Source organism: Macaca mulatta, chromosome 2 (assembly GCF_049350105.2).
Source record: "Macaca mulatta isolate MMU2019108-1 chromosome 2, T2T-MMU8v2.0, whole genome shotgun sequence".
Taxonomy (NCBI): Eukaryota; Metazoa; Chordata; class Mammalia; order Primates; family Cercopithecidae; genus Macaca; species Macaca mulatta.
The window spans coordinates 82,061,841-82,133,429 of NC_133407.1; the positions used below are offsets into that span (position 1 = coordinate 82,061,841).

Genomic DNA, 71,589 nt, shown 5'->3' on the forward strand with positions numbered 1-71,589 from the left:
TGGACATGGCACTTCTATGCATGCAAAAGGAATCAACAAATGACATATTAATCAGAACTTTCAGTTTATCTTTCTCTTACCCTGGACTTCTCTCTTTCCCTCCCTCTCTCCTTCCCCTCTTTCTTCCCTGTCTCATAGCTGAAATGAGAGCAAAGAGAAATTTAAGGTGGGAAAGAAAATCAAACCAAGGGTATAGTCAACACACAATCACAGCTAGTGGTAGCCTACAGGTGTGATCCTGAGCTTCTAAGGAGCTGGGGAAAAAAATGTGATTAATAAGAATCCTCTTAGGGCTGGGTGCAGTGGCTCACACCTGTAATCCCAGCATTTTGGAAGGCCGAGGCGGGAGGATCACCTGAGGTCAGGAGTTTGAGACCAGCCTGACTAACATGGTAAAACCCTGTCTCTACTAAAAATACAAAAATTAGCCGGGCACAGTGGTGTGTGCCTGTAATCCCAGCTATGTGGGAGGCTGAGGCAGGAGAATCACTTGAACCTGGCACGTGGAAGTTTCAGTGAGCCAAGATTGTGCCAGTGCACTCCAATCTGGGCAACAAAAGCGAAACATTGTCTCAAAAATAAAAAAAAGAAAAAAATCCTCTTAGTTTTCGTAAGACAGAAGCAAAGCAGTTAAGGCCCAACAGAAACTTCTCTCATGGTTTATCATAAAGAAAACACCGAGTTATCCTCAACCAACAAAAGATAGGTGGTTCTTTCTTAGAAAATTCCATATACAGATAGAGAACATAATGCCAAAATCCTCTTCAGAAAAGAAACTCTTCATGTTTTAAGTTTGAGCATTTCTGATAGTCTGATTTGATCCAAGGGAAAAATCCGAGGAGGAGAAAACAAGTCTAAAGAGCGAATGGCCTTGTAGTCCTCCAGGCAATCTTTGATGAATAGTGTTCCTCACAATTGTGCTTTGACAAGAATTAAAGTGCAGAGAACTTATATCCTGAAGGACAGAAATTCAATACAGCTGATTAACAGCAGAAGCCTACTTCTGACATTTTGATATTTGAACAATAGATGGAGCAGAGATTATGACTGGTGTCATTTTCTGAAGCAAGAAGCCAAACCTGGAGAGGCAACATACGATCTTACAGTTTAGTTAGAGATCTCAGCTGAACATCTGAGCAGGTGTGATGCTGCTGGTAAGGTCACAGAGGGCTGCAGGAGACTGGACTCTTATTTTCTATTTATTTTGGCCCACCATGATCTCTGCAATACATGAATATTTAGTGAATGGCCTCAGAAGTCTACCTCAGTGTGATGATTGTTTACAACTAAATAATTTTGCAACATTTATTAGCATGCTGTTCTCCACTTTTGTAAAATGAAATATTTATTTTATTAATATCTATTTTAAAATGCGTAAAATATTTAAATATTGAATACTGAAGGTCTGGCCTTTGTCCATTCAGGAGAAGCTGACTAAAGCACGCTTAAAAAATATTATAGGCTGGGCGCAGTGGCTCACGCCTGTAATCCCAGCACTTTGGGAGGCTGAAGCAGGCAGATCACCTGAGGTCAGGAGTTCGAGACCAGCCTGACCAACATGGAGAAACCCCGTCTCTACTAAAAATACAAAATTAGCTGGGTGTGGTGGCACATGCCTGTAACCCCAGCTACTCGGGAGGCTGAGGCAGGAGAATCGCTTGAACCTGGGAGGCGGAGGTTGCAGTGAGCCGAGATTGCACCATTGTACTCCAGCCTGGGCAACAAAAGTAAAACTCTTCAAAAAAAAATAAATAAATGAAATAAAATAATAAATACATAAAGATATTATATAGAGCTTTATTTCAGAAACTGATTTATTTAAAAATCGACAAAATGGTTGATGGAACTTCAGGGTAGTAACTTCACATTTACATTAACCTTTAATGAGACCATGTGGTTTCTTTAAAATCTATATTACCTGTGCAAATGAAACCTATTTATTAGAAATCTAATCTCTGATTTTGGCAACAGAGCCAACATTTATCTCCCACAGAGGCCAATTCTAGTGAGCTTTAAATCCAGGATAGTTAACTTTGTGAGTGTAAGACTTTAGTATCAACACTTATTTCCCCTGCTGTCAACTGAAAGAATATGTTGACCACCTACTGTAACTAATTTAACTGGGGAGTGGTTGAAACATTAATGAATAAAACAACAGTGTTGTTAACATTCTGGAAAATAACTTTAATACTTACATTAGGCATATTTGAAAATAATCATTTTACTGCCTGAGGTTTTAATATATAACTTAATATATAACTAATTAATAAGGGAAAAATGCATCAATTCCACTTGTCTAACTCTGTCTTTTCCTGTTAAGTTGTAAAAAGAGAAAGTCTAATTGGCCTAATTAATTAGTATTAACCCTCTGGGCTGGGCTTTTTGGGTCAGGCTAAGTGTAGGTTTTTGGTTCTGGTTCCTGCTCCTGACTCATTCAGCAACCATCCTTTGCTCAGGGGATACCCTAAGGCCAGAGTAAGTGACAGTGAGCCAGATGGTTTCTGTTAGAAGAGGATGGAGGAGTTGCATGCATCATGATTGATATTATTCAAAATAGAAAGTTTCTAATTTTTTGTTATGGTAAACACCGTTGATGCACATACTTGTTATACATCTTTTTGCATTTTTTCCACTCTCTTTGTTAGGACAAATTTCTTGGAATAATTGTTGAGTCAAAGGATTTGAATTTTTTTTTTTTTTTTTTTTTTGAGAGGGAGTCTCACTCTGTCACCCAGGCGGAGTGCAGTGGCACGATCTCGGCTCACTGCAACCTCCACCTCTCGAATTCAAGCGATTCTGCTGCCTCAGCCTCCCCAGAAGCTGGGACTACAGGCTCCCGCCACCACGCCGGGCTAATTTTTTGTATTTTTTAGTAGAGATGGGGTTTCACTGTGTTTTGATCTCCTGACCTCATGATCTGCCCGCTTCGGCCTCCCAAAGTGCTGGGAATACAGGCATGAGCCACCACACCTGGCCTGACATTTTTTTTCTTTTTCTCTTTCTTTTTCTTTTTTTTTGAGACAGGGTCTTGCTCTGTCACCCAGGCTGGAATGCAGTGGTGCCATCTCAGCCCATTGCAACCTCTGCCTCCCAGGCTCAGGCAATCCTCTCACCTCAGCCTCCGAGTAGCTGGGACCACAGGTGTGCACCACCATGCTAAGCTATTTTTTTGTATTTTTAGTAGAAATGGGGTCTCGCCGTGTTGCCCAGAGAGAGAGAGAGAGAGAGAGAGAGAGAGAGAATTCCAGAGCGCTCTTTTTACTTAATTATGCCAATTTTGCTAAAGAGCATTTAAAAAAACTATTTTCAGGGTAGTGGAGCAGCAGGCCTATCTTGGACAGTCAGGCCTGTTCCTTCTCTTAAGAAAGTCTGCATTACGCTTTTGTCCTGCCTGTCTGAGTGAGCAGTCTGAGTGACCCTGCTGCCACTGTTGTCCCTTGGTCACCCTTTGGGTAGGGGAACTCTTCCTTCACTTTTTCTGTATACTTCCCTTCACTTGGTATAGAGTCTCAAACTTGAGAGGACAGAGAAGCACTTGGGAGCTTGTTTAATAGAGATTAAAGGAAGAAGGCCGGGCACAGTGGTTCATGCTGTAATCCCAGCACTTTGGGAGGCGGAAGTGGGTGGGTCACCCTGAGGTCAGGAGTTCGAGACCAGCTTGGCCAACATGGCGAAACCCCGTCTCTACTAAAAATACAAAAATTAGCCAAGCATGGTTGTGTGCGTCTACAATTCCAGCTACCTGGGAGGCTGAGGCAGAAGAATCGCTTGTACTTGGGAGGTGGAAGTTGCAGTGAGCCAAGATCAAGCCATTGCATTACAGCCTGGGTGATGGAGTGAAACTCTGTCTCAAAAAAAAAAAAAAAAAAAAAAAGATTAAAGGAGGAAGATTCCTGCATTCTGATCCCCAATATTCTAATTTGGTAGTTCCGGGGCCCAAGAACCCATATTTTTAATAGGATCCTTAGATGATTCTGGTGCAGACACTTGGCAAATCTCACTTTCAGAAAAATTGCTCTCGTGCTTTGATGGATACTTTTCGGGTAGTAAGAAGACAAGATGAGGCTGGGCGCGGTGGCTCACACCTGTAATCCTAGCACCTTGGGAGGCCGAGGTGGGCAGATCATTAGGTCAGGAGATTGAGACCATCATGGCTAACGCGTCGAAACCCCGTCTCTACTAAAAATACAAAGAATTAGCTGGGCATGATGGCATGCGCCTCTAGTCCCAGCTACTTGGGAGGCTGAGGCGGTAGAATCACTTGATTCTGGGAGGTGGAGGTTGAAGTGAGCCGAGATCGTGCCACTGCACTCCAGCCTGGACGACAGAGCGAGACTCCGTCTCAAAAAAAAAAAAAGGGGGAAGTCAAGATGAAAAGTTTCCTATTTAAAAACATTGGTTGTGCTACTCTTCATTTCAGTAAGTCAGTTCTGGGTCTCATCAAACAGTTTTCTGATGGGGATATTGAATTCTGAAGTGCTCAATACTTCCCAGATAAGTATGCTCCTGGCCCTCTCATTTCCCTGCTATCATCCTTTAGGTTAACCCATCTGTCTCATAGTCTTCCATATCTAACCCCTCTGGCTCTCTGTTCTTATTAGGCCATGCCAGAATCCATTAAGGATCTCCACAGTTTCTCCTGATCCTACTTAGAAAATTATATTTTGAAGATATGTCCCTGGGACAGGTCAGGGAGTTGGTAGGTAGGTCATCTTGCTGTCTGCCAGAGACCTGGCCAGACCAAGGTTGTCTGGGTTAATTAGAACCTGGCTCTTTGCCTTGAAGGTTCAGATACCCGATTTTGTCAACAAACAAGATTGATCTGGTCTGTGAGCAGACTCATCTTAACTAAATGTACAGCATTGGAAGCATACCACCAGCATGCCATACATGTGTTTACAGGTAGAAAAGGAACTGGAATATTTACACTGGCACAGATCTCCATGTGCAAGTGGTTTGAGAAACCCCATTATAACCACAAGCTTATTTCATGGGTAAAAAATCAGCCGGGTGCAGTGGCTTACACCTGTAATGCCAGTACTTTGGGAGGCCGAGGTGGGCAGATCACCTGAGTCAGGAGTTTGAGACCAGCCTGACCAACATGGAGAAAAACCGTCTCTACTAAAAAAATACAAAATTAGCTAGGCGTGGTGGCACATCCCTGTAATCCCAGCTACTTGGGAGGCTGAGCCAGGAGAGTCGCTTGAATCCAGGAGGTAGAGGTTGCGGGGAGCCGAGATCGTGCCATTGCGCTCCAGCCTGGGCAACAAGAGCGAAACTCCATCTCAAAAAAAAAAAAAAAAAAAAAAAAAATCAGAATAAGGGAAGGTAAATACCTGATTTTCTGAATACATTGAGGCTGATTCTTTAATCTCCACAACTGAGATAATTTTGTAACCTTGCTGATCAGTTATGCCTTTTGAAGGATACATTTATTTTGTTGATTTGCTAATGCATTCAGTTAAATTTTACTCTGAACAGAGAATCATTTTTTGTCTTTAAAGTGACTTTGCCTCTTTCTGCTTCCTTCCCTCTTTCTTTCCTTCCCATTTTTATTTCTTTCTTTTTGTTTGTTTTACAGGTAATTCTCAGAGAGCCAACTTAATATCCTTTTTTTCCAAGTTACTGCATAGAGTGGGAGGTAGGGACATAGTTTGCAGTTACTGGTTCAGGTACTTCACAATTGTCCCCTAGTGTTTCTGCAGTACTCACTTCCAGTTTTCTTTTGATTTCATCTTGCTCATGCTTGTGATCTCACAGCTTTGGAAGGCAGAGGTGGATGGGTCACTTGAGGTCAGGAGTTTGAGACAAGTGTGACCAACATGGTGAAAAATTACCAAAAATTACAAAAATTAGCTGGGCATGGTAGAATGCACCTATAGTCCCAGCTACTCAGGAGACTGAGGCAGGAGAACTCCTTGAATCTGGGAGGTGGACGTTGCAGTGAGCCAAAATCTCACCACTGCACTCCAGCCTGGACGACAGAGTGAGACCCTGTCTCAAAAACAAACAAACAAACAAACAGAAAAAAGAAAAGAAAAATAAAACCCTAAGAAACTGAATTTTAAAATATTTTATTTTAATTAATTAAATTTAAGTAGCCATCTGTGGCTAGTGGTTAACACATCGGACAGCACAGCCCTCTAACCATTGAAAATAGAGAGTTACTTCTGTGACAGGAAGTAAATCATAAAGTTGGTTTACTAAAAATACAAAAATTAGTCGGGCGTGGCTGCACGCACCTGTAATCTCAGCCACTTGGGAGGCTGAGGCATTTTTTTATGTTTGTTTATGTTTTATGCTTTATGTTTTTAGTAGAGACGGGGTTTCATCATATTGGCCAGGCTGGTCTTGAGCTCCTGACCTCAAGTGATCTGCGCACCTCAGCCTCCCAAAGTGCTGTGATTACAGGCATAAGCCACTGTGCTCGGCCTAGTTTGGGCTCTTTTGGCTGTAAGTAAGAGAAACCCACTATGACTAGCTCAAGTCAAAAAAGAGGATTCATTTAAAGGTTGTAAGAGCATCCAAGGACAGAAACACAGTTCAGCCTCTGGGATGAACTGGAATCTAAGACTTGAAAATGCAAACATTTCTAACATGATCTTTCTCTATTTTACCATTTCTGGCTACTCCTTTTTGTATTTTTCTCTTTCCTTCCAGTTGCATGGAGCCTAAGTTAAAGCCTGAAAAAGCAGCTGGGCATGGCGGCATGTCCGAGCTACTCAGGAGGCTGAAGTGGGAGGATGGCTTGAGTGCAGGACTTCAAGGCTGCAGTATGCTAGGATCACACCTACGAATAGCCACTGTATTCCAGCCTGGGCAACATAGCTAGACCCTGTCTTATTTAAAAAAGAAAAGAAAGGAAAAAAAGCTGGAAAAAAACAAAAGGAAGTGCTGTGTGACATTATTCAGGGAGATGAGGTTAATAGTTTTTAGGCATCTGGTTTTCATCCTATTTACGGTACAGAAGTAGAAATAGGGACCTTGTAGATCCAGTACTGACTTGGCAGATAAGAGGAGAAAGTAGTCCAGAGGAGAAACCCTACTCAATGAGGGGAAGAAACTGTGCACTGGCAGTAACAGTAACACAAAACAATTATGGAGGAGTAAAGTGTAAAGGGAAGAGGACAGGTAGGAAAATGATTAAAGTGCTGTGAAGAAGTTAAAGATCAGACCAGGTGCTCTGGCTCACGCTTGTAATCCCAGCACGTTGGGAGGCCGAATTGGGCAGATCACCTGAGGTCTGGAGTTCAAGATGAGCCTGGCCAACATGACGAAACCCCGTCTTTACTGAAAATACAAAAATTAGCAGGGCATGGTGGCACACGCCTGTAATCCCACCTACTTGGGAGGCTGAGGCAGGAGAATCGCTTGAATTGCTTCACATGGTGAAACCCCCTCTCTACAAAATACAGAAATTAGCCAGACGTGATGGTGCGCGCCTGTAGTCCCAGCTATTTGGGAGATAGCACCACTGCACTTCAAACTGGGCAACAGAGCCAGACTCCATCTCAAAAAAAAAAGTTGAAGATCATAATTCTGAAAAATAGAAATCAAAGAAAAGCTACAGGAAAAAAAATGAGATCGAAAAGGAAATGGTTGAGATTCTTTCGTGAAACTGAAGGACCTCCTAGCATTTGACTTGCTGCTAAAAATAAACAACAAAAAAACTTTTAAACACATTTTAAAAAATCGAGGCTCAAGGAAGGAAGACTTTGGCAGAAGGACCATCAGAGACCATAACTGGTTTCTTTTCTTTGGAAAAGAGCAGAAGGTGTAAATGCAAACACAAGCCAGTGTTAGAAAGCTCAATTAACATTTGACTTTCTCCCCTCTCCTTCATAAAAATAAAAATAATTTATGTTGAATTTTTGCATCTTACCCTATCCTTTCTCATTTCCATCTTCTTTGTAATTAATATTAGTGAGTCATTATCAACAGATCAGTAAATGGAGACAAAAGAAAAGCATTTGCCTGAAACTATTTTCAGGTCACAGAACAGAACTGGCCTTCGAGTTTGTAACCTCTCCATTCTTGGTCTCTATTATCAGACAGCAATAACTACTGAAGAAGACATTCTAGACTACCTAGTACCAGTTAATTTGAATCTTCTATCTGTACTATTTAATGGAAGAAGATGAAACAATAGGTAGTCTCTACCCCAATCATTTGAAATTCTCATGCGCAGGCAAGCACGCTCTCATGGTGGTCTTGCTCAACTCCTGCTGGTAGCCAAGAAGGTGAGGTGGGAGGTCATGCAAAATCCACCTAATAACTATTTGTCGACCAATCCTTAATTGACTTTTCGACACTGATGAAGACCAAGAGCCTGTGGAATTACAAAATTCATTACCTCGCAGTGCCTATTTTTTCTAAGGCCTGCATTTTCTGTGTCTGTGCAATTCTGTATTTGTAATAAAGAACCATTATCATTTCTTTTCAATGTCGTATGATACAATCAATTTTACTGATAAGTTCTGAAAATCCTTAAGTAGGCCTGCAAAAATGTGGCTTCCTGTGAGCCTCCCTATCTGCCTCAGATCTATGTATAAATGGACCCCGTTCAGTTTCACTTGCTTTCAAACACGTACCTTTGAGGTTTGGGAATTCAAGGGCAAAGTGATTTTAATTTGATGCATTTTGTACTTTGACCAATAAGGGAAAAATAAATGCCCTCAATTTTGATTGGTTCTAGTCATACTTGCCGGTCACTATTTGTCAAACCATTGCACAGAATATCACAGGCATGAAAGATCTCTCAAAAACAGATTTCTGAGGAATGCAAATAAACAGAATGGGGAGGCGGATTAATGTGTTTGATTTCTCAAAAGTCTATTTACTGTCCAATTTATCTTGGTTCTTGGACATGCTAGCAAGTAATTATTCTTATGGCTGGTAAAATGACTACTAAACATTTATTAATAATTGCAGTTTCAGAATTACTTTTTTTTTTTTTTTTTTTATTAAGCAGTCATGTGGGTTTCTAAAAATTGTTCCTTCTGGCTAGACACAGGAGCCAGGTGCTGAGTTGACCTGGTGCGAAGTTTCAGGATTGTCCAGTCTTCACAGCAGATCTTCAGCCAGGCCTTCTGAATATTCTCACAGTTACAAAATCTATCCCCCCAGACTCGCAGATGCTGTTTTTCCCCCACTGGCTCTGCACAGAACATCATTATCTTTGCCAAGCTTCTGTCTCTATGGCAATAACAGATGGGAAGTGCTGTGGAATTATTCATGTTCAGGAAAGGAGGCAGTCAAGAAGGAAGAAAAGGGGGGCGGGGTGGAGAGGGGGCACGACCTGGGAGCTCGGCGGTGGGGGCCTAAGGAAGGGAACTTGGGTGGAGGTGCAGCGAGTGGTGGGGATTGGGAGGCTTGTGAGCCTTTCGGAGGCCTGTTGTGAGGAAATAATAATAAAAAAAATATACGAGCACAAGTATTTCCAGCCGGCCGACTCCAAATGTGGGCCCCCATAGGAATAACTCGAGGCAGTAAAACTAGAAGAAATTGGACGAAAATGGGGGAAAAAAAGGGACAAAGCTCGAGTCTCCTGAATTCTGTGCACTGCTACTCGGTGGACTATTTCAGTTCCCGATCTTGTGGTGGGGTGGAGAAAAGGGGATTTCTTGGTGTTTCGAAATGTGACGGAGCAGCTCTGCAGAGTTCAATATGCTAATCGGCTACCCTGGGAACCAGGAAGACCACCCTACACGCCTCAGAGGGTCACAGCCGGAAAGCTCTTGAGTCCTATATTCCCAACCTCGTCTCGTCACTCTCCAAAAAAAAAAAAGAAAAAGGCCTCAGTAAACACTGTAAAAACCTGTAATTTATAGCTCCCTTCTGGAACCGAGAGAGCAGCCTGGTGGGGTGGAGGCAGGAGGCTGGGGAGCAGGGATAGAAATGTTTGCTCTCGGTTTTGCCAGAACTTTGGCCACCCCTCCCGCCCGACCCGATGGCGGATGGAGGTCAGCCAGGGGAAGGCGTCTGGGTGGAGGCCGCTCGGGCGAGGCCGGGGCCGCCGGGGCGGGGCGGAGCGCCGGCAGCTGGCTGGGCGGCCCTTGGGCAGGAGGCCCCGAGGGGGCGAGGGGCAGCCCAGGAGGGAGGTCCCGCGGGGGCGGGGAGCAGAGCCGGCCCCCGGGGCCCTGCAGGGCGGCCGCCGCCCGGCTGCCTCCGGGGCGGGGCGGCCCAGCTGCGGCCCAGCAGGGGGAGGGTCGCCCGTGCCTGACCTCGGGCGGCGGCGCTCTGCCGGGCGAGCACTGCCTCCGCCCTGCCGGCTGCTGGGGTCGCGCACAGTGCACGGCGTGGCTGCCCTGCCCCCTCTTCCCCGCTGCGCGGCGTCCGAGCGGCCAGGGCGCCCCCGGGTCTGGCCCATCACCACAGAGCGGCGGGTGGGGCGGGGGCGGGGCGGTGGCCCCAGACAGCCGGCTGGGCGACTAAAGGAAGGAAGGAAGGAGGGAGGGCGGCGGTGAGGGTGGGGTGGGGAGGGAACATCCTGTCTGCGCCGGGTGCACCGCAGACAGCGCCGCGCGCCAGCCGCCCAGACGGCGCGCGGGGCCAGAAGCGCCGGGCGCGCGCCTGGGGGGAGGGGCACGCGCGCGAGACGACTGGGCCGGGGGGTGCCCTGAGGAGCTACAATAGGCCAGACGGCGCGCGCGTCCCCGAGGGGGTCGGGAGCCGCGAAGTGGCGGCGGCGGCGGCGGAGACGCCGGCGGTCCCGCGCGCGCGGCGCCGCCGCTGGCTTCGTTCCCTTCCCCTCCCCCTCCCCGCCGCCCTCGCTCTCCCCCGGGCGGCCGGAGACGGCGGCGGCGTCTGCGGGAAGCCGTGTGTCTCCGCAGTGACGTGGGCGGGCCGAGGACTCGGTGACGTCAGAGGGCTGTGTGTAGCGATGTGTGTGGGGTTCGGAGCGGCGCCGGCACAGCCGAAGGGAGCGGGCGAGCGGCGACGGCGGCGGCGGGCACAGGTGCGGCTCCGGCTCACGGCTGGGACGCGGCGGAGGCGGCGGGAGGCCAGAGGCGCTCACCCTCCTGGGAGCCCGACGGTGGCGACAGGGGCGGTGGGGAGTTCACAAAGCTCGTGGAGCTTCCCGGGCACCGAGGCCCGAGTAGGGGGTTTGGATGCGCGGGTCCCGGGGGGGGGGTCGGGGCCAGAGGGGGTCGCTAGGCGCGTGTCCCACAGCTGATCACGCTTCGTTGGCCCCAGGCGGTGGGCGCGGGCAGGGCAGGGCGCTGCACTTGACGGGAGCCGCGGGGACCCCGGAGACCCGGACGCCCGTCACCGCCCCCCTCCCCCACTCCAGCAGCGCTCCGCGGGGATGCCCTGGTCTCGACCCGGTCCGTCAGCCCCCGGCGGCGCGGGGATCCGCTCTCGGCGCCTGAACTGCCCCAATGCCCTCTTCGTTCTGGCCCGGGGCTGGCGGGGGGAGGTGCACCATTAGGGTCGCTGAGGTGACACCCGAGAACTTCCCAGGGAGTGGGCGCGCGGAGGGGGGGGGATTTCCACAGTCCTTCCCGCGGCCCCCGCGGGGGGGCGGTGTTGGGAGGGCACTTGGGGTTATCCCAGGCTCGCGGGTGGGGGTGGGGGGACTCCTCCCTTTACTTCCCTCCGCCCCCTTGCACACCCACCCCCAGGCTTCCCGTGTCCCTTGTTCTCCCCCTCTTCGGGTTAGAGATAGGTGGGTGGCTTTGAGTGGGCGGAGGACTTCAGGGTTTTAGGGGCTCCCGCATTCTAGGGCATGCCTCTTGCCCTCTTCCTTGGCCTGTGTTGACTGAGGTGTGTTCTCGTGGTGGACAAAAATCTGTACGATGGTTGGTGGCATTGGTCCTTAATCCTTTGGGTCTGTTTTAAGGTAAATTGCTGAGAGTTTGGGAAGTAAAAATTTCTATTTATTGGATTTATTTTGGGTTTTCTCTCAAGAAGGAAGTAGAAGAGTCTTTTCTTTTCCCCTCTTCCTCCATTTGCATTCTTTGTGAGGTTTGTCTGCCTTGTGCTTTTTGTCCCGGATTAGTCTTGTTCAAGGTTGGAGATTCCCAGGTGTGGAGTCTATAGCTTTTGGCTTCCATTAAGTAAAATCGCTAACCTTTTAAAGAGAGAGTTAATTTTTGTCTACAGTTATTTCAGAAAATTAGTGTACATGGACTAGCTGAATTAATTCACTTAAAATTGTAACTTGGTTACATATGGTAGATATGTTAACTCCTATCTGATTTTTTTGGATGAAACTGTTTTTTTTTTTTTTTTTTTAAATAGGAGATGAAGTAATGGATTTTTTTCCTCCCTTAAAATGGCATAACTGAGAAAGCCTCTGGTACTGATTGAGATGATCTGTTTAAGAGTCTTCATGTTCTGAACTCGAATGGCCTTTTGTGTTGTATTATTGCTAGCTTTCTCCAACTCCAAATTGCTTTCCTATTTAAATGAATGTTCTTCTAGTAAACTGGTGTTAGATTTAAAGAAATCACTCAAGCTTCACCTTTGGTAAAGTGAACTCAGTTTAAGATTGAGCAACTGGTTTCGGCCGGGTGCGGTGTCTCACACCTGTATTTCCCGCACTTTGGGAGACCCAGGTGGGAGGATCACCTGTGGTCTGGAGTTCCAGACCAGCCTGACCAATATGGTGAAACCCCGACTCAACTAAAAATACTAAAAAATTAGCTGGGCGTCGTGGCTTGCGCCTGTAGTCCCAGCTACTCGGGAGGCTGAGACAGGAAAATTGCTTGAACCCGGGAGGCGGAGGTTGCAGTAAGCCGAGATCACTGCACTCCAGCCTGGGTGACAGAGCGGGACTCCGTTAAAAAAAAAAAAAAAAAAAAAAAAAAAACCAACTGGTTTTAAACTGGCCCCGTTTGGCCTCTGAAGCAAATTCAAATGTAACTGTTCCCCCACCCCCTTCTCTTCTTCCAGATTAATTAAAAGAAGAATGAACTATAATCCTTGAAGATAACTGGGCAGTTTTTTAAGTCGGAGGCTTTTCTCACTGGTTTGAGGATTTACACACGTCTTCGGTTTTCCAGCACAGACCAGCAGACCATCATTTTTAGAGGACATACTCCCTCTGCCCTCCTTTTCGGTTTCCTTGGTGGTAAAGATTAAATTTGGTTGCATCATTTTGAGTTGTGTTTGAGTCTAGATTTTATGGCCCAAGGAATGGCATAAACTTTTCATGTGTTTTGCTTAAAACAAACCAAACCATTGCATTGATCCTGGACATCTTTAATTGAGAAATTGGTAACTTTATTTTAATATGTATATCTGAAGAATTCAAGAAAACAAAGGCATTCTCAGAGGTGTGCCTCTTTATTGTTAGAGGCAAAACGAACAGTTACATAGGACTTGCAGTGAAATTATACCAGATTATATAAGGAGAACCAAAACTAAGTCGCAAAATTTATTAATTTAAGGGAATCTCTCTTTGAAAAGTTTCTTTGAGAGTAAGTTACTATAAGCATTTGTATACATTCATTTCCTCTTTTTCAAATAAGCAACTAAATAGAAATGCTAATCTCAGATTTAATTATTTAACAGAAGAGTGTAGGATGGAAAACCTCCGGACAAATTTCTCCTTGGTTCAGGGCTCAAATAAAAAACTGAATGGGATGGGAGATGATGGCAGCCCCCCAGCGAAAAAAATGGTAACAGACATTAATGCAAATGGAAATATGATAAACAAGGTGCCAACAGTTAAGAAGGAACACTTGGATGACTATGGAGAAGCGCCAGTGGAAACTGATGGAGAGCATGTCAAGCGAACCTGTGCTTCTGTTCCTGAAACTTTACATTTAAATCCCAGTTTGAAACACACACTGGCACAATTCCATTTAAGTAGTCAGAGCTCGCTGGGTGGACCAGCAGCATTTTCTGCTCGGCATTCCCAAGAAAGCATGTCGCCTACTGTATTTCTGCCTCTTCCATCACCTCAGGTTCTTCCTGGCCCATTGCTCATCCCTTCCGATAGCTCCACAGAACTCACTCAGACTGTATTGGAAGGGGAATCTATTTCTTGTTTTCAAGTTGGAGGAGAAAAGAGACTCTGTTTGCCCCAAGTCTTAAATTCTGTTCTCCGAGAATTTACACTCCAGCAAATAAATACAGTGTGTGATGAATTGTACATATATTGTTCAAGGTGTACTTCAGACCAGCTTCATATCTTAAAGGTACTGGGCATACTTCCATTCAATGCCCCATCCTGTGGGCTGATTACATTAACTGATGCACAAAGATTATGTAATGCTTTATTGCGGCCACGAACTTTTCCTCAAAATGGTAGTGTACTTCCTGCTAAAAACTCATTGGCCCAGTTAAAGGAAACTGGCAGTGCCTTTGAAGTGGAACATGAATGCCTGGGCAAATGTCAGGGTCTGTTTGCACCCCAGTTTTATGTTCAGCCTGATGCTCCATGTATTCAGTGTCTGGAGTGTTGTGGAATGTTTGCACCCCAGACGTTTGTGATGCATTCTCACAGATCACCTGACAAAAGAACTTGCCACTGGGGCTTTGAATCAGCTAAATGGCATTGCTATCTTCATGTGAACCAAAAATACTTAGGAACACCTGAAGAAAAGAAACTGAAGATAATTTTAGAAGAAATGAAGGAGAAGTTTAGCATGAGAAGTGGAAAGAGAAATCAATCCAAGGCAAGTTTTTTATATCAATTTTTAATAATGGTAATGGTTTACTTTGAAATGAAAATTCTGTGTTTAGTGTGTAAACTTAACCTGTATGTTGAACATTGCTCATGCAACAACAACAAAATGCCGATCGATATTTTTGTATTGCAATTTTTAGGCCATAAAGTGCTTTCCAGTATGTTTTCTCATTTGACTTTCCAAACAGTGGAAAAGTAAGACTTGTGAGAGAAGTAAGACTATTTCTCCATTTTATAGATAAAGCAAATGAAGCTCAGAGAGATGAAATGACTTTCCCAAAATTATGTAGCTAGAGAGTGGAGGAGTTAGGGCTTTTTTTTTTTTTTTTTGTACTTTTAGTAGAGACCGGGTTTCAACATGTTGGCCAGGCTGGTCTTGAACTCCTGACCTCGTGATCCACCCACCTTGACCTCCCAAAGGGCTGGGATTACAGCCTTGAGCCACCATGTCCCGCCAGGGCTTCTTTTTCTTATCCTCTTTTGCACACATCCTGCCTCTTGACCACTACGTCTGTTTTTCTAGGACTCAAGATAATTTGCACTTTGGTGTTATCTCCATTTGCAAATGGTACAATGACTAGTCAAAACAATTCCTGTGGGCTCGAAACAGCATTTTTCAGAGATGCACCTATGATTTCTGATGTTTCTATGCTTAGATATTTAGGCTTGCTCAATATTTGAAATGGAAAAGACATGTATCTGAAGAATTTGTGATTTGAGTAAGCAAGATTTTTTTTAAGAAAGGGATAACTAAAAAAAAAAAAGACAGAATAAGGAAAAGTTTATTTTAAACTAATAAAGTTTTTTTTTTTTTTTTTTTTTGAGACGGAGTCTCGCTCTGTCACCTAGGCTGGAGTGTAGTGGCAGGATCTCAGCTCACTGCAAGCTCCGCCTCCCGGGTTTACGCCATTCTCCTGCCTCAGCCTCCCGAGTAGCTGGGACTACAGGCGCCCGCCACCTTGCCCGGCTAGTTTTTTGCATTTTTTAGTAGAGACGCGGGGTTTCACTGTGTTAGCCAGGATGGTCTTGATCTCCTGACCTCGTGATCTGCCCGTCTCGGCCTCCCAAAGTGCTGGGATTACAGGCATGAGCCACCGCGCCCGGCCTAAACTAATAAAGTGTTAATATAAAAACCTGCCAGGCTCAGTGACTCACACCTGTAATCCCAACACTTTGGGAGGCTGAGGTAGGTGGAGCACCTGAGGTCAGGAGTTTGAGACCAGCCTGGCCAACGTGGTGAAACCCCGTCTCTACTAAAAATACAAAAATTAGGTGGGTGTGGTGTCACACACTTGTAATCTGAGCTACTCAGGAGGCTGAGGCAGGAGAATCGCTTGAACCCCGGAGGCGGAGGTTGTAGTGAGCCGAGATTGCCCCATTGCGCTCCAGTATAGGCGACAAGAGGGAAACTCCATCAAAAAACAAAACAAAACAAACGAACAAAAAAACCTATCGGCAGGTGGGAGCAGTGACTCACAATCCCAGCACTTTGGGAGGCCAAGGCGGGCAGGGCACTCAGGAGTTTGAGACCAGCCTGGACAACATGGTAAAACCCCATCTCTACTACAAATACAAAAATTAGCCAGGCGTGGTGGTGTGTGCCTGTAGTCCCAGCTACTTGGGAGGCTGAGCCAGGAGAATCTTGAACCTGGGAAGTGAAGGTTGCAGTGAGCTGAGATCACGCCACCACACTCCAGCCTGGGCATCAGAGTAAGACTCCGTTTCAGAAAAAAAAGAAAAAAGACACACACAACCACCTATCAGCCAAGGTATCATAATTTTATTTTTCCCGCTGCATTATCTAGTAGGCTAAACTATTATCTTCATTCTGAGGTTTTGAATGCCTTGGTCCTAGGTAATGGACAAGATTTGGATTATTAAATATTCAATTTGTTGATTGGGTTATTTTATATTTTTTCTATTTGACTAAAATTGATGTATAATAACAATTCCTAACAGTGTTTAAAACGTGGCAAGCATTGTTCTTGAGCAGTTTTACATATATAATTTTATTCTTAACAAGAGGTTGGCTATGTTTCATTTAGGAACTTTGAATTTTTCCACTATTAGTTTTGATTCCTTGAAATATCTTTGCCCTTTTCTATTTTACAGAAGAAATGAATAAAGCATATTAAATGACTGACTGAAGGTTTATTCACAGCAAAGTTAGAACTTGGACTTAGTCCTTAAGACTTGGGATCCTGTGCTTTATTCTGGTGCCTTTAAGGTTTGGAGGGAAATTTAGTTAACAGTGTAGTTTAAGACATTGGTTTAACCTAATGAAGATAATCATTTTAGACTCATTTACGGTAGTTTGCTGCGTGCTGCTTCCAGAAGACCAGCACTTTGAAGTTTCTTGCCAGTGTCTGCTAGATAAGTTTAAATTCTTCAGGTGCAGTTATTAACTGATTTTTTTTTTTTTTTTTTTTGAGACCGAGTTTCACTCTTGTTGCCCAGGCTGGAGTGCAGTGGCGCGATCTCAGCTCACTGCAACCTCTGCCTCCTGGGTTCAAGGGATTCTCCTGCCTCAGCCTCCTGAGTTGCTGGGATTACAGGCACCCGCCAGCACGCCCTTTAATTTTTGTTATTTTTAGCAGAGACTGGTTTCGCCATGTTAGCCTGGCTGGTCTCAAACTCCTGACCTCAGGTGATCCACCCGCCTCAGCCTCCCAAAGTGCTGGGATTACAGGCGTGAGCCACCGCGCCCAGTCTATTAACTAATTTTAAATCAGGATTGACTTCAAGCCAGTGCTCAGTGTAGAACTTGCTTACAGTTGGACTTGTCCCGTGCTGAAGTTTGTGCTCGGAGGTTATATTTCAAAATGTGGAATGCCCCTTTTGATTTTTGTGATATCTTGCCGCCAAGCTAATTAGGTGCTGTACTCCTTTTTTTTTTTGTAGAGACAAGTGTTGCTCTGTCGCCCAGGCTGGAGTGCAGTGGCGTGATCTCAGCTCACTGCAACCTCTGCCTCCTGGGTTCAAGCAGTTCTCCTGCCTCAGTCTCCCAAGTAGCAAGAATACAGGCACACACCACCACACCCAGCTAATTTCTTTTGTATTTTAGTAGAGAGGGGGTTTCACCATGTTGCTCAGGCAATGCGCCTGCCTCTGCCTCCCAAAATGCTAGGATTACAGGCATGAGCCACCATGCCCGGCGGTGCTGTACTCTTACGTGTCTATTGGAGGCCACATTATTTGCCAGATATTGTTGCTCCAGTCTTTTTGTTTTTGAGAAGGAGTTTTGCTCTTATTTCCCAGGGTGGAGTACAATGTCGCAATCTCGGTTCACTGTAACCTCCACCTCCCAAATTCAAGTGATTCTCCTGCCGCAGCCTCCCGAGTAGTCAGGATTACAGGTGCCCGCCACCGTGCCTAGCTAATTTTTTGAATTTTTAGTAGAGATGGCATTTTACCATGTTGGCTAGGCTGGTCTTGAATTCCTAACCTGAGGTGATCCGCCTGCCTCGGCCTCCCAGTTGCTGGGATTACAGGCATGAGCCATGGCGCCCGACCCGTGCCGGTCTTTATTACTCTGACATAAGTGTATTTTGGATAAACTACTTTTCCTAATATTCTTGTTCTGTGTTTATGTGAAAAACATCTGAGAACCATGTTAAAGGTTAAAAAAAAAAAGATGATGGATGAATTTACTTAACTGAAACAATGTGCTAAGGTTTAGTTAACACTGAAACCATCTTTCTTCTGGGATGTAATCCCTTTTTGTTCCAGAATTCACTAATTTGAATACATTTTTGATTTTAAGAAGGTGTGAGATTTTTTTCTGATCTTTTTGCTATGTTATACTTTGCATTAGTATTTGAATTAGTGTTTGTGGTTTTTTCTTTTTTTTTCTTTTTTTTTTTTTGAGACAGAGTCTGGCTCTGTTGCCCAGGCTGGAGTGCAGTAGCATGAACTCGCTCACTGCAAGCTCCGCCTCCTGGGTTCACGCCATTCTCCTGCCTCAGCCTCCCGCGTAGCTGAGACTACAGGCGCCCGCCACCATGCCCACTAATTTTTGTGCTTTTAGTAGAGACGGGGTTTCACTGTGTTATCCAGGGTGGTCTCAATCTCCTGACCTCGTGATCCACCCGCCTCGGCCTCCCAAAGTGCTGGGATTACAGGCATGAGCCACTGCACCCGGCTGTGGTGTATTTTGATATTGCTTGTAATTTTATGTGAATTTGAGAAATTTAAAGGAATTTAAGAAAATTTCAAACACCCAGTACTTTAAGAAAGATTTTTTTTTTTTGGTGCATGTTTAATATGTACTTGAGTGGTTGTTTTATTCTGCTTACCACTTCACGTTTTAAAAATGTACTCAGCATTGTGAAGTACAGTTATTTTTTAGGGTCTGTGAGGAAGATGAATGACAATATTTCCCCCTCTTAGATGGGTCACATGCTCCTGGTTATATAACCAGAATCAGGAGTTGAATACACATCTTCTAACTTGAAGTTTAGTAAGTTTTCACTATTTGCCCCGAAGCACATGTTAGTAGCAGAAAGTGAATTTTGGGAAACATTAACTTTTCTTGTCAGTTTACCTTAGTACAGGTTGAGCATCCCAAATCCAAAATCTGAAATGCTCTAAAGACCAAAACTTTTTGAATGCTGACATGGCACTCACAGGAAATGCTCATTGGAGTATTTCAGATTTTGATTTTTGGATTTGGGATGCTCAACTGCCATATCATGCAGATATTCCAGAATCTGAAAAAATCAGAAATTCAAAATACTTTTGGTCCCAAGCATTTCTGATAAGGGATATTCAACCTGTATGATAATTCTCAAACTCTGTTTTAACCTGCATATAAATTTAAATACTAAGGTATTTAACTGAGAATGAGATAGTGCTTGACTGAGGAACAGTTTTATTTTCTTCTGTGAGTCATTGAGTTGGTTGCCAAACAAGCCAAACTGACCCAGGGGGAGCTCATTTTAAAAAGTCAAACTAGGCTTTTTTTTTGTTTGTTTTTGAGATGGAGTTTCGCTCTTGTCGCCCAGGCTGGAGTGCAATGGCGCGATCTCGGCTGACTGCAACCTCCGCCTCCTGGATTCAAGCGATTCTCCTGCCTCAGCCTCCCAAGTAGCTGCGATTACAGGCGCCTGCCACCATGCCCAGCTAATTTTTTTATTTTTAGTTGAGACAGGGTTTCAGATCTTGAACTCCTGACCTCAGATGATCCACCTGCCTCAGCCTCCCAAAGTGCTGGGATTACAGGCATGAGCCATTGTGCCTGGCCTTTTTTTTTTTTTTTTTTTAGAGACTGTGCTAAATATATTAACGTGTTATGTAAAGGACCTGATGTTTAGTGTGAATACTAACGTGATTTGACATGCTTGTATAGTTTATGTAATCAAAGTATTGCTTTTGAATTAAAAAAAAGTCCTGAAACTCAATAGACAGTTGTTTGAAATGAAACAACTTAATTATTTTACAATTATATGTAATATGTTAATACATTTTAATATATGTTAATAAATTGTAATGTCTTATAATTAAATTATAAATAATGTGAAATGAGACAACTTAATTAAATATAGCTAATAACTCTTTCTTACTCAAGTCACCATAAGAAATATACTTGATTTTAGGCCAGGCATGGTGGCTCACGCCTGTAATCCCAGCACTTTGGAGGCTGAAGTGGGCGGATCACCTGAGGTCAGGAGTTCAAGACCAGCTTGGCCAACATGGCAAAACCCTGTCTCTACTGCAAATATAAAAATTAGCAGGGCATGGTGGCACACACCTGTCAGCTACTTGGGAGGCTGAAGCAAGAGAATCGCTTGAACCCAGGAGGTGGAGGTTGCAGTGAGTTGAGTTCACACCATTGCCCTTCAGTCTGGGTGACTGAGTGAAACTCTGTCTCAAAAAAAAAAAAAAATGTGTATACATATATATATATTCACACACACACACACACACACACACACACACACACACACACACACTCAGTCTCCCTAGTAGCTGGGATTACAGGTGCCTGCCACCATGCCCACCTAATTTTTTGTATTTTTAGTAGAGATGGAGATTTCACTATGTTGGCCAGGCTGGTCTCAAACTCCTGATCTCAGGCAGTCCACCTGCCTCAGCCTCCCAAAGTGCTGGGATTACAGGTGTGAGCCACCGCGCCCAGCTAAAATTTAAACGTTTAACATTTAGACTGGACTATTCTTAGGTAAGTAAAATATTTTAGTTTTTAATATACTTGGGGGGGAAAAACTCTATAGATTACCTGTGATACAAATAGATGATCTAAAGATAGCAACTTAAAATTTTTTTTTCCCTGAAAGCATATTAGCCATTTCAGAGGTTAATTTTGCATTTTCGTTTCGCTTCTTCATTTCTGTAGAGATCATTGGAGTAATAATAGTACAAAATATTTTTCCCCTTTTGCAAGCTTTTAATTATGCTTGTGTTATGCAGTGTATTTGTCAGTATACACCTAAATGAGATAAGGAACAGTAGAATGGACAACTACAAAGAGTTGGGTTGGGACAGAATGTGATCCAGTAATCATTGTGGTGGATTTGATGGTGATTTGCTACCCCAGTGATATAGATTACATTTTGCGATTAGCAAAATTTTTGATCAAGTGGGGATAAGGTGAGAGTCAAATGAAGTATTTGTGCTCATATGAGGGACCAGTATGAATACTTTTGTCTAACTTTCTAAAATTAGTAACTCTTCCCACTAGCTTAGAGAGTATTTTTTCTATTTTTTTTGGAACTGAATTCAAAGCCTGGCATGTCAAAGGCACTGAATTAAATTTTTTTTTTAACTGAATAGATTTTTGAAAAATAACAAACACTAAACTATATTTTAGAATATTTAGATTTTCTTTTAAAGATGGCTTAACCTTTAAACCTATACAATTTGCACATAAACTGTTACTATAACTCATCAAATAAGAGAATGAGCATTTTGGAAGTTAAGAGCCTTTACTGCAGAAATGTAGGGTGGTATTTCAAACTGCTATTGAAATATTATGTATTTGAGGAGTCCTCCTTTCCTCAAACATTTTCTTATCTAGAATTATATTTCTGAGACAAATAAGATAACTGAGTATTGGGTTCAAATGTATCTCATTTATAGTTTTTTTGTACACAGTAATTATACTAGTTGGATATTTGTTAGCTTACTAAAATGAAGTGTGCAAGAAGAAAGTGTGAAACATTTTTTTTTTTAATAATAGAAGCATTTTCTGAATTATTTCATTATTTTAGATTTGTGACCCAAAAAGGCACATTGATTGGAGATAGTGCCCATTGCAATTATTCGGTTGATACCACATTGGGATTTTGAATGATGGAGACCAACACAGACCTGCTTAGATAGGATAAGGGTTTGTTTAGTGCCTTTCTCGGCTTTTATAAAATGACTTTTATAATAACTTCAGAGTAATCAAGTTTTTGGAGCTCATTCTGTTAATAACAGGATATGTGGCCCCTCCCTATCCCTGACATTTTTTTTTTTTTTTTTGAAATCTCTAGAGTGGCTTTGCAAATAGTGCCCCCTGTGGTTTAGGAAATAAGAGTCTATATTTATTTTTATTATTAAAAAATAGAATTGTTAGCATATAATTTTTAAAAGTTAGAAATTTATCCTTTTTGTTTGAGAAATGGGAAAAAACTTAGAAACTTTAAAGAAGAAAAACAAAAAAGAGATCACCATGTTTTCACAGTAGGCCTGGATCATCATAGTCAGCCAGTAGTTTTCTCATAGCTGTGCATATGTTATCATTTATGCCACTGGAAAACCAAAGAAGTAATCAAGAATTGGGCTAATGTTTTTTTTTGATACGGAGTTTTGCTCTTATAGCTCAGGCTGGAGTGCAATGGCGCAATCTTGGCTCACTGCAACCTCTGCCTCCTGGGTTCAAGCGATTCTCATGCCTCAGCCTCCGCAGTAGCTGGAATTACAGGCATGTGCCACCATGGCTGGCTAATTTTTGTATTTTTTGTGAAGACGTGGTTTCACCATGTTGGTCAGGCTGATCTCGAACTCCTTACCTCAGGTGATCTGCCTGTCTCGGCCTCCCAAAGTGCTGGGATTACAGGCATGAGCCACTGCACCTGGCAAATTGGGCTAATTTTAATCCCTTTAGAATTCTGGGAGTGGTAAGTGATTGTGGAGCCAGAACTCTGTTCCTAGTAAAGGGGTAGAACTTGTTTGAGAATAGCTTTGGTAATAACTTGAATCTGTATTTTGTTCACATATAGAATTTTATTCTACTAGCGTTCATATTACATAAAATAAGGATGTTATTAGACTCTAGAAAGCAAAAGAATATATAAACAGTGCATCTTGTTTTAAGATGTGGTTTGCTTCAATCACTAACTCATTATATTAGGCAGAAAGAGGAATGAATAGGAAAGATATAAAATTAGTTCGAGTCCGTTTGATTTCATGACTTCTAGACTTAAGAGTGGATCACAGAACTATATAATGTAAAGACTAGATAGAGGCCCCCCCAGAGCAGGAGTTCATCTTGTAGTCTTCAAATCTAGAATGTGGTGGATGCCTAATAAAGGTTTGGATAACAGTGAAGTCTAAGTGGCCCTATAAAGTTACCAGTGATTCTTGAAGAGGGAAACAGGTTTAGTTTTAAAACAAAGCAACATTTCGTTTTTATTTGTGATACTGAATTTATTTTGACATTTCAAATGGCATTAAAAGTACATGTTTTGCATTTTTTATGGGAACAAGGAATTAAAAAGCTTACAAAACTTACTAAAAGTTTGGGTAACATAGTTTGACCCTGTCTTTACAGAAGATAAAAACAATTAGCTGGACTTGGTGGGGCATGCTTGTAAGTCCCAACTACTTGTGGGGCTGAGATGGGAGTATTGCTTGAGTTGGGGAGGTTGAGACTGCAGTGAGCTGTGATGGCACCACTGCACTCCAAGCTTGGGCAACAGAGCAAGACTCTGTTTTTTCTAAAAACAAAAAACAAGAAACAAAAAAAAAAAAACCCTTAATACAGATTATTTAAGACTTTTATGCTTTTTATATTCTATGTTAATTTTTTTGTGTAGTTATGAAAGCAATATAGGCCCATTGTAGTAAATACTAAAATAGTACAAAGAGGAAAACACAATTTCCTCATAATTGTACCATGTGATAACTGCCTCTGAAATTTATTCACTTGCATATGTAATTGTAACTGTGCGAAAGCATCTCTAGAGTGCATAAGTATTAATAAAGGAGTGGTAGGCCTGGTGCTGTGGCTAATGCCTGTAATCCCAGTGCTTTGGGAGGCCAAGGCAGACAGATGATTTGAAGTCAGGAGTTCGAGACCAGCCTGGCCAACATGGTGAAACCCCATGTCTACTAAAAATTAAAAAAAAAAATTAGCTGGGCATGGTGACACACACCTGTAATTAGAGCTACTTGGGAGGCTGAGGCAGGATAATTGCTTGAACCCAGGCGTTGGAGATTGCGATGAGCAGAGACTGTGCCACTGCACTCCAGCCTGGGCAACAGAGTGAGACTCTGTCTCAAAAAAAGAAAAAGAAAAAGAAAAACAAAAGGAGTAGTTACTGAAATAATACTTTTGGACTAATTTTAAGACAGTTCATTTAGAGCAGTGTTTTCAAACTGCAATTTGTCATTCATGTAGCCATCTCAAGTAGCGTTCCATAAGGGGAGATTTAAGCACTACAGAAAATGAATTGAGTGCTGGTTTTGTCATTTCTCCCAATGATGAAACTGGTACAGCATTCTAAATGTACTGGAGGGAAGGTAATTCATTACATACAAAGGATGCCTTGGGCATTTTAAATTCTCCTGGGAAACTCAACTGAAAACCGCCAGGAGGGTCATGAAATCAATTTAGTGGGTCACCAGCATTAAAAAACATAAAAACCTGAAGTAGAATAAAATGGAAAATAGAGGATTGCACATAGTAAGATTAATCAATCTCTATTTTGATATTGCTAGTTTACATTATTTGAAGGCCAGAATAATCCAGGACTGTAAATTGTCAAACATATATGCTAAAATGAGATAGAAAAGTAAAGCCTTAGAATTATACAGATTAAAATGTTTGGTAACAAATATTTCAGTGGAAAATAGTGTATGACACTGAGATTTCCATGTAGTTGCAGTATTAAATTATTGGGCATCATAGACCTTCAGTATAAAATGTTACGGGATTAACAGGATTTTTATCAGTGTATTTCTCTTCCTTCAAGTTGTAAAGGGGATGTTATACTACCAACTTTGCATGGCTTTGTTTCCATAATGAACTCAAAATAATAGTTGCAAAAGTGTTATAAGAACTTGAGCCTTTGCATTTTCTGTGAGCATTTTTAAGTATCTCAAACCTAAAATTGGCTTTGTGAGGTAGGTGGTATGATTTTTCAGCCTGTGGAAATAGCAGCCATTGCTGTGACTCCTGACGATCTGTTTTTGATCAGTTTAGTGCAGGTGCTTAGATCACACTGTCCCAGTTTTGCATTAATTTGATCAATTCTATTGGTTATGGTGAAATGAGGCCTGAGACTAAGCCTTAAAACTAAGTAGCTATTTGCTACCTTGTAACACTATTCTGTCTCAGTTGTTGAAACACTCATTCACAACACGTTGGAAGTATTAAGGAAACCCGATACTGTCCTAAGGGATTCTGTTTCTTTTTTCTTTTCTTTTTTTTTTTTAGACGGAGTCTCGCTCTGTCACCCAGGGTGGAGTGCAGTGGCCGGATCTCAGCTCACTGCAAGCTCCGCCTCCCGGGTTTATGCCATTCTCCTGCCTCAGCCTCCCAAGTAGCTGGGACTACAGGCGCCCGCCACCTTGCCCAGCTAGTTTTTTCACATTTTTTAGTAGAGACCGGGTTTCACCGTGTTAGCCAGGATGGTCTCGATCTCCTGACCTCGTGATCCGCCCGTCTCGGCCTCCCAAAGTGCTGGGATTACAGGCTTGAGCCACTGCGCCTGGCCTGGGATTCTGTTTCTTTCAGTAAGAGTTGTTGGCAGCTATCTGGTAGGGTGTCTTTATACTTCTGAAATCATTTATTGACCACTTGAATGTCTTAGTATTGTATACAGCAAAAAGACCCTGATGAGGTATATTCACTTCCTGTGTATCCAGTCATGTGTTTAGTAAGGTTGCTAATGATTTATTTTGGGTCAGAACAAAGTAATGTGCATTTCATATGCATTATATTTTATTTCTTGTGTGAATATGCCATTAGGGAGATAGACTGTTAAATTTACCAATCTATACTACTGCTTCTGTCTTATGAACACAAATTTAAAAATTAATCTTTATCACTTACAGCACTGTAAAAATTCTGTTTTTAGAAATAATTTTCACTTTTTTTTTTGAGATGGTCTCACTCTGTCTCCCAGGCGGGAGTTCAGTGGCGCCATCTCGGCTCATGGCAACCTTGACAACTTCCACAACCTCCACCTCCTGGGTTCAAGTCATACTCTTGTCCCAGCGCCCCCAGTAGCTGGGACTACAGGCATGCATCACCACACCCGGCTATTTTTGTATTTATTTTTATTTTTTAGATAGTCTTGCTATGTTGCCCAGGCTGGAGTGCAGTGGCGTGATCTCGGCTCACTACATCCTCCACTTCCTGGGTTCAAGCGATTCTTCTGCCTCAGCCTCCTAAGTAGCTGGGATTACAGGCATACGCCACCATGCCCGGCTTATTTTATTGTATTTTATTTTATTTACTTTTTTTTTTTTTTTTTGAGACAGAGTCTTGCTCTGTCACCCAGGCTGGAGTGCAGTGGTGTGATCTCGGCTCACTGCAAGCTCCGCCTCCTGGGTTCACGCCATTCTCCTGCCTCAGCCTCCCCAGCAGCTGGGACTACAGGCGCACGCCACCGCGCCTGGCTAATTTTTTTGTATTTTTAGTAGAGACGGGGTTTCGCCGTGTTAGCCAGTATGGTCTCGATCTCCTGACCTCATGATCTGCCCGCCTCGGCCTCCCAAAGTGCTGAGATTACAGGTGTGAGCCACCGCGCCCAGCCTTTATGCCCGGCTAATTTTATATTTTTAGTAGAGACGGGGTTTCACCATGTTGGCCAGGCTGGTCTCAAACTTCTGACCTCAGGTGGTCCTCCCACCTCAGCCTCTCAAAAATATATGGGCCGGAAGGCTTAATTCTGATTTTTGTTGGAATTTTGGAACTCCCACTAGTGTTTTGAGGCATTATCTTGATTTTTTTAGTTCATTAGTGTTTGTCATTAGGACTGAATTAAAGATCAAAATATTAATCTGATGCTGTAATTAAAAATTAGAGTGCCACCTAAAAGCAAGATTTATTATTGAAAATAAGTTCCAGCTTAGGCAACATGGTGCAACCCCCGTCTCTACAAAAATAAGTAAAAAAAATTAGCCGGGCTTGGTGGCACGTGACAATAGTCCTGACTACCTGGGAGGCTGAGGCGTGAGGATCCCTTGAGCCCAGGAGTTGGAGGATGCAGTGAGCTATAATTATACCACTGTACCTCAGAGCAAGACCCTGTCTCAAGGGGGGAAAAAAAAAATCTAGGAATTTTAAACCGTTTTTTATTGGGTACAAATTTGAATATTTGTACCTGAATAATGCTGAGTGGGTGGAATTGCTTTTGTATTTAGAAAGTAGTGACAAGGAGTTTTTTGTAAATTAAATCAAGCTCTCTAAATTATTTTTCGTTGTGAGACTAATTAGCATTGTATCACTAAAATACAGTGGTTCTTCATTAGGAAATCTGATTATCAAAGGATCGTGTATACAGAATAACCATAGAAAGGTGCAGAAATTTAGAGAAACTTTCATGAAATGTTTCCTAGTTTTTACTTATATTAATTATTTTACTGTATATTTTGGAATTGTTTAAATTGTGCATTTGTAGACATTATTTGGAGTTTTATGACCTAAGAGAAATAACCTTGGGAATGAAATTAATGTGTCTGAGATTTTGCTTATGCGTTTGAAATGAGGATGCTGTCTGTTCATTTTGGGGTAAATAATGATGGGGAAAGTGGGTGATAAGAGCATTTTGAAATATTAAGGCTCTAACTTAAGCTGCTAAATGATCCACTTCTTTGGCAAGTAATGTGTATTTTATTTTAATATTTAAATGCACACAAAAATAAATGATCCCCATGTTGAAAGGTAAGATACCAGGCAGTAGATACTCATAATTTGGTATCTAATTTTTATTCCTGATTAGTAGCATTACTGCTGAGCCATTTCATTATATTGTTCTTTTTTTGAAAACCTAATTTGTATGTTGACACAAATGCAGAATAGATGAGAAAATCTGGCATGCCTCTGAATGTTTTGTTGTATCATAAACATTGTGCTTTTCTTAATTGTTTTTAACATACAGTTAGGATAATTTGTTATAAATGTGTTTATGGCTTACCACAGCATATTAGGTAAAATTAGCCTGCAACATTTTATCATGGTTAGTGTTGTGCATTTCCCCATCATTTGTATTGTTTAATTTATATCTTTGATAAAATGCAGCTTAGAAACTGTTGGGCTTCCTTGGTGCTTTGTGGAGTAGAAGGATATCAAATGTGAAAGAGACCAAGAGTTTTGTGGTAGCAGAATAACCTTGTAATAGGCTACCTTGGGAATTAATGAGCTGCACTGTCATTCAGAATTCATTCAACAAGTATCTATTGAGTCCCTACTACATGCTAGGCATATAGTGCTAGGTATTAAAAATACAAAGGTAAGGCTGGTTCTTGACCTCAAGCTGCTGTTTAAGCAGAGGTTGCATAGCCACTTAACAGGGATTTTAAATAGGGAATTCAGACATTGGCTAGGGGACTATGCTAGGTGATTTTTAATATTCCTTAGAAGCTCTAGTCTGACTCTTACTGGGTTGGTCAAGACTAGGAAATAAAGAATAGGAACTAAGAGGGATGACTGTTTAAAAATAAAGGAATGTGCTAGTAATTATTTAAGGTGGCACCTGAAGTTTAGAGACACAGAAATAAATAGATGCTAGGTTTGGCTCATGAGTAAAGATAAAACTTACTCTTAAAAATCAAACTATAGTGTTTTGAAAGGAACTTAATGATCAAAATTGAGTCAGATTTCAAGTCAAGGTCTTTGAACAAATTTAGAATTTGCTTGATATGCTGAAGATTTGCGATTCCAGTATTCATTATAGGAAAAACTTTTAAATATGCAAATCAATTTTAGTAATTTTATATATTTTTTCTTTTTCTTTTTTTGAGACAAGGTCCCGCACTGTTGCCTAGGCTGCAGTGCAGTAGCAGGATCATAGCTCACTGCAACTCACACCCGCCAGCTTCAACTGATTCTCCTACCTCAGTCCCCTGAGTAGCTGAGACTACAGGCATGCGTCACCACACCTGGCCAATTAAAAACAAATTTTTTTGTGTGGAGATGCGGTCTCTCTATGTTGTCCAGGCTGGTTTCGAACTCCTGGACTCAAGCAATCCTTGTGCATTGGCCTCCTAAAATTCCGGGTCTATAGGTGTGACCCACTGGGTAGGGCCAATTTTAGTAGTTTTAATTTTACAAATCTGGAAACAATTGATTTCTTGGGCAGTACATCTAGAATTGTTTCAGGTATAACACTTATTTAAAGAGGAGCTTTTTTTGTTTTCTAACAAATGATGTCTAGAAAAGAAATTCTCATTTAATTCAAGCTGATTTTTTTTTTTTTTTTTGAGATGGAGTTTCATTCTGTCGACCAGGCTGGAGTGCAGTGGCGAGATATCGGCTCACTGCAAGCTCCGCCTCCTGGGTTCACGCCGTTTTCTTGCCTTCCTGCCTCAGCCTTCCGAGTAGCTGGGACTATAGGTGCCCACCACCAGACCGGCTAATTTTTTGTGTTTTTAGTAGAGACAGGGTTTCACCGTGTTAGCCAGGATGGTCTCGATCTCCTGACCTCATGATCTGCTCGTCTCGGCCTCCCAAAGTGCTGGGATTACAGGCGTGAGCACTGCGCCCGGCCAGCATTGTGTGTTTTTCAAAAAGCTGTTTTCATGAATTGTAAAATGCCTGAAAAAGTTTTGAATCTAAGTGGTATATAGAACATAATTTAGCTATGTCATGTTGACTCGAGACTTTTTTTTTTCCTTTTTTTTTTTTTTTTTTTTTAACAAGACAGGGTCTGGCTCTGTCACGCAGGCTGAAGTGCATGGTGCAATCTCAGCTCACTGCAAACTCTGTCTCCTGGCCTCAGGTGATTCTCCTGCCTTAGCCTCCCAAGTAGCTGGGACTACAGGCACATACCACCTTGCCTGGCTAATTTTTGTATTATTATTAGAGATGGGGTTTCGCCATGTCGTCCAGGCCAGTCTCACACACCTGAGCTCAAGCAATCTGCCTGCTTTGGCCTCCCAAAGTGCTAGGTAATATCACAGATGTGAGCCATTGCGCCTGGCCAACTCAAGATTCTTAAACATTAATTATCATACTTTGTTGAATTGCGGTAGGGGACAATTGAGATATATTAAATTATTTGCCCCACTCTATGCTAAAGCCTTTACTCAGATTATCTTGCTTTTTGAAGCAGTTTTTGTGTTTGCATCTTGTAATTTTCTTCTCTCCTTGGGCTGTTAACTGTCACTTAGCATCTATCATTTAGTATTTCTGTTGCCTGAAGTCAGTTCTCTTTCTAATTTACTGTTATAACTAAGCTATAGGCTGAGAAACTATATAAATAAGTGATTGGTTTATTTTATAAATAGGCAGTTGGATGTGCCCAGATTCTGAATATTAGTTCAAAATGTGAGGTTTTGTTTTTTCTTTTTTCCTTTTTTTGAGATGGAGTTGCACTTTGTTGCCCAGGCTGGAGTGCATTGGGGCGATCTCAGCTCACTGCAACCTCTGCTTCTCGGTTCAGTTGATTCTCCTGTCCTCCCAAAGTGCTGGGATTATAGGCATGAGCCACTGTGCCTGGGCCTTTTTTTTTTTTTTAATTCCACATTTACATATTGTGTAGAGATCCTCACTGAATATTCAGCTCTTAAATCCTTTAAAAATATTAGTTTTTTTCCCTATAATTTTGAGATCTTTAGTTAGTCTTTCAAATTCATTGCTCAATAATTCTTTTTTTTTTGAGACAGAGTCTTGTTCTGTCGCCCAGGCTGGAGTGCAGTGGCGCGATCTCAGCTCACTGCAAGCTCCACCTCCTGGGTTCACGCCATTCTCCTGCCTTAGCCTCTGGAGTAGCTGGGACTACAGGCGCCCACCACCATGCCCGGCTAATTTTTTGTATTTTTTTTTTTTAGTAGACACGGGGTTTCACCGTGTTAGCCAGGATGGTCTCGATCTCCTGACCTCGTGATCTGCCCGCCTCAGCCTCCCGAAGTGCTGGGATTACAGGCATGAGCCACCGCATGTGGCCTGCTCAATAATTCTTAACAAAAATAAAGATCTTCCACATACATATTTTTGTCTTTTTTTTTTTTTTTTGAGATAGAGCCTTGCTCTGTCACCGAAGCTGGAGTACAATGGCGCCATCTTGGCTCACTGCAACCTCCACCTCCCGGGTTCAAGCGATTTTCCTGTCTCAGCCTCCTGAGTAGCTGGGACTACAGGTGCATGCCACCACACCTGGCTAATTTTTGTATTTTTAGTAGAGATAGGATTTCACTATATTGGCCAGGCTGGTCTTGAACTCCTGGCCTCGTGATCCGCCTGCATCAGCTTCCTAAAGTTCAAAGTGCTGGGATTACAGGCGTGAGCCACTGTGCCCGGCCTATTTTTGTCTTTTAATTGGCCCTAAATCATCTCCTGACTGATCATATTTTAAGATATATGTTCTAAGAGCTGTTTCCTTTCTGTTTTTAGCCTGTTGAGGGCAGTGGGTTACTTGTCAGGTCTCTCTCAGGTTTCTTCATTCTCATTGGTTTCCTCCATTAGTAGGATCTCAGTAATCGAACCAGAGTTTGGACAGTTTAGAGTTGATTTTGTTTTAATCATTACTGCTTAACATCCAGAGATCTGTTTCCAGTCCTTTAGTTTCTTGGTTCCAAACTGGAATATTGGGACATCAGGCAAAACAACTTTCCTACTTTCCTAATTTGTTGCTGTTTAATGACTTTCCATTGTGTGTGGTTTTATTCATTACTGAATGAAGTTGTCATTCCCCACAGAGTAGGAATTGGGAATTGGACCCTCTTTTTTTTTTTTTTTTGAAACAGAGTCTTGCTCTGTCACCCAGGCTGGAGTGTAGCGGCGCGAACTCAGCTCACTGCAACCTCTGCTTCCTGGATTCAAGTGATTCTCCTGTCTCAGCCACTCAAGTAGCTGGGATTACAGGCACTTGCCACCATGTCCGGCTAATTTTTGTAGAAATGGCATTTCTCCATGTTGTCCAGGCTGGTCTCGAACTCCTGACTTTAGGTGATCCTCCCCCCTCAGCCTCCCAAAGTGCTGGGTTGCAGAGGTGAGCCGCCGCACTCAGCCGGAATTGGAGCCTCTTTTTTTTCTATCTTGAGATGGGGTCTGGCTCTGTTGCCCAGGCTGGAGTGCGGTGGTGCAATCTTGGCTCACTGCAACCTCCGCCTCCTGGGTTCAAGTGATTCTCCTGCCTCAGCTTCCCAAATAACTGGGATTACAAGTGTGCGCCACTACATCCAGCTAATTTTTGTATTTTTAGTAGAAACTGGGTTTCGCTATGTTGGCCAAGCTGGTCTTGAGCTCCTGACCTCAGGTGATCCCTCCTGGGCCTCCCAAAATGCTGGGATTACAGGCATGAGCCACCGTGCCCAGCCATGGAGCCTATTAAAGGCCGGGTTTAGAGAAATATCCTGCTCTCATTTTTGTCTTATTCCTTGGTTAACTCATTCCTAATCTCATTCTCCCTCACTTTCCTGGTTTTGTCTGTTAACTTCCTATTTTTGTTGCTCTCCTTAACCATGCTACCTTTCAGCTCTCCTTTTCTTCTTTCCCCTTTCCCTCACCAGTGAGTCTTGCCTCCTCTTTTAAGTATCCTTTTCCTCCAAGAGCAAGGTAATTTCGTATAATAGGAAATATGTGGGGGATGAAGGGAGGACAAAGTGTAAATAAAGAAAACCAAAATAAGGGAGAAGTTCGTAACCACAGGTCGTTTATTCTTTTTTTCCCTTCAATTTCTTTTTTTGTTTTCCTTTGTTTTTTTCAGACAATACTTGCTCTGTAGCACAGGCTGGAGTGCAGTGGCATTATCTTGGCTTACTGCAACCTCCATCTCCTGTGTTCAAGTGATTCTCCTGTCTCAGCCTCCTGAGTAGCTGGCATTATAGGCATGTGCCACCATGCCCGGCCAATTTTTTGTATTTTTATTTATTTATTTATTTATTTATTTATTTATTTATTTTATTTATTTTTTTTGAGACGGAGTCTTGCTCTGTCGCCCAGGCTGGAGTGCAGTGTCCGGATCTCAGCTCACTGCAAGCTCCGCCTCCCGGGTTCACGCCATTCTCCTGCCTCAGCCTCCCGAGTAGCTGGGACTACAGGCGCCCGTACCTCGCCCGGCTAGTTTTTTTGTATTTTTTAGTAGAGACGGGGTTTCACCGTGTTAGCCAGGATGGTCTCGATCTCCTGACCTTGTGATCCGCCCGTCTCGGCCTCCCAAAGTGCTGGGATTACAGGCTTGAGCCACCGCGCCCGGCCGTATTTATATTTTATTTTATTTATTTTTTGAGATGGGGTCTCACTGTGTCGCCCAGGCTGGAGTGCAGCAGTGCAATCTTGGCTCGCTGCAGCCTCCGCTTCCTGGATTCAAACAGTTTTCCCACCTCAGCCTCCCGAGTAGCTGGGATTACAGGGGCTGCACCACCACACCCAGTTAAGTTTTGCATTTTTAGTAGAGACAGGGTTTTGCCATGTTGGCCAGGCTGGTCTCGAACTCCTGACCTCAGGTGATCCACCCACCTCAGCCTCCCACAGTGCTGGGATTACAGGTGTGAGCCACCGAACCCGGCCTCTCTTCAATTTCTGCACCTCAGTTGTTTTCTCACCTGTAAAATGGTAATGATACCTACTTAAGGGGGGATATTTGGTAGAATTAAGAATGATGTATAAAGTTCTCAGCAGGTAGATGTTCATTAAGTTGCCAGTTACCTTTCTCCTTATTTTTCTTTATTTTTAGTTATAGTTCATCCTTAAGCATTAAAAAATGCTTTTTATATTTATTAGGAAATATGGTTTCATGACAAGTGTTAGCAAACAATGTGGTTTTGGATTTAATTTGGCAAAGTATTGCTGTAGAATGGTATCTATAGCTAATACGCTAACAAATACCGTAGGGCTGGGGTATAATCTAGCTGACTGTAGCACAGGAATAAGAATCAGAATTTTCGGCCAGGCACGGTGGCTCAAGCCTGTAATCCCAGCACTTTGGGAGGCCGAGACGGGTGGATCACGAGGTCAGGAAATCGAGACCATCCTGGCTAACATGGTGAAACCCCGTCTCTACTAAAAAATACAAAAAACTAGCTGGGCGAGGTGGCGGGCACCTGTAGTCCCAGCTACTTGGGAGGCTGAGGCAGGAGAATGGCGTGAACCCGAAGGAGGAGATTGCAGTGAGCTGAGATCCGGCCACTGCACTCCAGCCTGGGTGACAGAACAAGACTCCGTCTCACAAAAAAAAAAAAAAAAAAAAAAAAAATCAGAATTTTCCAGTGCTGTACCTTTACAGAGTTCTGTTATTTAAAATGGATTTCCAACTGGGCTCAGTGGCTAATGCCTGTAATCCCAGCACTTTGAGAGGCTAAGGAGTGGGGATCACCGAGGTCAGGAGTTTGAGACCAGTCTGGCCAACATGGCGAAACCCCATCTCTACTAAGAATACAAAAATTAGCTGGGCATGGTGGTGGGCACCTGTAATCCCAGCTACTCAGGAGACTGACGCAGAGAATCACTTGAACCCGAGAGGTGGAGGTTGCAGTGAGCTGAGATCTCGCCACTGCTCTCCAGCATGGGTGACAAAACGAGACTCTGTCTCAAAAACAAAACAAAATAAATAAAGAAAATAGATTTCATAAGTATGAAATTTGTATGAATCATTTCTGGCACTCCACATTAACATGTGTCCTGAAACTGTTCTTGTGATGGGATAGTTTATGTGGGTGTCTCTGAGTTTCAGATGATCAATCAGGCTTCTTCAAGGGAAGACTGCCTTATTGGAAGATGACCCTTGAGACAGGGTCTCACTCTGTTGCCCAGGATAGAGTGAAGTGGTGCAATAACGGTTCACTGCAAGCCTCAACTTCCTGGGCTCAAGGAGTTCTCCCACCTCAGCCTCCCAAGTAGCTGGGACCACAGGTGTATACCACCGCACCTGGCTAATTTTTTTTCTTTTTTTTTTTAAGAGACTGGATCTTCCTGTGTTGCCCAGGCTGACTCCAGGGCTCATGGGATTTTCCCCACTCTGCCTCCCAAAGTGCCGTGAATACAGGTGTGAACCACTGTGCCTGGCATGATGACTCCTAAATAATGTTACTTGTCTTTACTCAGTGGCCCAGTCAGGTTGACACATAAAATGACCTTCACAGGTTAAACTTCAATAAATGTTTCGCTTCCATGTTTTTCTGCAGACAGATGCACCATCAGGAATGGAATTACAGTCATGGTATCCTGTTATAAAGCAGGAAGGTGACCATGTTTCTCAGACACATTCATTTTTACACCCCAGGTAAGTTGGTATTTATTTGTTTGTTCGTTCATTCATTTCATTCAGCAACTGTATACCACGCACTATTCTAGGACATGGGAATTAATTAATTAATTAATTTATTTATTTATTTTGAGATGGAGTCTTGTTCTGTTACCCAGGCTGGAGTGCAATGGCGCAATCTCGGCTCACTGCAACCTCCGCCTCCTGGGATCAAGCGATTCTCCTGCCTCAGCCTCCCGGGTAGCCGGGACTATAGGCTCACACCACCATGCCCAACTAATTTTTGTATTTTTAGTATAGACGGGGTTTCACAATGTTGGCCAGGCTGGTCTCGACCTCCTGACCTCAGGTGATCTGCCTACCTCAGCCTGCCAAAGTGCTGGGATTATAGGCATGAGCCACTGCGCCTGACCAGGAATTTATTTCTTTATTTGCAGGCTTTCTTGTTAATCATAGATTATCTTTGAAAATTCCAAATTATTTTTAAATAAGTCCGTTGGTATTTAATGTATTTTTTGGTTTCATTTATCATTATAGGGAAATTGTAGACGAATTGTGTTTAGTCACTCTTACTAGAAAAAATTCAAAGAAAGAATCTAAAATGAAATTAATTATAAATTGCACTGAATATTTTAAATAACCTTTACTATGTATTTCTATGTGTTTTCTAGAAATAGGTCATTTTCTTTTTGCCCTCAAGTAAAAAATGAAAGTTCTTTAATTTCTTACTTTTCTTCAAGAGGTAAACCAACTCTTCAAGAGTTTGGTGTGCAACTTTGATTTTTTTTGAGACAGAGTCTCACTGTGTCACCCAGACTGGAGTGCAGTGGCAGGATCTTGGTCCACTGCAACCTCCGCCTCCCAGGTTCAAGCAATTCTTCTGCCATGGCATCCTGTAGCTGAGCCTGAGCGCCAGCTGCCACTTCCAGCTAATTTTTTTGTATTTTTAGTACAGACGGGGTTTCACCATGTTGACCAGGCTGGTTTTGAACTCCTGACCTCAAGTAATCTGTTGCCCTTGGCCTCCCAAAGTACTGCTAGGATTATAGGCGTGAGCCACCGTGCCCAGCTGCGACTTCAACTTTTTTTTTTTTTTTTTGAGACGGGGTCTTGCTCTGTTGCCCAGGCTGGAGTGCAATGGTGCGATCTCAGCTCACTGCAACCTCCGCCTCCCGGATTCAAGCGATTCTCCTGCTTCAGCCTCCTGAGTACCTGGGATTACAGGCACCCGCCACTACACCCAGCTAATTTTTGTATTTTTAGTACAGACGAGGTTTCACCATGTGGGCCAGGCTGGTCTTGAACGCCTGACCTCAAGTGATCCACCTGTGTCAGCCTCCCAAAGTGCTGGGATTACAAGCATTAGCCCCTGCACCTGGCCTGCAACTTTGATATTTTAAAAAGAAATTCTTTTGAAACTTAGAGCTTTCTTAATAACCACACTTCTCAAAATCAGAGTTTTACTTTTTCAGTAAACGTGCACCCTAGATTTTAAGTTTTTCTTGTTGAGTCCTAGATTTTTATCTACTAGTGTAAATCTGTATTCCCTCCAAGCATGGTGACAAAGAGACCGAGTCTTATTTACGTTTGTACAATCACTACTTTACCTGTTGTATTTGCAGTAAGTCTTTTGAGCACTATTAAACCTGTCGGTTTTCTTGTCCTGTCAGAAAACTGAGATTTTGGCTCAAAAATGTATGTTATTAACAAAGGGGAACAATATAGATGTCATGTACAAAGAAAATGAAATATAAGAGGAGATTGTCTGGAGTTCAGGGGATGGAGTGTCAAGTCTTAAATGGTTGCATCTTTTTGCTAAGTGTTACTCAGAATATATAGTTACAAATATGTAGCTGAAATCTGTTCCACGAGCGTCTCAGATGTGTCTACTGGGCAATTTTATGTGAGTTTTGATCAAAATTGGTAATCTCTTCCATCTTAGTTTTGCATAATATATTATTGACATTTTCTCAAATGAATAGAAAGTAGTGAAGCATTTTAAGAAGATTGCTCAGTGGGGTTTGATATAAGAACTGCCCAGTAGCTGGGTGGCATTCAGAGTGCATATTCTGTCTCTGAGGTATATAAGAAGAGCCCTGGGAGCTCCTCATTGAGCCTCTTGTGAATCAGTCCATAACCTTGCAGTCTGCAACTGAAGCAGCCTCACCAAAGCAAAGAGCCAAGATTCCCTGTTTAGAAGGGTGGTGGGCAAGATAAAGTCCTCCAAAGTAGTTATAGATGATTCTCTTTCTGGAGTAAAACTTACCTGCTCAGAGTTGTTACACAGATGTATAAAGTGCTTAATGCTTATAGTTCTGGGGTGGTTCTGAGGGAAGGAGAAGGGCCTGTGATTTTCTTTCTGAGTATCTTTTTAGTGCTTATAAATTACTTGCCAAGAAGAAAAAAAAAAACCCACGAAATTATTTGCAAGCTGGTTATGGTTGCTTATGCCTGTAATACTAGTGCTTTGGGAGTTAGAGATGGGAGGGTATCACTTGAGCCCAGGAGTTCAAGGCCAACTTGGCAGCCTAGGAAGACACCATCTCTAAAAAAAAAAATGGGGATGTGTCTTCCCAGCTACCTGGGATGCTAAGGCAGGAAGATTGCTTGAGCCCAGGAGTTAGAGGTTACAGTGAGCCATGATCACACCACTACACTCCAGCCTGGGTTACTTGCAGACTAACAAAAAATCCCTTATAATTTTGTTTGTAATGCCTAAAGTGCTGATTTTTTTCCTGAGAATTCTTCACTGTGACCTTTATTTTCTGAGTTGTAATATTGTCTGTTTTGGTTAAAAAAAAAGTTTAACCACAGAAATGCATGTTACATATTTGATTTTTACTTAATCGTAATATGTAATATATGTCTTGTTTTGCTTTTACTTGTTTTCAGCTACTACTTATACATGTGTGATAAAGTGGTTGCCCCAAATGTGTCGCTTACTTCTGCTGTATCCCAGTCTAAAGAGCTCACAAAGACAGAGTCAAGTAAGTCCATATCAAGACAGTCAGAGAAGGCTCACAGTAGTTGTAAACTTCAAAAAACAGTGTCTTATCCAGATGTCTCACTTGAGGAACAGGAGAAAATGGATTTAAAAACAAGTAGAGAATTATGTAGCCGTTTAGGTAAGTATTCAGAGATTATCTTTCTAAAATTAAATATCTAATGAACACATTTATTCAGCATTTTCAAACAGACTTTTTGTTTAAGCTAAATTTTCAGATAATTAGAGCTTTTACCTTTAAAAATGCTACCCTTCAAAACTCTGGGTGATTTATTTTAATCTCAGTTGCTATACTTTTCTAGCGTGGTGATAGCTCAGGAGACTGAGATAGATACAGATAGGCCACCTGGCCTCAGACTGCAAGTTATTTTGATCTGAATTTTTTTCCTTTCCTACCTTTTATTTGCTGTCAGTCTTCAGGAGATCCTTGTTTTTCTTTCCTTTTTTTTTTCTTTTTTTGTGACAGAGTCTTTCTCTGTTGCCTAGGCTGGAGTGCAGTGGCGAGATCATAGCTCACTGCAGGCTCAACCTTTTGGCTCAAGTGATCCTCCCACCTCAGCCTCCCTAGTAGCTGGGACCAGAGGCACACACTGCTGTGCCTGGCTAATTTAATTTAATTTAATTTAATTTTTTTTTGTAGAGATGGGTCTTGCTATGTTGCTCAACCTGGTCTTGAACTCCTGGGCTCAAGTGATCCTTCTGCCTTGGCCTCTCAAAGTGTTGGGATTACAGGTGTGAGCCACCACACCCAGCCTTTATTTTTCTTTCTAATTTGCCATGAACTGAGACAGCATTTAACTAATACTAAGAAGTACATGCAAGTAAGAGTAGTTAGGTATAGAACTCAGGGAAACTTAGTTATGGAATAAAGCAAGGATTGAAAGCTCTAGGGGGCCGGGCGCGGTGGCTCAAGCCTGTAATCCCAGCACTTTGGGAGGCCGAGATGGGCGGATCACGAGGTCAGGAGATCGAGAGACGATCCCGGCTAACACGGTGAAACCCCGTCTCTACTAAAAAATACAAAAAAATAGCCGGGCGAGGTGGCGGGCGCCTGTAGTCCCAGCTACTCGGGAGGCTGAGGCAGGAGAATGGCGTAAACCCGGGAGGCGGAGCTTGCAGTGAGCTGAGATCCGGCCACTGCACTCCAGCCTGGGTGACAGAGCAAGACTCCGTCTCAAAAAAAAAAAAAAGAAAGCTCTAGGGGCCAGGCATATGGCATAAATGTGGAATATTGGCTGGTCGTTTAAAAGAAAAAAATAGCTGGCTACTTACCATGCCTTTTAAAATACTGTGGATTAAATGAGACATGTCCGCAGATATTGCCTGTGTTACCATCCATATAGCAGCGCAGCTTTGCTTAGTGATTAGGCAGTGTAACAGTTACTTTAGCTGCCTTGGAACAGTTGGAGGGTCCTCTATTTATTTAATTTTTTATAGAGAATTGAGATTTTTGGGGGTTTTCTTTTTTTTTTTTTTTCCTTGAGACAAGAGTTTCATTCTTGTCGCCCAGGCTGGAGTGCAATGGGATGATTTCGGCTCACTGCAACTTCTGCCTCCTGGGTTCAAGCTGTTCTCCTGCCTCAGCTCTCCGAGTAGCTGGGATTACAGGCGTGCATCACCACGCCTGGATAATTGTTTTGTTTTATTAGTAGAGACAGGGTTTTCGCCATATTTGTCAGGCTGGTCTTGAACTCCTGACCTTAGGTGATCCACCCGCCTCGGCCCATGATATTTTCATCACTCCCAAGAATTAACCCTGTAATCCATTAGGAGTCACACCCTGATTCTCCCTTTCTTGAAGCCTCTGGCAACCACTAATCTATTGTCTTATCTTTATGGATTTGCTTATTCTGGACATTTCATTATAAAAGGAATTGTACAACATGTGGCTTTTCATGTCTGACCGAAAAGCTTATGCTTCTTTCATTAAGGATAATGTTTTCATAGTCCATGTTGTTGTATGTACCAGGACTTCTTTTCATGGCCTGATAAGATTCGATTATGTGGATATACCACATTTTGTTTATCCCTTCATCAGTTGGTGGACATTTGCAGTGGCTCTACTTTTTCGAAATTATGAATAATCCTGCTGTAAACACTTGTGTAGCAGTTTAAGTGTGGGACTGTATTTTCAGGTTTTTCTGGTATATGTTTAGGAGTGAAATTGCTAGGTCATGTGGTGATTACGTTTAACGTTTTGAGGGACTGCCAGACTTTTCTAAAACAGTTGTAACATTTTACATTCCTGTGGTAGCTTGGGAGTTTCAACTTTTGCATATTTTTGTCAACGCTTGTTATTGTCTTTTGAATATAGCCATCCTAGTGAAGTGGTATATCATGGTTGTAATTTGCAGTTTCTCAGTGAATGATGATATTGAGTATCTTTTCATGTTTTTCTTGGACATTGCATATCTTTGGGAAAATGTCTATTTAGATGTTTTGGCTGTTTTAAAACTAGGTTGTCTTTTTACTATTGAGTTGTAAGAGTTCTTTATATATTCTGGATACTAGATCCTTATCAAATATTTGATTTACCATGCTGTTTTCTTTTTACTTTCTTATTAGTGTTCTTTTGTGTGTGTGTGTGTGTGTTTTTTTTTTTTTTTCCCTGAGACAAAGTCTGGCTGTATCACCCAGCTCTGCTCACTGCAGCCTCTACCTCCTGGGCTCAATCCATCCTTTCACCTCAGCCTCCCAAATAGCTGGGACTACAGGGATGTACCACCATGCTCACCTAATTTTTGTATTTTTGGTGGAGTTGGAGTTTTGCCATTTTGAGGCTGGTCTCAAACTCGTGAGCTCAAGAGAACCACCTGCCTCAGCCTCCCAAAGTGTTGAGATTACAGGGTGTGAGCCACTGTGCTTGGCTGTGTTAGCGTTCTTTGAAGCACAAAAGTTTTACATTTTTATTATATCCAATTTATCTATTTTTTTCTTGTTTTAGGTATCATATCTAAGACTATTGCCTAATCCCAATTCGAAGGAATTTATATTTATTTATTTTTGAGACTGACTCTCACTCTGTTGCCCAGGCTGGAGTACAGTGGTGCGATCTCAGCTCACTGCAACCTCCACCTCCTGGGTTCAAGCAATTTTTCTGTCTCAGCCTTCCGAGTAGCTGGGATTACAGGTGCACCCCACCATGCCCGGCTAATTTTTTTTGTATTTTTAGTAGAGGCAGGGTTTTACCATGTTGGTCAGGCTGGTGGCGAACTCCTGACCTCAGGTAATCCACCTGCCTCGGCCTCCCAAAGTGCTGGGATTATAGGCGTGAGCCACCACACCCAGCCAAGAAATTTATATTTAAGGGTTGTAACTCTTACATTTAGGTCTTTGATTAATTTAGAGTTAATTTATTTTTGTATACAGTGTAAAGTCCAACCTTTTCTTTTGCATGTGGATATAGTTGTCTGTATGTTGAAAAGATTATTCTTTCCTGATTGAATTGCTTTGGCACTTTGTCAACAACAATTGCCTTGTAAAGTATGAGTTTTTTAAATTTCTGGACTCTGAATTCTGTTTTAGTGATCTGTATGTCTATCCTTAAGTCATACCACACAGTCTTGATTTCTGTAGTAAACTTTGAAATTGGGAATTGTGAGTCTTTTAACTTTGTTATTCTTTTTCAAGATTGTTTTATCTATTTCGGGTTTGCTGCATTTCCATATGAATTTTAGAATCTGCTTGTCAATTTCTGCAAAAAATCCAGTGGGGATTTTGATAGGGATTGCACTGAATAAGTAGATCAATTTGGAGACTGTTACTGTCTTAACAATATTAAATTCCAGTCCATGAATTTGGGATGTCTTTCCATATATTTAGGTCTTAAATTTCTTTTAGTGATGTTTTGTAGTTGTAATTGTACTTGCACTACTTTTGTTAAATTTATTCCTATTTTATTTGTTTTAGTCTAATTTATAAATGAAATGTTTTAAAATTTTCATTTATGGATTGTTCTAGTGATTTTTTAATGGAGTGATATTCATACTTTGTTACTTGATTTTTTTCTCTCAAAGATGGATCAATCTCAAATAATTCTACAAGTAAAAGGAAATCTGAGTCTGCCACTTGCAAATTAGTCAGAGACATAAACCAAGTGGGAATTGGCCTTGTTGCTGCTGCTTCATCTCCTCTTCTTGTGAAAGATGTCATTTGTGAGGATGATAAGGGAAAAATCATGGAAGATGTAATGAGAACTTATTTAAAGCAACAGGAAAAACTAAACTTGATTTTGCAAAAGAAGCAACAACTTCAGATGGTAAAGTTGTTATCTAAATGATAGTCCATTATGAAAAGATACTTTTGTATATTGCTCTGTCACCCAGGATGGAGTGCAGTGGCATGATCTCAGCTCACTGCAACCTCCGCCTCCCAGGTTCAAGCAGTTCTTCTGCCTTAGCCTTCCAAGTAGCTGGGATTAGAGGCACATGTCACCATGCCTGGCTAAATTTTGTATTCTTAGTAGAGATGGAGTTTCTCTGTGTTGGCGATGTTGGCCAGGCTCTAACTTTTGACCTTGTGATCCACCAGCCTTGGCCTCACAAAGTGCTGGGATTACAGGTGTGAGACATCGCGCCCAGTGCCCCCGTATATGCCTAGTAAGAAAAGTCAAGATGAGATGCTACAAATGTACTTAAGATTATTGTTTTACACTGATAAGCAATTTTAATATACTTTAAAATTTTTTGAGAAAATAGTTTTAAAAAATAATTACCTCTATATAGAACTGGTAATGATAGCTGAATTTTAGGTATTTTCTGTGCTGAATTTTCCAGAACTGAAAATTTTAAGATGATGAAAATAAAGTAAAAATTGTATTGTGATTGTTTACATTACAGGAAGTAAAAATGTTGAGTAGTTCAAAATCTATGAAGGAACTCACTGAAGAACAGCAGAATTTACAGAAAGAACTTGAATCTTTGCAGAATGAACATGCTCAAAGAATGGAAGAATTTTATGTTGAACAGAAAGACTTAGAGAAAAAATTGGAGCAGATAATGAAGCAAAAATGTACCTGTGACTCAAATTTAGAAAAAGACAAAGAGGCTGAATATGCAGGACAGGTAAGAATTACTGTTTGTATAATGGTGCCCTTTCAGCATGGAAATGGAAACTGTTACTTCTCTTTTTTTTTCTTTTTGAGACAGAGTCTTGCTCTGTCGCCCAGGCTGGAGTGCAGTGGCGTGATCTCAGCTCCCCACCACCTCCGCCTGCCGGGTTCAAGCAGTTCTCCTGCCTCAGCCTCCTGATTGTAGGTGTGATTACAGGCGTGCGACACTACGGCTGGCTAATTTTTGTATTTTTTAGTAGAGATCGGGTTTCACCATGTTGGTCAGGCTGGTCTCAAACTGCTGGCCTTGTGATCCGCCCGCCTCAGCCTCCTGAAGTGCTGGAATTACAGACGTGAGCCACTGCGCTCAGCCACTGTTACTTCTCTAATAAAGGAATTACTTTTTGTCAAGCTCAGTTTACTAAGCTAGATTTCAAAATAGATAATTCTGTTAAACATAGCTTTATGCTGTATTGTCCAAGATGATTATTTTGGTATTTGTTGCTTTTATTAGTTTAAACTTTTATTAGGTTACGGCAGTTTAGTTCCTAAATTGGTAATCTCTAGCCCTCTGAATATCATATGTTATATTATTTTAATGTAGTATATGAGCTTTCAAATCTGCAAATTAACAAACAGGAACTGTTGCCTATTATGTTCAAAAGCACTGGAGCAAAAATAAACAATTCTCTTTTGTTAATAGAATCTCACAATTTAAGGAACATGAACAAATAACTAACATGAGCAGGCTGTGATGAGCCATATAGTAAAGTATAGGGCATAATGAACATGGTGGACATGTTCCTTCCTTTCGTTCCTTTGCTTTTTCTTAAACTTAATGTCCTGTCAGATGTCAAATTAATAGTATTAGATGCTTAATGGATTTAGTGTACATGAAATAGTTCATTTTGTAAGAAGTAATTTGAAAATAGGTATTTTCTATGATATGAGGATTAAGTGGAAAAACAAAACAATTAAAATTGACATCGCCTTTTAAATCACATAGTTGGCAGAACTGAGACAGAGATTGGACCATGCTGAGGCCGATAGGCAAGAACTCCAAGATGAACTCAGACAGGAACGGGAAGCAAGACAGAAGTTAGAGATGATGATAAAAGAGCTAAAGCTGCAAATTCTGAAATCATCAAAGACTGCTAAAGAATAGAAACTGTTAAAGAGATTCATCTGTGTATTATTGACAAGTTTTTTTTGTTTGTTTGTTGCTTGCTTTGGTAATTGAATTCTGAAGAACTTATCTGCATGAAGATAACTAGGCATTCTATCCATTTGTAGATCAGAGAAAGTGAAGAGATTATATATTAGTACTTAAATTTTTACATTTTCCAAATGAATGAAAATGTATGTTTCTTTGTACTTTTTTTAAAAAACCAGCTTAGTAACAATACCATATGGTTTCAACTAGTAGGTAATCTGCTTATATTTCTAATGCAAACTTAACAATTGTGTACTTTTTAAAAGCTGCAGTATGTGATGGAAAATAACTGTGGTCAATTTTGTTATCCATATTTCAGACTCAATTTTAGATACAATGTGGCTTTATATTTTAAGTATATAGAGCTACTCAAGGAGTTGAATCTCCCCTTTTCTCATTAACATGATTTTTCTAAGTTGATATAGTATACTCATTAACATACATCAAATTTACTTTTACTTGGTTCAGATTGTGGAATGAATTTCCACCAGTTCTCTTCTTTTTAATGTGTATCCTAGGAGAAATTTTATTGAGGTTATAGCATACCCCATGAGCACAGTGGGGAAGAATAATGTGTTATTATGCACTGCTGCTAAACAGAAGAAGCAGTTGTAGTTTGTTTTTCAGTTTAAATGTGGTTATATTTAGATTTTTTTTTAAGCAGCAACTTTTCAAAAATAAAATAATAATTTCTGAACTTTGTGTTGTTAATAATGGTGTGAAAATATTAATGTTCTTGAGAAAAACTGATACCATTGTTGTATATCAGTTTCTATACAATCCATAATCATCCTGTATAGTTTTTATATGTAGTTATGAGTCTTACTGAAATTTATATAATGGACTTGTTTTCCTTTAAGTTGTAAAATGTTAAACACCTTGAAGGTTATTTTGGACTTTTGTATGTTTAAATGTTAAGTCTTACCAAAATTTGCACGAATGGACCATTTTCAGTTACTACTTAATATAAAAATCAGGAATTTACAGTCAACTGATAGTACATGATAGGTGCGTATAGGACAGTTTAGTTATCTGCTACTAAAAGATTTTAGGTAAGTTTTAGAAGATAAAGGAATTCCATAGTTTCGGGAGGGAAAACATCTTCTGCACTTTTTTTTTGCACAGAAAAGTCTGTCATTCTCTAATGGCAAATTTCATATTTGTTAATTCTTGGCTTAAAATATATTAGGTAAAATTCTTAGATCTGTTTTTAAAGGAAGTTTCCTGAAACTATTATTAATTGACATTATTACCCCATGGATTTTATGGGATAATACATGTTTTTCATGTTCTCTTATAAGGTACTGTGTATGAATTACTTCAGCGAGCTGTATTTATTTTAAAATAAATTAGCTAGGGTTAAGGTTATACTCTATTTCCAGCACAGAAGATAGATAATCTAACGGTGTTTGCTTAATAGTACATATCCAAAAAGAATTTTGTACTTCCCCAAATGTAATTTATTTACTGAGTATGACCTAAATGTGTATTTTCAGTTTTCCATTTAAATTTTGCTATATTAAGACTAATTTAATTTGTTGATTCTTGGAATCTTCTCAAGGAGGAACAAATACTAAAATGACATGCAGAAACAAATATTTAAAATGACGTATTCTCCCAATACAATCTATTTAGATCTGGAGAAAGAAAAATCAGATATTTATGATATAGTTTTATTTTAATTTTGAATTATTCGTGTCACAGCTCAGCTTTTTGGAAGACAAACTCAAACACCTATAATTTCATTTATATTTCTAATTCACTTGGAACCTTTCTGCTTTATGTTACCTAGAAAATGATAAAATAATTTGTTTCAACCCAAAACTTCTAAAATAAATTGCTTAATCCTTGAAATATGTTATTTGAAAATTTTAAGCAGTGCTTAAACACCATTAAATTATTATGAACTGGTAATTCAGAATTGAGTAAAGAAATATTTTTTCTAGTCCTTCACATAATGAAAATTTGCCACATGACGTTGTATAGTCTTCATTTTTCAGAAGATGTGTTGATGTGCCATAGGTGTCTAACTTCCTTGAAAATAGTTTTTTAAGTCAATTGTAAATATACGTATTATTGTTAAAAGTAACTTTAAACTGCACCACATAGCTTGAAAACAATATAGAGATTTTGTAATACCTTATAAGTGGCCTCGGCTAAAATACCCATATAAAACTTATTCTATTCTTTGCATGCTTATTTTGTGTGTTGGTTGCTAGCTTAAAGTTTGATTTGTTGTTAGTTTTTGTGTGCCAAATTCACTAGGCAAGCAGATTTTTCCTCAGACTTCAAAAAAATAATTCTTTTTGGGAAAAATGTAAAAATGTTTACTCTAAAAAGCTGCATTAAAGGGACAGCCTAATAAAAAGTTTTGCTAGCTCATCTTTAGAAGGAAGAAAGAATATTAGCTTGGGTGATGTTTAATTTGGGTGGTGATAGTTTCTGTAGTCTAAACTGTATGAGAAAAGTGTAGCTACTCTATAAAGGTAATAAATGTAAAACCTCTTGCTGTTATTGAGGAAGCTCTTCAACTGGTCTAAATTTCACAAATGTAACTTATAACACTATGAAAAGATTTGACCAACAATTTACGTTTGCTGTGTGCTTTAGTTTTTGTTTAAGCATATTCTTTTGCTTGAATTTCTGTGTTCATGAGAGGGTGTTTTATGCTTCTTGAACTAATTTTATAACATATTTAATATATTACCAGTTAAGATATAAAATCATTTGTACATAGTGAATTGTAAAGCAGCTATTAAAGTAGGTGAAATAAAGTATATATTTGTGGGCTATCCATATCTTTTAGAAGTCCTGACAGAACAATCAGTTTATTTGCACATAGGTAGCTTCTGTTTGAAGGAAAGTAAAGTTATAAGGAAACTCAAGTACTATAAGATGTGTCAAGGTATTTCTCCAAAATTAATTGCAAAGCTAGTGCTGAAGGGTTTTAATCAGCTTCTAAAATTTTCTTTTCAATAAGACATATGTTTTGATTACTTAGGGAAGATTCCTCATTTTTATTTGCCCTTTATGCATTTAATCCACATGATAGGAGATTAAAAATTAATATAAAGAAAAATTGTGCTCATACTGTCCATGTATTTCTGTGCTTGGAACTACTTGTTAATAGTTTTTATCGAAGCTGTCAGCAATAAGGGACATATAACTGCTGTATTATACATTGTGGAATTGAATAAACAGCCTATTTTTTTTTTTTTTCTAGTATAGGGTACTTAAGCATTTCCACTTTTGGAAGAAAAACATATGAGTATTTTATATTGCATTTTGTTTAAAAGGACAGTTTTTTTTTTTTGGGGGGGGGTAAATCCTTTCATTGAAATGGCTTCTAAACTATATAATGTAGTTTGGAGCCTATTTAGTAATAGAATTAAATGTCTTACGTAGTGCTACAATTTTTGATTTAGAAAGTGATCAAATGTTAAAAAAAAAAAATTTAAAAATTCAGCCCAGGAAACAAAAGTGTATTAAATTAGTTTAATATAAAGGAATTTATAAGACTTTTTTTCCTCAATGTAGATACCTCACTTGAAAAGAAAGCACAGCATACTTAAAGTAGTTCTAGTAAACATGTCCTAGAAAACAGTTGCTAAATGTAGGACATCTTTTGAGGAATTAGTTTATGAGAAATAAAATTTTGCTTGTTTTTAACTATCCTGTTAGAAATATTTGTTTATCCTGATAATTTTAAGCCAACATAGTAGTCTTAAATTATTTTTGAATTTCTAATCTGTGAAGGCAGTAAATGAAATATCTGTTCTGCAACTGTTGAAACAAATAATTGACTACATTGACCATAATTAAATTAAAAAATTTGCCAATGATGTACAGTTTTACAGTTAAAAGTTGCTGTGGTTGGTTGCATTACATGACACAGAAAAACTGTCCTCTACCTCACGTGAAATAAATATTTTATATGGTTTTACTAAAAATAAGACATGTATCTGGTCACCTAGTTTACAAATTTTGAATTATATTTATTGAAACATGACATACTGTGCTCTGAGCTTATACCTCAATTGTATTTTGTGCTGTTTTCCATTTTCATGCCTTGTAAATAACTTGTATAGATTGTGGATCAAATTCTAAATAAAAACTTTTAATGCCAATTCAATTTGATTCAAGTTATTTCAGTATCGTGTGTGAGCTTAACTTTCTTGTTCCCTAAGATTGACATTTTCTCCTTTGTTCTTTTAAAGTCTATTATTCGTAGCCTGCGCGCGGTGGCTCATGCCTGTAATCCCAGCACTTTGGGAGGCCAAGGCGGGCGGATTACCTGAGGTGAGGAGTTTGAGACCATCCTGGCCAATGGTGAAACGCTGTCTATAAAAATACAAAATTAGCCGGGCGCGGTGACTCATGCTTGTAATCCCAGCTACTTGGGAGACTGAGGCATGAGAATCGCTTGAACCCAGGAGGCAGAGGTTGCAGTGAGCTGAGATCGTGCCATTGCACTCCAGCCTGGGTGACGAGCGAAACTGTCTCAAAAGAAAAAGTCTATTATTCATTACACACTAACTTGAAAAACCTGTTTTATTGTAGAATAGGAAATTTTATGCAATATTTCGGGTGATGAAAATACCAGCATTATGTGATTATTTTCTTTAATGATTTTTAGACTTGACCTCAGGTGATCCGCCCACCTCAGCCTCCCAAAGTGTTGGGATTACAGGTGTGAGCCACTCTGCCCGGCCTTATTAGTTCTTTATTTTATTTTTTATTTTTTGAGACAGGGTTTTGCTTTTGCCGAGGTTGGTGTATAATGGCACAATCACGGCTCACTGTAACCTCAAACTCCTGGGCTCAAGTAGTTCTCCCACCTCAGCCTCCTGAGTAGCTGAGACCACAGGAATGTGCCACCACGCCTGGCTAATTTTTAAAATTTTTCTTGTAGAGACAAAGTCTTGCTATGTTTCCCAGGCTTGTCTCAAACTCCTGGCCTCAAGGAATCCTCCCATCACAGCCTCCCAAAGTGCTGGAATTACAAACATGAGACACTGCCTGACCGGTATTAGTTTTTTAAATGTTGGGTGGAATTCAGCAGTGAAGCCATCAGGTCCTGGGTTTTTCTTTGGTGGGAGACTTTTTGTTTGTTTTTTAAAAGATTCAGTCTCTACTGGTTATTGATCTGTCAAATTTTCTATTTCTTGTTTATTTCATTTTGGTAGGTTGCATGTGTCTAGGAGTTTATCCATTTCCTCTAGGTTATCCAATTTGTTGGATAGTACTCAACTACTCAATACTTCCTCATAGTAGTCTTGTATCATCCTTTGCATTTCTGTTTTATCAATGGTAACATCTCTTTTATTTATTTTATTTCAGCCTCCTCTCTTTTTTCTTAGTCTAGCTAAAGTTTTGTCAATTTTATCTTTTCTAAAAAAGAACTCTGAGTTTCACAGATATTTAGCATTGTTTTTCTAGTCTCTATTTCATTTATTTCTGGTCATATCTTTTATTATTTCCCTTCTTCTACTGACTTTGGACTTAGTTTGTTCTTTTTCAAGTTCCCTAAAGTGTAACATTAGGTTGATTTTTTGGGAATCGAATTTCCTTTTAATATAGTTGTTTATTTCTATAAACTTCCATTTCAGGACAGCTTTTGCTGTATTCCATAAGTCTTGGTATATTTTGTTTTCATTTTCATTTGTCTCAAGATATTTTTTTAAATTTTCCTTTTAATTTCTTGTTTGACCCATCAGTTGTTCAGGAGCATGTTGTTTAATTTCCACATATTTGAGAATTTTCCAAAATTCCTCTTATTTATTTCTAGTTCTATACCATTGTGGTCAGAAAAGATAGTTAATTTTTTTTTTTTTTTTTTTGAGATGGAATCTTGCTCTGTCATCTAGGCTGGAGTGCAGTGGCACCATCTTGGCTCACTGCAACCTCCACTTCCCAGGTTCAAGCAATTTTCCTGCCTTAGCCTCCTAAGTAGCTGGAACTACAGGTGTCCGCCACCGCACCTGGCTAATTTTTATATTTTTAGTAGAGGTGGGGTTTCTCCATGTTGGCAAGGTTGGTCTCGAACTCCTGACCTCAAATCATCTGCCTGCCTTGGCCTCCCAAAGTGCTGGGATTGCAGGCGTGAGCCACCATGCCTGGCCTCTATTTTTAGTAAAAATTGGGTTTCACTATGTTGGCCAGGCTGGTCTTGAACTCCTGAACTCAAGCAACCCGCCTGCCTCCGCCTTCCAAAGTGCTGGGATTACAGACAAGCCACCACACCCAGCCCACCCTACCACCCTAGGCCTTTTGATTGAGGAATTTAAATCCTTTACATTCAAGGTAATTATTGATCGGTAAAGACTTACTACTGCCATTTTGTACAAAAATTAGCCGGGCATGGTGGTGTGCACCTGTAAACCCAAGCTACTCAGGAGGCATAGGCAGGAGAATCGTTTGAACCTGGGAGGTGGAGGTTACAGTGAGCAGTCATTGTACTCCAGCCTGGATGACAGCACGAGACTCTGTCTCAAAAAAAAAAAAAAAAAAAAAAAAAAAAAAAAAAAATTAAAATATAAAAAAATAAATACTTAACTCTCATTTTAAATAAAAACTTAAAAATGATTAAGCTTAGTGGGAAGGAATGTTGCAACATTCCCTGATATGCTGAAAGCTGGGCCTCTTGTGCCAAACAGTTAGCCAAGCTGTGAATGCAAAGGAAAAGTTATTGAAGGAAATTAAAAGTACAACTCTAGTGAACACACAAAGATTTAAGACTTCATCTCTATAATATAAATGTGCAAGGTGAAACAGCAAGTACCTATACAGAAGCTGCAGCAAGTTATCCAGAAGATCCAGCTACGATCATTGATGAAGCTGACTACACCAAACAACAGATTTTCAGTATAGATGAAACATCTTTATCTTATCTGAAGAAGATGCCATCTAGGACTTTCATCGCTAGAGAGAAGTCAATGCCTGGTTTCAAAGCTTCGAAAGACAGGCTGACTCCCTTTAGGGGCGAATGCAGCTGCTGACTTTATGTTGAAGCCAATGCTTATTTACCATTCTGAAAATCCCAGGGTCCTTGAGAATTAGGCTAAATCTACTCTGCCTGTGCTCTATAAATGCTACAACAAAGCCTGGATGACAGCACATCTGTTTACACCATGATTTACAAAATATTTTAAGCCCAGTTTTGAGACTTACTGCTCAGAAAACAATGTTTCTTTCAAAATACTACTACTCTTTGACAATATATCTGGTCACCCAAGAGCTCTGATGGAGATGTACAAGTAGATTAATGTTGTTTTCATGCCTGCTTACGCAACATGTATTCTGAAGTTCATGAATCAAGAAGTAATTTTGATTTTCAAGTTTTATTATTATTATTATTTTTCGAGATGGTGTCTCACTCTGTTGCCCAGGCTGGAGTGCAGTTGAGTGATCTTGGATCACTGTAACCTACGCCTCCCAGATTCAAGCAATTCTTCTGCCTCAGACTCCCAAGTAGCTGGGATTACAGGCACGCACCACCACGCCCAGCTAATTTTTGTATTTTTAGTAGAGAAGGGGTTTCACCATATTGGTCAGGCTGGTCTTGAACACCTGAACTTGTGATCCACCCGCCTCGGCCTCCCAAAGTGCTGGGATTACAGGCATGAGCCACCGTGCCCCACCTCAAGTTTTATTATTTAAGAAATAGATTTTGTAAGGCTATAGCTGCCATAGATAGTGATTCCTCTGTTGGATCTGGGCAAGGTAAACACAAAACCTCTGGAAAGGATTCATCATTTTAGATGACATTAAGAACGCTCATGATTCATGGGAGGAGGTCAAAATATCAACATTCACAAGTTAAGAAGCAGAGTCCAACCCTCCTGCATGACTTTGAGGGATTCAAAACCTTAGTGGAGGAAGTCACCACAAATGTGGTGAAAATAGTAAAAGAACTAGAATTAGATGTGACTGAATTGCTGCAATCACAGGATAAAACTTGGACAGATGCAGAGTTGCTTCTTATGGATGAACAAAGAAAGTGGTTTCTTGAGATGGAATATACTCCTGGTGATGATGCTGGGAATATTATTGAAAGAAGTTTTACTATAGGTAAAATGCTATCAAATAGCACCACATGCTACAGATAAAAATTTTTTTTTTGAGATAGAGTCTCACTTTGTCATCCAGGTTGGAGTGCAGTGATGCAATCCTGGCTCATTGCAACCTCCACCTTCCAGGCTTAAGTGATTTTCCTCTTGCCTCAGCCTCCTGAGTAGCTGGTATTACAGGCACCCGCCACCACGCTGGCTAATTCTTGTATTTTTAGGAGAGACAGTGTTTTGCCGTATTGGCCAGGCTGGTCTCGAACTTCTGACCTCAGATGATCAGCCTGCCTTGGCCTCCCAAAGTGCTAGGATTACAGGCATTGTTTTCTTATCCTAAGAAATTGCCGGCTGGGTGCGGTGGCTCATGCCCATAATCCCAGCACTTTGGGAGGCCAAGGCGGGTGAATCAACTGAGGTTGGGAGTTCGAGACCAGCCTGACCAACATGGAGAAACCCCATCTCTACTAAAAATACAAAATTAGCCGGGCGTGGTGGCACAGCTACTTGGGAGGCTGAGGCAGGAGAATCGCTTGAACCCAGGAGGTGGAGGTTGTGGTGAACCGAGATGGCGCCATTGCACTCCAAAAGAAATTGCCACAGCCACCTCAACCTTCAGCAACCACCACCCTTACCAGTCAGCAGACATCAACATGGAGGCAAGACCCTGCACCACCAAAAAGATTATGACTTGCTGAAGGTTCATATCATTGTTAGCATTTTTTTAAGCAATAAAGTATTTTTAAATTAAGGAATGTACATTTTTCTTTTTCTTTTTCTTTCTTTTCTTTCCTTTTTTTTCTTTTTAGAGATGGAGTCTTGCTCTGTTGCTCAGGCTGGAGTGTAGTATCACGATCTTGGCTCACTGAAACCTCCACTTCCCGGGTTCAAGCAATTCTCCTGCCTCAGCCTCCCGAGCAGCTGGGACTATAAGCATGTGCCACCACGCACAGCTGATTTTCGTATTTTTAGTAGAGACAGGGTTTCACCATATTGGCCAGGCTGGTCTTGAACTCCTGACATTGTGATCTGCCCGCCTTGGCCTCCCAAAGTGCTGGGATTACAGGCGTGAGCCACCGCGCCAGGCCGGTATGTACATTTTTACAAGTCTTACTGCTATTCTACACTTAATAGATTACAGTATAGCATAAACATAACTTTTGCATGTACTGGGAAGCCAAATAATTTGCATGACTTGCTTTGTTGTGAAATTTGCTTTACTGTGGTGATCTGGAACTGAACCCACATTATCTCTGAGGTATGCCTGTACTCTTTATAGATCCTTATATAATAATGAATATTTAAAAATACTTAAAATATTTTACAATTTAAAACATTTTTTTTCTCATGATCAAAAGAATTCACGTTCATTATGGAGAACTGGAAAATGTCTGAAGAACGAAAGAGAGGAAAAACTCTCAATTTCACTACCCAAAAAAGTTGTTAACATTTTGGTGTATATTTTCCAAATATATTTATATATATTTTAAAAACTAATCTCCAACTGTACAGATATTTTGGAATTACATTTAGAAATTTGTATTTTGAAATTCATGTTTTGTTTTATTTATTTCTTTTGTTTGAGACATGATCTTGCTCTGTTGCACAGGCTGGACTGTGGTGGCGCGATCTCTGCTCACTGCAACCTCTGCCTCCTGGGTTCAAGCGATTTTCTGCCTCAGTCTCCGGACTATCTGGGGCTACAGGCCCGCACTACCACACCTGGCTAATTTTTGTATTTTTAGTAGACGGGATTTCTCCATGTTGCCTAGGTTGGTCTTCAATTCCTGGCCTCAAGTGATCTGCCTACCTTGGCCTCCCAAAGTGCTGGAATTACAGGCATGAGCCACAGTACTTGGCCAAGATTCATATTTTATAACATATAATTACTTCTTAATTGAACAGTTAATTGAAATGTAAATAAAAAACAATTTGATACTTTATTAGATGCATTTTTAGAAGCTGGATCAAACCATGTATATATTTTAAATCCTTTTGCTATATATTGCAAATTATTTTTGAAAAGGGGTATGTCAGCAGTGCTATTGGTATTTTGTAAAGTTTGTGTGTCAGTAAAGTTAGTTTTTATCAAATCATTTATCTAGAACAAATGGGAGACCGCAAGAGCCCTCCAGTGGCCAAGCTAATTTCTGCAAAAATCCCGTCATCGGAATGAAAAAGGAATTGTATGCAGTTGTTAAATCTTAACGGCAAAGAGAAGGGATGGCTAGAATTATTTTAGCTGTTTAAAAGGCCATATGCTGTACTTGCAGGTGAGATCACATTTTCTTTCCTTCCAAATTCTTATTGATATGTTACCAGATTTTGAAACATTTTGAGTTTCACTCTGTAATATGAAGGTTAAGATTGTGTTTACAGATCAGTTGATGCCAGCAGTTCGAGACCACATAGTAAGACCCTGTCTCTACAAATGATAAAAAAATTAGTCGGCTGTGGTGGTGGGCACATATGGCCACAGCTGCTCAAGAGGCAGAGGTGGGAGGATCACTTGAACTTGGTGGGCAGGGAGCATCAAGGCTGAGGTGAGCCGTGATAGCCCGCCACTGCACTCCAGCCTGGGCTACAGAAGGAGACCCTGCCGCAAACAAACAAACAAACAAACAAACAAACAGGTTTACAACCAACTGGTTATTTTTTGGTATAGAAGCCAATAGTTATTGAGTACTTACTATGTGTTAGGCACTACTCCAATAATTTTACATTTAGGAAAACATTTAATTATAACATTCTAACAGCTATTATGAAATAGTTACTGTTGTTTTTTGTTTTGAGACAGTCTCCATCTGTTGTCCAGCATGGGGTGCAGTGATGCGATCATAGCATGTTGTAACCTCCAACTGCTGGGCTCAAGTGATCCTCCTGCCTCAGCCTCCTCAGTAGCTAGGACTATCAGTAGCTATTTTTGTTTTTGTAGAGACAGGTTGCCGAGGCTGGTCTAAAACTCCTGGCATCAAGCAATCTTCCTGTCTCAGCCTCCCAGAGCGCTGGGATTACAGACATGAGCTACTGTGCTCAGCCAGTTACCATTATTAATACAATTTTTCTGGTGAGGAAATAGAATATTAGTTATTAAATGCAGTTACTAAACAAAAAAGTTAAACAGCCTACTAGTTAGTGATGGAGCCAGGATTCCAACCTTACTACTCTACTCTGATGTCTGCTTTGGATCTTGGTGCCAAACAATGTCCTCATTCAGGATAATTTAATAAAATAGAATCTTTATTTACATAAGAAACAAAACAATTGGTGTAATCGAGACATAGGCTTCTCTTGTAGACAGTTTTTTATGGAACAGTGTAGCATTGATAACATGATTTGTGATTTTTTATTATATATTAAATGAATAATAAGAGGACACATGATTGTTTTGATCATTTTATTATTCACGTTTTCAGTAAAAGACTTAAAAGTCAATAAGTTGCTCAGTGTTTCCATGTCCTAGGTAGCTAAATGCAAACACCTGTTCTTTTTTTTTTTTTTTGAGACAGAGTCTTACTGTGTCTCCTGGGCTGAAATGCAGTGGCATGAATCTCAGTTCACTGCAACCTCCACCTCCCGGACTCAAGTGATTCTCCTGCCTCAGCTTCCCGAGTAGGTGGGTTTACAGGCACTCCCCACTACACCCAGCTACTTTTTTGTATTTTTAGTAGAGATGGGCTTTCCCCATGTTGGCCAGGCTGGTCTTGAACTCCTGACCTCATGATTCACCTGCCTCAGCCTCCCAAAGTACTGGGATTACAGGTGTGAACCACCGCGCCTGGCCAACAAACACCTGTTCTTTATTATTATTATTACTATTTTTGGGAGCCAGAGTCACTCTGTTGCCCAGGGTGAAGTGCAGTGGCATGATCTTGGCTCATTGCAACCTCTGCCTCCTGGATTCAAATGATTCTCTTTTCTCAGCCTCCCGAGTAGCTGGGATTACAGGCATCCACCTTCACACCGAGCTATTTTTTGTAGTTTTAGTAGAGACGGGGTTTCACCATGTTGACCAGGCTGGTCTTGACTCCTGACCTCAGGTGATCTGCCTGCCTTGGCCTCCCAAAGTGCTAGGATTACAGGTGTGACCACCACGCCCTGCCCCTTAATTATTAAGATAGAGAATTTAAAGACGTAGCTTTTTAGTTACATTATTTCCTTATTTTTCCCTTCAGCACTTACATACTCTTTTGCTACTGCGTTTTCTGAAAATGTAATCAATAGTTGAATTTGGGGTAAAAATAAGGACTTTTGCTCTTCTTCAGGAACTATGATCTCATAGGTTGAATTAGGATATCATTTAATGCAGTCTGAGACTCTTGGCAGAGAAGTAGATGAATAGAATTGCCTGCCTGAAGACAGAAGATAGAAAACGCTCTGAGAGGATTCAAGCCTAAAACTCCAGGTACAAGTTTTTCATTATTTTATTCTACAAGCTGAAGGAGGGGAAATTTGGGATGAAATGGCTTCTAGGCCGGGCGCGGTGGCTCAAGCCTGTAATCCCAGTACTTTGGGAGGCCGAGGCGGGTGGATCACGAAGTCAGGAGATCGAGACCATCCTGGCTAACATGGTGAAACCCCGTCTCTACTAAAAATACAAAAAACTAGCCGGGCGTGGTGGCGGGCGCCTGTAGTCCCAGCTACTCGGAGGCTGAGGCAGGAGAATGGCGTAAACCCGGGAGGCGGAGCTTGCAGTGAGCCGAGATCGCGCCACTGCACTCCAGCCTGGGTGACACAGCGAGACTCCATCTCAAAAAAAAAAAAAAAAAAAAAAAAGAAATGGCTTCTGAAGGAAAGATATTCTAGTTGCACTGCGAAGGAAGGGCATGATATGGGGGAGCACCTGGAGCCCTGTTGTCTGTTCTAGAGAACCTGGTGTGTTTTCCACAGTGATTATTGGAGAAATTTCCTGAAAAGGAATTTTTTCCCCTCTCGTATCTGAATTTGAATCTCTAGGTGGAAGTGAGTTGCGAAGGTGCCACTCTTATCTGATGGAGGTATATGCATTGAGGCCAGCATGGCTAGGTAATTAGAGACTTTTCTGTTTGAGACCTGAGCAGTACACATCCCTTCAACTGGGGAAGGCTTCACTTCACTGTGGATGCCAGGTGGGTACCTGAGACCACAAAGAGCTCTACTCTGCCTCTTGCCCACTCCCTAGACCAGCTCTAATCACCACCTCCTGATTTCTTCTGCATGGTGTCTTCAGGTTCTCATCCTGGTGAAACTTGTAGGCTTGCAAATTCAATCTCTCCCCACTCCATTCAACAGGTATGTATTGTGTGCCTTTGTGTATGCCATGTGCTGTGCCACACTCAACAGTTTCAGTGATGAACAAAACAGACAAAATCCTGTAACTTACAAGGCATTTCATTTTTAAAGCCTATGCTTGATACTCTTTTTATGCTATGAATTTGTTCTACAGTATTTCTAAAAATGTGTGTATGTGTGTATTATCAAATATTTAAAATCCACCAGAGGAATTTATCCTTTCAAAAGATAAATTTGTCCTTTAAAAAGGCCGGATGTGATTGGGAGCTGAGATGGGGGTATCTTTTGAGGCCAAGAGTTTGAGACCAACCTGGGCAACATAGAGAGACCCTTCCCTCATCTCTATAAAAAAATACAACAATAAAAAATTAGCCAGGTGTGGTGATATGCACCTATAGTCCTAGCTACTCAGGAGGCTGGGAGGATCACTTGGGCCCAGAAGTTTGAAGTTACAGTGAGCTATGTTCGTGCCACCACACTCCAGCCTCCAGGGGGACAGCAAGACTCTGTCTCTAACTAACTAACTAAATAAATAAATGACAGCCTAGTAGAAGTACTTGATTTTTTAAATGAATAATCTTGCTTAAGTAATTTCATATATGTCCTGTGTTTCCATGTTTGGTTTTCTAAAGAGGTGAATCATCTTTTTTAAATATATGAAGAAAACTTCCACAGAGAAATGCACATTCCAGATGGGTTTAATTATCCCTCATTTGGAATGTGCGAAGCTGAGGTTAATCATATTTCTCTACAAGTCACAGCTCCCTTCAGTTTTTTACCAGCCATGCAATGATAAAAGATAACCACTAGCAGGCGCTAAGAGCTTACTCCTTGGCCCAAACTTTGCTCTCAATGTGGGTTTTTGATGCTTGCCAGCAGTCACATCTGCCTTGTGATGTGCATTTGTGCTCTAACTGGATCGCATTTTAGTTTAACTATTTTTAGGTGTAAATGGTAGAAGAACAGTTAACCAGGACTTTTCCTTTGTTTAGTTCACACCTGGGTTTTAGGGCCTTACTGGCCCTAATCCCCTAATCCTCCCCTTCAAATACCTTTGAATAAGATGAAGGAACAAACTTATGCTCAAGCCATAGAGCATATGACTCGTCTTACATTTTTTTATAATGGAAAAAAACACTGGACTTAGGGATAGAAGACCTGAAATCAGGTCTCAGCTATACTTTCCTAGTTCTGATATGTACTGTAGAAATGTGAAGTGATGGCATGGCAGAGTTTGCTGAGAAAAAATTAACTGAGAAGACCTTTGTCTGGATGGTCTGGGGACCAATCATTGACATTTATCTGAGGGTGATTAGACCTTGAGAGACTGACTCTTACAACTAAAGGGTACCTGAGAATGTGCAGACCTAGAATATCAGTTTAGTAAGTTGTGCTGCATGGGAAGTCAGGTCTTAATCACAAAGAGGGTTTGGGAGCAGAGACACAGCCAAGCAATGTGGATGGTTTTTTTTTTTTTTTTTTTTTTTTGAGACAGAGTTTGCTCTTGTTGCCCAGGCTGGAGTGCAATGGTGCGATCTTGGCTCACCACCACCTCTGCCTCCTGGGTTCAAGGGATTCTCCTGCCTCAGCCTCCCGAGTAGCTGGGATTACAGGCATGTGCCACCATGCCTACCTAATTTTGTATATATACATATATATTTGAGATGGAGTCTGCTCTTGTCGCCCAGGCTGGAGTGCAATGGCACGATCTCGGCTCACTGCAACCTCCGCCTCCTAGGTTCAAGCGATTCTCCTGCCTCAGCCTCCTGAGTAGCTGGGATTACAGGCACCTGCCAGCACGACCAGCTAATTAATCTATCTATCAATCTATCTATCTGTCTATCTATCTATCTATCTATCTATCTATCTATCTATCTATCTATCTATATTTTAGTAGAGACGGGGTTTCACCATGTTGGCCAGACTGATCTCAAACTCCTGACCTCGTGATCCGCCCACCTTGGTCTCCCAAAGTGCTGGGATTACAGGCGTGAGCCACTGTGCCCGGCCCCAGTGTGGATGATTTTAGCAAAAATCTCAGCTAAGATAGCTTGAGGGACTTTCCCACCCTACAGAGTCTTGCTAATAGCACTGCATCCTTAGAGTCTGTAAGCCACAGACTCTGAAAATAGTCAAGGATTCCCATTGTGTCTCTCTGCCTCTTGGCCTCCAGTTCTCTTTGCTTCCATGGCGTCCTGCCTTCCTTTTGAAGGGACAAGCCCTCTCTTTACCTTGGGCTAATGAATTCAAACAGGTTACATCTTGTGGCCTCCTCAAGTGGCCTTTTGTACATCTATGCTGGAATGGATTAGACACTGGCTTTACAATTTCTTTCATTGGATAATGATAATAATAACCTAATTATTTAGCTCAGTCGCCCAGGCTGGAGTACAGTAGCTCAATCTTGGCTCACTGCAGTCTCCTTCAAGTTATTCTCCTGCCTCAGCCTCCCAAGTAGCTGGAATTACAGGCATACACCACCATGCCCAGCTACTTTTTGTGTTTTCCGTAGAGATGGGGTTTCACCATGTTGGTCAGGCTGGTCTCGAACTCCTGACCTTAGGTGATCCGCCCACCTCGGCCTCCCAAAGTGCTGGGATTACAGGTGTGAGCCACCACGCCCGGCCTAGCATGTGTAATTGACAATTGTTCCTACCTTAAAGGCTGTTATGAGAATTAAATGAGCTAATGCATGTAAAATGCATCTGCATAATATATAACACAGCTCGATAAATGTGAGTCGCTACTGTTGCCACCATTATTACCATGGCCACGTTTGCCGTTGATGATGTTCAACCACTGAAAAGCATCGTTTTCTTTCTTCTAGTAACTGTGTGTACTGAATGCTTCGCATCTGTCCCTACGGCACTTTTCAGGCTGTCACAATCCTGGGTCGTCGGGAGACTGTATCGAGCGCCCTTGCGGTGCTGGCAGCAGGGAAGAAAGAGCGAGCAGGGAGGAACTGAGGAGGGTCGGAGCGGAAGGGAGACCCAGAGACTGAGAGGAGAGAGGGGCTATAAGAAAAGAAATCAGTCGCAGCAGAACAGAACTCTCGACAAACGCACGCCCTCTTTGCGCTCTACGTTTCTTTGGACCTGGATGGAATTGGAATTGTTTTACTTTGCATCGCGGGACTGCGGTGAGGACGGGGCGGGGCGGCCCAATGGCCTCCCTGGGGTTGCTCCGCTCCCCTTCACCCTCCCTTCCCGGCCCCGCCCCGCGATTGGCCGGCGCGCCCCGGGGCTGCCGCCGATTGGTGTTCGCCGGCCCGAGCCGCGGGGCTTAAAGAGGGGGCGGGGGCGCGCTGCCCAGCAGCGCTGCTGTCCCGGCCGTGAGCCCTTCGCCGCTGAGCTCGCTGCCTCCCGCGCCGACCTCCGCCTCCAGTGTCCCGCCTCGGGCCGTCGCCCTCCAGCGACTCGCGAGCGTGGGAGACGTACCTGGACAGGCACTGTCCAGCCCGGGTCCAGGCACAGCCGTGAGGGGCGAGGCACGGGGACAAACTGGCGCCCACGATGGTGGCCACGTGCCTGCAGGTGGTGGGCTTCGTCACGAGCTTCGTGGGCTGGATCGGCGTCATCGTGACCACCTCCACCAATGACTGGGTGGTGACCTGCGGCTACACCATCCCCACCTGCCGCAAGCTGGACGAGCTGGGCTCCAAGGGGCTGTGGGCCGACTGCGTCATGGCCACGGGGCTGTACCACTGCAAGCCCCTGGTGGACATCCTCATCCTGCCGGGTAAGGACACGAGCTTGGCGGAGGCTCCCCAATCCTTATCCTCTGGGTAAAGAGCGGGATATTAGACGGCGGTCACAGAGACATTTTGGGGGCTTGAAGACCTTTGGGTACGTTTTTGACATTCCTAGTCCCACCTTGTAGAAGAATTAGGCAGCCCGGAACTTAACTTCTCTAGGCCTCAGTATTCTTACCTGGAATTTGGGGTAATAGTGGCAGTGTGGCCGGTGGTAACACTGGCCGAGTCCCCTTGAGAATGAACAAACAGGAACACATAATAGGAACTGAGTCCGTATTAATTACTGCGGCCCCAGCCCGCATCCTTCCACCGTCGGCTTCCCAAAGTCCTTCCCGCTCCCGCCAGGCCTTCCCCGGGGCGCCGAGCCTTCGCGTTAGATTCCGCCCGCAGAGGTGAGAAGGAGCGTGTAACACAAGCGGACAGGAGAATCGAACCGGCTTAGGCTGAGTTTCCCGGTCCTCATAGGATGGGAGAAGCGCCCCAGCCAGGTTAGAGCCCTCCTAGCTCTGTCCGCCCAGCCGCTGAGCGATTCACGTCCAAGGCGCTCTGGGCTGCCTGGTTTGGGAAATGACAGGTTGGTTCCCGCTTGTGCCCAGGGCCATCTCCGCTGCCCCCGCCCCTGCTGTGGGCGCGTCAGACCGCGGTGCTGCGGTGACGCCGGCTCCGGCTCCGCGCCGCTGGGTTGGATAGGGACGAGCAGGGGCTCCTCGGAGGGCGGACTCCACTGGGGAGACACGGAGCGCGCCGCCGAGGGTCGCTCGCCGCCACCCCTCCAGCGTGCCTCAGAGTGGAAAGGGGAGCTAAAAATTGACAGCCTAGCGCGGGCCAGGGGCCACATCTTCATATGTGTCCTGTGGAAACATTCTGGGCGACAGTCTCAATTCAGATTCAAACCACGAGCCAGCTGGGCAATGGCGAGGTCGGGGGCAACCCCTTGGTTTTCTGCTGGAATCTCTGTCCTGCCCCAAAGGCATGTCTTTGTCCCGGTCTCTACAAGGTGGGCTTCTGTCCCCCAGCCTTCGTGGATTGTGCTCACTTAAAGGATTTTCCCGGTTTCCTCAAGATGGGGAGAAACTTGTCCCTGAAGCCGCCAGTCAGATAAAAGACCTGCTCGCCCCTTAAGCCTCCTCCAAGCACCCCCTATTTCCAGTCCTCGCAGTCGAAATCTGAATCCCTCCTTCCTCCTTGCTGCCTAGTACTTGGCTCTTATCCCCACAAAGGCACATTTTATCTTGTTTTTTGTTGATTGTTCGTGAGTGAAGTTCTCCCACTACGTTTTAAATTCCTTGAAGATAGAGATGCTGTCCTGTTAATTCTCTTTGCTTCCTCTTCTGGACCTGGCATGGCCTCTGGCACACAATAGCTGCGGGCAGTGCTTGCCTGGCTTGCCTTACGCTATCCTTTACTTCATTTTGAACTTTTAGAAGGCCAGAGGTCAACAAACCCAGATCTAGACTCAGCTTTGGCTAATGCTGGTGTTGGCAGACCAGGCCAGCCTCCGGGATCCAGGACTCACAATCTGGGTGACGGGGAACAAATTGCTAGCATCAGTGAACCACGGTTGTCTTCTTTTGAAAAAGTTAAAATCAGATCAACCACCCATCTTTCACGATTATTTGAGGATTAAATGAGATAAGAAATGTAATCTCCTTTGAGATAGTAGATGCTTCATGAATGGTAGTTATAGTATTTTATTAAAAGCTGGGCATGGTATTTGTAGGGATCTTTGAAGCATAAAATTACCTTTGCTTCCTTCTCCTGAAATTAACTTTACTGAGCAAGTGGTTTGTTGCCAAGTGGTTTGTTTTCAGAGAACAAAGGCCATCCTCCAGAGGGGAGTGCATATTGGGGGAGTGGGGGGTGGTGCTAGTCCTTCCTGCCTTCCCCCTCTGTCACACTTTGGGTGGAGGCAGTAACAGTCCTCAGTCTCTATCTTTTGGTGTCCGGACATGGCCTTGGCACCGTAGCATGTGGACAGCCAGTGCCGTGGATTTCAGAACCTGCATTGCCAGTTGACTGCCTCCTTTGTGTGGGTGCTGGCTCTCTACAAGCTGCAGGGGCAGATGGCTGGGTCAGGGGATGGGCCTCAGACTTTCTGGAGCTCCTTTCTGGAGATCTTCAAGTCAGTAGACACTTGACTGATTATCTTTAATTCTGAAGGAGCTGAGATGGGCAGTGCTGGAAGAGGGCCCTTGTGAAGCCCGAATTCTGGCAAAACGTACCTTGCTAAGAGGCAGCGTTGAAGTTAGGACTTTGTGCACGTGAGGGTCCTGGTGTGTGAGGCAGATGTTGGGCTAGTTTCCTGGCTTTGCTATGAACTCTGCCTCACCCAGGCCGCTAGTACTAGTTCCTTCTGAGCAAAGAAGGGAGAGTAATAAATGCGCCCCCCACTTTTTTAAGAGGAGGGAGAGCTTTAATGAGAAACATTACATTTAAAAGTGAAACACATTTGTCTGTGAAATTCTCCCAGTGTCTTGTCAGAGTTATTCTAAATAAATATGACACATATTGTAATCTGTTTCTTAATAAAGTTTTTACTTGGCATTTTACTTGACAGGATAAAGTTCATGTAGTTTTTCTCTACTCTTCTATTTTTCAGTTCTCTTATTCCTTGATTTGCAATTGTTTCCATGATCTGTTGTGGGCACTGTGTTAACTCCATGAATACCAAGGCAGGTGTCTGCCATCCAGGAACCCTGAGGGCTGGAGAGATGCCTTTTAAGCAATGATGGACAGCTGGGGAAGGATGCCCAGGGTACTGTGGGGGAGGCAGATGGCACCCAACCATTTAGGGGCAGGATCCATGAGGACAGCAGCCTCTGGGGAGACAGCAAAGAGAGGAAGCCTGAATTTTAGCTTAGTCTGGGTTAGGGCCACAGCCATTGTGAATGAAAGCACGTGGTTAGGAGAAAATCACCTAGGACACCTGGAGATGAAAGCACTGCACTGAGACAGACAAAGAACACCAATGATAACAATTAACCTTTTTTGAGGATTTGGTATAGGCACCGTTTTAAGCATTGCATAAATTAACTAATGTAGTCTTCGGTAGAATTCTATTAGAGAGATGCAGGTACTATTACATTATTATCAATACTTTATTTATTTATTTATTTTGAGAAAGAGTCCCGCTCTGTCACCCAGGCTGGAGTGCAGTGGCTCTATCTCAGCTCACTGCAACCTCCGCCTCCCAGGTTCAAGCGATTCTCCTGCCTCAGCCTCCCTGAGTAACTGGGACTATAGGCGCACACCACCACACCAGGCTAATTTTTGTATTTTTAGTAGAGATGGAGTTTTGCCATGTTGGCCAGGCTGGTCTTGAACTCCTGACCTCAGAGGATTCACCTGCCTTGGCCTCCCAAAGTGCTGGGATTATAGGTGTGAGCCACCGTGCCTGGCCTATTGTTACTTTATAGATGTGGAAAGTAAGACATCATGGTTAAGTAACTTGGCCCTCACAGAATGATTCTTGGGAGATTTGAGTTTTCATCTGAACTTTCTCATGGGGATGTAATAATGTAAATAGACTCTTGGCCCCTCCACCCTGGAAGCTTGGCCAAGTGGCCTAAACCAGGGGCCCCCATTTAGTCTCTCCAGCCCCCTTTTTTCTTGCTGAGTTGTTTTAAAAGTTGAAAAGTGCTTAGTGACCTTGGACAATACTAGCACCTTCTAAGTCCTGGAATGGGCCAAGAGCGAGGAAGTGAGATGATGCTGAATTCCCCTAAGGCAGGACTCAGGAAGCAAGAGAACCCCGTGGTCTAACTTTTCCCGTCTGCTCTCTTGTTCCCAGGCTATGTGCAGGCCTGCCGTGCCCTGATGATTGCTGCCTCAGTCCTGGGTCTGCCAGCCATTTTACTGCTGCTGACTGTTCTTCCCTGCATCCGGATGGGCCATGAGCCCGGTGTGGCTAAGTACAGGCGGGCCCAGCTGGCTGGTGTTTTGCTCATTCTGCTGGGTAAGACAGCTTTCTCAATGGTACCCCACCTATGAGGGAGCCTGATGAATCTCAGATCTTGTGGTTGCTGCCTTCTCAAGTTCAAGAGAAATGTGAAAGGAAGCCAAGTGAACCCAGTGGGGGATGGACCCCCACAATCTGTATCCCTTTGTATTTTACGGGCAGTTTACATAGAGGGCTAAGTAATGTCTCTGGAAGTCACTGAACATGAAGATAAGTTTAAAAAGAGAAAGAAAGGCCGGGCGCGGTGGCTCAAGCCTGTAATCCCAGCACTTTGGGAGGCCGAGATGGGCGGATCATGAGGTCAGGAGATCGAGACCATCCTGGCTAACACGGTGAAACCCCGTCTCTACTAAAAAATACAAAAAACTAGCCGGGCGAGGTGGCGGGTGCCTGTAGTCCCAGCTACTCGGGAGGCTGAGGCAGGAGAATGGCGTGAACCCGGGAGGCGGAGCTTGCAGTGAGCTGAGATCCGGCCACTGCACTCCAGCCTGGGCGACAGAGCGAGACTCCGTCTCAAAAAAAAAAAAAAAAAAAAAAAAAAAAAAAAAGAGAAAGAGAAAGAGGATTTTGAAGGTAGGAAATACCTAAGGGAAAGACCTGAAAGATGGAAGCCTTCCAGTCTTCACAGTGGAATCCTTTTTGAACACCTATGCCCAGGTCCCAAAGCAGATCAATCGAATCAGAATTTTCTGGGCATCAGGCCAGGCAAAGATATTTTTTGAAAGCCTCCCAGGTGATGCTTATGTGCAAGCAAGACTGAGAAAATCAGTTAGTAAAGAAGGAGGCCGAGGTGGGCGAATCACCTGAGGTTGGAAGTTCAAGACCAGCGTGGCCAACATGGTGAAACCTCATCTCTACTAAAAATACAAAAATTAGCCAGGTATGGTGGTGCACGCCTGTAATCCCAGCTACTCGGTGGGGCCTGAGGCAGAAGAATCATTTGAACCCAGGAGGCAGAGGTTGCGGTGAGCTTAGATTGCGCTATTGCCTTCCAGCCTGGGTGACAGAGTGCAACTCAAAAAAAAAAAAAAAAAAAAAAAAAAAAAGAAAGAAAAAAGTAAAGAGGAGGGCAAGAGAAAAGTCAGGAGTTGAGGGTGGTTGGACCACCAGGTGATGGCTCCATCCTGGGGAAAATAGGCCGTCTTTGCTTTGGGTGTACTTGGACACCTCAATAGAATATGGTATGTGTTCATGTAGAAAAGGTATATAGGCTGTGTATACACATAGGAAGACACCTAACTCGGACTGGATGAGTTTCCAGAGCAGAAGAACCCAGCAATAAGCCCTGAGACTTGAAGAGAAGGTGGGCTGGTCATGAATTGAGGGGAGGGACAGTCCAGGGACAGGAAATGGCCTGTGCTCATTTGGTTTTGCTGATTATACGTGCACATAGAGGGCTTCATTTAACAACCTATGGAGGGTCCTTCTAGCTCTACTCTCGTCAGTGATTTCATTTCTCTCCATTTTTTTCCCCTCAGATGCTAGTTTCATCAGCACATTCTAAATCCTAATAGACGATATGAATTTTAAGAACAACTCTTGTTGCAAAGTGCACGTATCAGTGAGAAGAAATTAGTCTGGGTATGGGTTAGATATAAAATCATGTTCTTCTGAAACAAGGAATTCATACCCCCAGATTGGCATATCAGATGATGAATTTGAGGGGTAAGAATGGGCGTCAGGATTCTGTGTGGGTTGATGCCACTTAGTGGTGGGTACCTCCCATCTGGAGGCCTCACACTCACAATGATACCAGTAAGGTGAGGGGACATGAGAGGCAGGGCACCGTTTTCCAGGATTGCAAAGGGAAGGAGGTTTGCAGGTTCTTGCGAAGCCACAGGTGTGTGTGTGTGTGTGTGTTTGTGTGTGTGTGTGTGTGTGTGTGTATGTGTTAACAGGAGTGAAAAGACCACTGTAATTTCCAGAGAAAAATCTGAATGTGGAAATTTTGGTTCCAGCCACAAAGAATTTGTGTGCCAGTATCACACAGAACACATATCAGCATCTGGTGCTTTATCTGACTTACAGGGGCCCCCTCTTGCCCTGCTCTATGGAGGTCAGATCTGTGTGTCCGACTCCCTTTCCAACAGGAAAGTCAAAGCTCCACAAGTAAACTGGGTTTGCAGAATCCAGGTGAAATCCTTTTCCTAGACACTTGCTGTTTGTTACTTTCCTCACATTCTCACAGAAGCCCCAGAAGGTTCTCTTGGGCTTTGAGGATGGCAGAGCCAAAAGATGGGTCTTTTGTGTTGGGTGCTCATGTTTAGACATTCTGGCCTTCCATATAAGTGTCACAGGTATCCACAAGTAAGAGAACACACTAAAACACACAAACCCTGGAAAATAGAGAGATAAAAGCAAAGTATACATAGATAGGTAAAAAAAAAAAAAAAAAAAAAAAAACGCTAAATACAACAGAATTGTTTAGTTGAATAATCAGGGATATTGAAGGAAAAAGCAGCCGGTGGTTTGAAACTTCCTAGCTGAATTTGTTTTTCTTTGTCTTCTAAAAGTGGGTTAATGTAGATAGTCAGAATCACAGAGGAAGAAAGTGAGGTGGGGCTGGGGAGTGGGTGAGTGCCTCAGTCCCTGTTTGCCTGTCTGGAGTGAAACTATGGGGGAGGCAGGACATTGAGGGATCTGACCCCACCCAAGGAGGCTGCCCGTTTCCGGACACTCCCCGGAGTCCCCTCATTGCACTTTTACGGCCTTGCATTTCTGATATTGTCTGCCCTTGCTCCTATCCAGATTTATTTCTCAGTGGGTCACCACTGCCTGTGGGTTGGATGTTGTTTTGACTAGAACGAGCTAGCTCTGGAAATGTAAAGCTCATTGTCTCAGGCATGGCACCTGCTGATCTCCTCTAGGTCTTCTCACCACGGAGCCCCAAGTGCCTTGTTTCCCCTGTTGGCAGTGGTGGGAGGAGCACGGGGAGTGAAGGCTCCCTTTGTGTTCCTCTGGACTGTTTTCTGTCACTCCCTCAGAGAAGCCAGCGCTAGGCCTGGGCAGGGTCCTCAGGGTCACTGAATGGGGCTGAGCGAAAACCTCATTCGACCAAAGAAGATGAGGCATCCCCTGGAGTTCAGGGGCCTGGGAACTGGACACAGTATCACAGCTAGTCCTGGTATAGGAACTGTGAACACTGCTAATTAAAATCTGTTTTTCCTGACCCTGAAAATCTGTAATTATTTTTGTGAAACCTTAAAAAAATTATGTGTGTTGTACAGCATTATCTTCTCAGCAGTTACGTTTAATGGTGTGAGGATTTGGTTCCTGCTGTGGAGGAAGAAATAGAAGCCAGTTGCTTCTAAAGCCAGATGAGTGGCGCAGGAGCAGCAGGCTCTCAGATCTGTGGTGGATTTGAGGCTAATCTGTTTGTGGCTTTTTAAGAGTTCCTGCCAAGGCAGGAGGTGCCTATGCCCTGAATTGTTTGATGTTATCAGTTGGAATCAGATCCAACTGTGCTTAATCTGGAATCTACTACTTTCTGGCTGTGTGAACTAGGGCAGTTCCTTAATGTCTCTGGTCCCTTCCATAAAATGGGAACAATAACGCCTGCTTCTCAAGTTAGTAAAAGCAGTGAAGTGATGTGTGAAAATTATTTAGCATGGGATCTGGCACATAGTAAGTTCTCAATAAATGGTTGCTATTATTTTTGTTATTGTTGGTTAGCTGGTTAAAAAAATACCCAGAGAGCAGCTGGGTATTCTTCCAATCATGTCTAATTTCCTTATTTTTATTTTTATTTTTTTATTTTTTGAGATGGAGCTTTGCTCTGTTGCCCAGGCTAGAGTGCAGTGGCGCAATCTTGGCTCACTGCAACTTCTGCCACGCAGGTTCAAGCGATTCTCCTGCCTCAGGCTCCCGACTAGCTGGGATTACTGGCATGTGCCACCATGCCAGGCTAATTTTTGTATTTTTTGTAGAGATGGAGTTTCACCATATTGGGCAGGCTGGTCTCAAACTCCTGAGCCGTAAGCCACCGCACCCGGCCAAGAAGGTCTTTAAGAACATTTTTATTGTGGAAAATATCAGACCTATGTAAAAGTAGAGGAATAGTATAATAAACCCCTGTGAACCCAACCTCCTCAACAGTGATCAACTCATGACTGTAATACATGCTTCATCTTTCCACTTCTCCATTTCTTCCAGTCTGCAGATTTTTTAAAGGAAATCTTAGCATATCAAGGAAGTTTTTTTTTTTTTTGCTATTACTAATGTAAGAAGTCAGAATAATTTATTTATTTATTTATTTATTTATTTATTTATTTATTTATTTTTTTGAGACTGAGTCTGGCTTTGTTGCCCAGGCTGGAGTGCAGTGGCTGGATCTCAGCTCACTGCAAGCTCCGCCTCCCGGGTTTACGCCATTCTCCTGCCTCAGCCTCCGGAGTAGCTGGGACCACAGGTGCCCGCCACCTCGCCCGGCTAGTTTTTTGTATTTTTTAGTAGAGACGGGGTTTCACCGTGTTAGCCAGGATGGTCTCGATCTCCTGACTTTGTGATCCGCCCGTCTCAGCCTCCCAAAGTGCTGGGATTACAGGCTTGAGCCACCGTGCCCGGCAAAAGTCAGAATAATTTAAATGACTTTAATGAAAATTTTGCTTTGTGCTAGAAATGGTACTTTTGAAAGTTCTTTCAGGGTTGGGCGTGGTGACTCACGCCTGTAATCCCAGCATTTTGGGAGGCTGAGGTGGGTGCATCACCTGAGGTCAGGAGTTTGAAACCAGCCTGACCAACATGAAGAAACCCTGTCTCTACTTAAAATATAAAATTAGCTGGGCATGGTGGCACACGCCTGCATTCCCAGCTACTCGGGAGGCTGAGGCAGGAGAATCACCTGAACCCAGCAGGCAGAGGTTGCGGTGAGCTGAGATCGCGCCATTGCACTCCAGCCTGGGCAACAAGAGTGAAACTGCATCTCAAAAAACAGAAAACAAAAAAACCAACCAAAAAACACAAAATACAAAAATTAGCCAGGTATGGCAGGCGCCTGTAATCCCAGCTACTTGGGAGGCTGAGGCACAAGAATTGCTTGAACCCACGTGGTGGAGTTTGCAGTGAGCTGAGATCATGCCACTGCACTCCAGCCTGGGCGACAGAGTGAGACTGTCTCAAAAAAAAAAAAAAAAAAAAGCCTTTCAGTGGAAAGTGACAAAGCATGAAAAAAGGTTCATTGGGGCTAGGCGTGGTATTTCACGCCTGTAATGTAGCACTTTGGAAGGGCAACATGGGCAGATTGCTTGAGCCCAGGAGTTCGAGACCAGCCTGGCCAACATGGCAAAACCCCATCCCTACTAAAAATACAAAAGTTAGGCCAGCCTGGTGGTGTGCCCCTGTGATTCCAGCTACTCAGGAGGCTGAGGATCGATGCTCAGGAGAACGAGGCTGCAGTGAGTTGAGATTGCACCACTGCCCTCCAGCCTGGGTGACAGAGACCCTATCCAAAAAAAAAAAAAAAAAAAAAGTAGGTTTATTGGAAGGAGGAAGAAATGTCAGTGCCCACTGACCTTGTCTTTCTCTGTCTCTTTGTCTGTCTGTCTGTCTCTCAGTTGTTACCTCCAAAGTCAAACACACCTATATTGATTTTTTTTAACTTTGTGTTTGTTTAACTCCATATATTACCATGTGTCATCTCATCTCTAAAGAGATTAAAAGCCACACTTACATTTCATTGCTTTAAAATGGACTTCTCAAATATTTTCCTTTTGGTCATGTCACCATCATTCTTAGTTTTTAACAAGGCATATCTTATCAATTAAATAATGTACTGTATTGCATTATTTGAAACTTGTTCTCAAAAGAGGCAAACAATTTTATTCTTTGAAGAGCAAGGAATTCTACTTATGAGAGGACTAGGTTTAGATATATCTGTCTTTACATAGTGAAGCTTTCTTCTCCCTTCCCTTTCTCTCTCCTTCTCTTCCTCCTTCTCCTCCTTCTCATTTTTAGCTAAGAATATACCTCAGTTTTACTTTCTATTCTCCAACAACAAATGGTACCCCCCAACCTTGTGTAGTTAACTATTGCATCTTCTGAAGGTA

General features: G+C 42.3%; 2 protein-coding genes across 5 annotated transcripts in view; both read left to right on the forward strand.

Moving 5' to 3' along the window:
- Window positions 1-10,864: 10,864 nt before the first annotated feature.
- SKIL (SKI like proto-oncogene) lies at window positions 10,865-48,626 on the forward strand. 4 transcript variants are annotated; one of them, XM_077991673.1, is made up of 7 exons: window positions 10,865-10,957; window positions 12,898-14,631; window positions 35,157-35,250; window positions 38,125-38,357; window positions 42,253-42,494; window positions 43,075-43,299; window positions 44,293-48,626. In XM_077991673.1, exons 2-7 carry the CDS (start codon window positions 13,530-13,532, stop codon window positions 44,449-44,451), a joined length of 2,055 nt encoding a protein of 684 aa, XP_077847799.1. In that variant the 5' UTR covers window positions 10,865-10,957; window positions 12,898-13,529; the 3' UTR covers window positions 44,452-48,626. The 4 variants fall into 4 exon arrangements, with proteins under 4 accessions (XP_077847799.1, XP_077847800.1, XP_077847801.1 ...); XM_077991674.1 differs by having other exon boundaries at window positions 43,162-43,299; XM_077991675.1 differs by having other exon boundaries at window positions 38,125-38,219.
- Window positions 48,627-61,146: 12,520 nt separating this feature from the next.
- Window positions 61,147-71,589, forward strand: part of CLDN11 (claudin 11) — a 14,890-nt gene continuing 4,447 nt past the window's right edge. The window contains 2 exon segments of the mRNA NM_001260553.2: window positions 61,147-61,571; window positions 65,378-65,542. Coding sequence (NP_001247482.1) covers window positions 61,346-61,571; window positions 65,378-65,542 — 391 coding nt within the window. The 5' untranslated portion in view covers window positions 61,147-61,345.

Bases quoted from the DNA above. Each gene is read 5' to 3' on its own strand.
- SKIL (XM_077991673.1), top strand. From the start codon at position 13,530: ATGGAAAACCTCCGGACAAATTTCTCCTTGGTTCAGGGCTCAAATAAA. The intron at 14,632-35,156 runs GTTTTTTATATC...TTCTGCAGACAG, and splicing joins GAGAAATCAATCCAAGGCAA to ATGCACCATCAGGAATGGAA. The intron at 42,495-43,074 runs GTAAAGTTGTTA...TTTACATTACAG, and splicing joins AGAAGCAACAACTTCAGATG to GAAGTAAAAATGTTGAGTAG.